Source organism: Urocitellus parryii, chromosome 3 (assembly GCF_045843805.1).
Source record: "Urocitellus parryii isolate mUroPar1 chromosome 3, mUroPar1.hap1, whole genome shotgun sequence".
NCBI lineage: Eukaryota > Metazoa > Chordata > Mammalia > Rodentia > Sciuridae > Urocitellus > Urocitellus parryii.
The window spans coordinates 157,558,346-157,608,993 of record NC_135533.1 but is presented as its reverse complement, the minus strand read 5'-3'; the positions used below and the strand labels follow the sequence as shown (position 1 = coordinate 157,608,993).

The 50,648-nt window shown below is 52.0% G+C and overlaps 1 protein-coding gene across 1 annotated transcript; it reads left to right on the top strand.

Moving 5' to 3' along the window:
* The first annotated feature begins 14,824 nt into the window (after positions 1-14,824).
* Rtn4r (reticulon 4 receptor) lies at positions 14,825-40,462 on the top strand. The gene is made up of 2 exons (XM_026401739.2): positions 14,825-14,988; positions 38,793-40,462. Exons 1-2 carry the CDS (start codon positions 14,967-14,969, stop codon positions 40,190-40,192), a joined length of 1,422 nt encoding a protein of 473 aa, XP_026257524.2. The 5' UTR covers positions 14,825-14,966; the 3' UTR covers positions 40,193-40,462.
* Positions 40,463-50,648: the final 10,186 nt, after the last annotated feature.

Genomic DNA, 50,648 nt, shown 5'->3' with positions numbered 1-50,648 from the left:
TGCTCACTGCCTCTAGGCACCATACCTGCCTCCAGGAGCCCATACAAGCAGCCTGAAGCTCCCTACCCTTTATGGGATAACTTAGGAAAACAGGGCAGGGCCCAACATGACCCATGTGCTGCAGTGTGTCCATAGCCAGGCAAGATCCTGGGGTTCACGGCTTGGGGTCTCAGATGAAAGCTAGTGAAACCTATAAGCTGCCTCTTAGGAACTGAATATATACCAGAGCCTCCTCTGGCTATGAAACTAACACCCCACCCAGAGTCCCCACATCAAGTGCCTATTGAGTAAATGATAGTCCAACTTAGAAAGGAGCCTGCACCTCTCTTAGGCTCCCCAGATCCCTTGGTGATTGCAAACCTGAACATACTCAGGTAGGGCTATTGGGTTCTGGGAACCTTCCCCAAGAGAAGTCCCCATAGGGAGAAAGATGGTCATGGTGGGCATCTCAGCAGGCCCTGCAGAGACAATCTGAATGAGTTTTGCTTTGCTTTCCCCAACAGCAGTATTTTCAAGGACAGGCATCTTGTAATGAAAAAGAAGAATCATTAACAGAAGCACCTTTCTTTCACTTGCAAAAAAATTTGCCAGAGTTGCCATTGCACTGTAGCTCAAGGAACAAAAGCCTGTACCCTGTCCCTGCCTCTCCCTGGCTGGCTGTTTGTGCCCTCCACTCCCAGATCTGGAGTCAGGTGCCTGGGAAACTACAAGACTCTTGGGAAGCCCCCATATCTGGGAGCCCAAAAGTCACAGTCTGAGTTTTCATTCCCTAGTCCTGTATATGGAGGGCAGATGCTAGATCTCCTGCCTGGATCTCCTGTCCAGTTGTTAGATTTACTGAGCCTCCTGGTCTCCATCACCCCAGGAAGCAGTTCCCATTGTGCCCTCTAATTTGGGGACAAAGGGACACTGGGGCTTTCTTTTCCCCTTCCCATTGGTCTTTTGCACAGTGGTCCCCATTTCCAACCATGGGGAATTTCTGGAGCAGAGAGGGTAGAAAAGAGTCATGGAGCACTCTTAGCATCACTGGGAACCACTGCTCCATGCAGCTGTTAGCATCAGTTCCAAGAGAGAAGGTTTTCTTGTGGGTTCCTATGCGTATGGCACCTTGGACTCACAACTGTGCCAAGGGATAGTCTTTCCACACAGATGTTAGCAGGGGACAGTATCCATACAGATGCTGACAGAAAGGATGGCAGTGTAAGGGGAATGCTGTCTCTAGCATCTGCCCTCCATATACAGGACTAGGGAATGAAAACTCAGACTGTGACTTTCGGGCTCCCAGATATGGGGGCTTCCCAAGAGTCTTGTAGCTTCCCAGGCACCTGACTCCAGGTCTGGGGTGGAGGGAACTCAGCATTTCCTACAAGCCCCTTCAGCCCTGTGATTTGTCTCCTCACTGAAATCTGAGGACCTTGGGAATGGGCGACCTTCAACATCCCTACTTTCTTCTCTTGGTTCAACACCAGAGAATTCATGAAATGTGTGTGCTGCTCATTGAATGTGTTGGTTTTTGAATTTTCAGTGAGGTTTTCCCAATGTCACAAAGTATTGCCCCACTTTAGATATTTTCAAAGGACATGGGCATACTGGCTGGGAGAGATAAGGGATGTGGCAGGTGGGTCTGGGGGAACTCTCTCCTTTCAATCTAGATCAAATATTTTTTAAAATGAAATAAAATTTCTGCTTCACAGTGGCAGTTTCTGCACTGCTCCCTAAGTTTCATGTCAAAATTTCCCACTGGGAGTGCTTTCCTATGTTTGGGTAGCTCAGTGAATAGGGTATGAGTCCTGAAGGGAAGAGCTTGAGGGAAAGGTAGTGCCAGTGACTGGAAGCCAGGAGAGGTGGCAGCCTCACCTGTAATAAGCAGGATCTAAAATGCCCAATGACCAAGGGCCCCCTCTGTCCAATGTAGGGAGCCTATGGCCAAGGTGGCATGGGAATGCAAAGTTCCCATGGTGGACAAGGTCTGCCCCCTTGAGCACCCCACTTTCCCACTTATCCTTAGATACTCCTAGCTCTATCTGCCTCAGGACCTTTACACAGGTGGTTCTTTCTGCCCATGTTTGGTTCTTTTTGATCTCTATTTCTTTGAGGCTCTTTAGAATCTGCTGAAGCAGCCCTGCCTGAGTTCTATTTCTGAAGCATCCAATTTTGGTCTCATCTCACTGCTGGTCCAGCAGGTTCCCATTGTAGCACCTGCCCAGGGGCATTACTCTAGTGGTAGATGGTGAGGACTCCCCACGAGCCCTCTGGGATAACTACTCAGGCTGGATACATGCTGGGGCTCTCTGCTATGCTCCATTCTTTGTGCTCCCGGCCAGACCAGGTAGGTCAGTGGTGTGTTGGGTGGGCCTCGGCTCAGGGTACTTGGCTACAAAGCAGAGGGGGTACACATAACCTCAAGACCATGATCTGGCCATAGGCGTGGGTGCAGCTCAGATTCCCAGTGCTCTCTCTCCCCATAAATAAAAGATTTTTTTTTCCAGCTTTCACAGCCAATGCCTGCTCGCTGGCCGGGCCCTTTGTGCCCACACGTTGCCATGGAGATGGGCCATTCAAAGGCCTGGCACTTCAAGGCTTCCCTCCTCTCCTGAAGGGCCAGGGTGGAGGTAGCCAGGATGGTTGCCCAAGTCCTAGCAGGTACTGCTTCCTCTCTTCATCTAACTGAATGCTGGTCCCCACCAGAACTGGTATAAATCTAGCTACTAGTTCACACTTTGGTGTGGGTGAATAACTCCTGGCCCCACCCTGGAAATAGGTGTACTTTTACATTCAGAGTTTAATATAATGAAAAAACCTGAGGCAGGAAAAACTATTCCTAGGGAAAACTGCTCCTCTAGGTCACCCTGCAGCCCAGGAAGGTTCTTGGCTCATGGAGAACATGAATAAGCAGCCAGCAAGCATCCAGTTAACTATGGAGATGCTTTTCCTTTCTCTTCCCTTTCTGAGCCTCATTTACCACTCTTAAAATATATTGCTTTCCACCAAGAGTACCTAGCATGGTCCCTGAATGTGGGCCTAGGGGGATTTCAGCCTTCCTCCAATCCCCAGCATAAGGGAGCCAGTGTCTGACCCCAAGATTTGGGGTAAGCTGAACCTTCAGGGGACACCTAATCCATTCCCATAGCCCATCCACTCTACACTCCATGTGCCTTGCAGTTTGGAGCTGTGAGTCACTTATAAAGAGCCTAGCAGAGTCTTTGATGTTCTTCTGCTTCCTCTCCACCCTATGGACCACTCACACTTTTGTATCTTCCCACAATCCACCCTTTAATCATCTCCTCCAACTCATGCAACTAGAAAAATCTACAGAATTTTTCTGGTGACAGCCAGACCCCTCCCACCCATCTTAGTATGGTAGAGGGAGAGGTGGCCATTTGGAATGTGTCACCTGCTCACAGTGGCCCTTGAGGCAGGTCTGGGACAACTTGGATCCTGTTTTCTCTTCTGCATAACTAAAGTGGTCATTCACGCCTTTTACCAATGTCCACATATGTCTGGGGAGCTGAGCTCTGTGGTGCTCCAACCCAGGAACTCTGACGAGGGTGGCTCCCACCTCAGCAGTCAGGCCCAGGCTAGCCCTTGCTCTCAGAGCTCCATAGGTGATGACCCTGGTTTTAGTCCCAGGAGTAGACATGGGGTGTGTACTCAAATTAATATGGTTGTGCAGGCCAAACCAGTGGATGGGGCACTTTGGAAACTATATATAGCATGACCTTAACGTTTTTCATTAACCTCTCAGAAGTGGATTCTCACTCCTGAAAGGGCACTGGGGTAGACTAGTGGAAATGTCATCCATCTGCAGGCATTGCTGTCATACCCCACATAAAGCTCTAAAACTCAACTTTAATGGATATGGAGACCTTGGGCTGGTTGGACTCTGGCTCCCCTGGCAGGAGAAATAGTGCACATCCCCAGCCTCAGCAGAGTCATTCGTTCTTCCTTAGAGTCTCTGCCCATCTGGCTGGGTGCCTGTTTTCTGCTGTGTGATTCTCCAGCAGGCCTGCCCCAGACCCAGAACATATCTGGAAGATGGGAGGCTTCACCCCAGGGCAACGCACACAGCAGACTATTAATAGAGCTGAGCCCTCCCTATTCTTCCACCCTCTGCACTCCTGGAGATGAGCTTCCAGAAGCCACCATGGCTAATTTGGGCATAAGGCCCAGTAAGGGAAACCCCTGCAACAGGCAGAGCCCTACTTGGCACCTCCATGGGTGGGCACAGTTGGCTGAGCACTGCTGCCTTCCTTGTCCTGTGTTATGTGGTGCCTGCTCTATCAAGGGAGCCAAGAGCAACAAAACCAGGAAGGATTCAAGACATGAAAGGGGGTTTGAATTTGAACCATCTGACCTTCAGGACTGGGCATCTCCCACCATGGTCTGCTTCCTGCAGAGGAGATAGAATGAAGTCAGAGACCCTAGGAGACTACAGCACTGTCACCAAGAAGAGGGCCGCCTGTTCTGAGCCTGGCCATCTGTGATCCACTGCCCTTGACCTTCCATAAGCTCAGACAAGGACACCTGCATGCATCTGTGGTCTGCACATGAGTTCACCCATGGGGGCAGGGCTGACCTCAGCACACAGGAAAGAGGACTGAGCCAGGTCCTAGGTGCAAGGATGCCCTCAGCAAAGTAAGAACTGATATACTCAGAACTCACTACCACACTCAACAGCAGGACATATAGATAGATTAAACACATCAAATCTGCTGCCAGAAAAAGAACACTTCAGTGTTCCAGGCCAGTGTCAGTGTCCTTAAAAGGAAGGGTACAAGATGGGCCTGACCAGGAGGGATATGGGTATAGACTCTCAGAGCCAGGGCCAGGTCGACACAGGGCAGAAACTCAGAATGTTTCTACTGCTTAGTTTTGCACACCCCATATTTTTGCTAACAAATTCATCTTTGGGGGATAAAATAAAATAAAAAATAAACTTTTTTTTTTATTTCAGAGCAGTTTTATATTTACAGAAAAGTTGAAAAGACAGTAGAGAGAGCTCCCATATGATACACACACTGTTTCCCCTATTGTTAACATCTTACACTGGTATGTTACCATTAATTAGCTAATATCACCAGTTATTGTCAAATAAAGCATACTTTGGGGCTGGGGATGTGGCTCAAGCAGTAGCGCGCTCGCCTGGCACGTGTGCGGCCCGGGTTCGATCCTCAGCACCACATACAAACAAAGATGTTGTATCCGCCGATAACTAAAAAATAAATATTAAAATTCTCTCTCTCTCTCTCTTAAAAAATATGTATTTAAAAAAATAAGGCATACTTTATTCCTATTTTCCTAGTTCTAACCTGATATGACTTCTGGTCATTGAAATTTCCCAAGAACCAATGTTAACCCAGAAATGGGCCTCCCCTAGATGTTCTGTCCCAGCCCTCCTAAGGAGCTTTTCCAGGGGTCAGGCCTGACAAAATAGGACAAGGGAACCATCACAGGTCTAGTTGTCACCCTTACTCACTATGCATCGGGCCTCAGTTTCCTCCTTTGTGATGTGCCTGGGCTGCTGCCACAACCACTCCACACTTGGCATCCAGAGAGGGTACAATGGGGCCTTTTCTTGTTTGTGGTTAGATGCTTGTTTGGGCCAGAAACTTCCATCCAGAAAACTGAGGCCACAGCCACAGGATTTCCTTGTCCTAGAACCAAATGGGTAGGGCCAGGGAATATGGCCTACTCCACCAGGGACCCACAGGTGGAATGACTTCTAGAAGTGAACACCTTAGTCATCAACTCCCAGTTCTCACTTCCCACCACCATCCTCCCATCTTCAACCTCAGCAGAAAAATGTGATCTTTTCCCAAAAAAGCTCAGCAGGGACTAGATAAGACAGTAGGAAAGGGATACCTGCTTGCTTTTTGGGGCAACAGTTATTTCTATTTCACTATAATTCCTGGAGCTCTCCTTGTGATTACCCAGAACTCAGACCTGTCAGACATCCCTTCTCAGACCTGAATAGATGACTGCTGGGCAGGTCTTGGATAGAACAGATTCCTGCAGAGGTGGGCAGTTGGCCTTGCCCATCACAGGTCAGGCACTTAAGGAGCAGCAATCTAACCCCTCCTCTAGAGAGTCCTGGATCACTTCCCTCTGCTACAAGTAATTGGTTTCCCTGCACCTTCTTGATGGACAAACATACCCAGGCCCTGAAAAACTCAGTCTTGAGTAGCCCCAGCCCACTCTGGGACACCCCCCCAAGGATGCCCCTTCCCTTAAATCCCTCTTCCTGCCCTCCCCATTCCTGATAATTCTCCTTCCTAGGAAGTAAGTCTTACTTCATTTCACCATCAGAGAAAACGAGGCTGGAAAGTTAAAGGAACTGCCAGCCCATGTCTGTGAAATGCTGGTCACCTGTGATACTTGGTTTCAATAGAGGTGTGACAAAGTAAGGAGGGAATAGTTTACTGGAACCTTAAAGAGAAGCTTGAGTGAAGTTCACTGTCAAGAGCTGGAGCTTTGAGCTAAAGGACCAAGTGGGCCTCTGTGCCCCCTTGTTGAACTTGGTACTGCTCCTGAGGACCAGGACAAGAGACAAATTAATTAAAGCAGGACTCTGCTAATATGGCTCTAATGAAGATAAAGAGGGTGAGCAGGAGCACTTGGTATGGACCTCTGAGTAGATAGAACAGCCAGGATGGCCCAAGTCACTGCAGTATCACTGGCAGCAGCAAGAGGAGCTGGGCATCAGTTGTTTTATTTTTGAACGTTACTTTATTTTCTGTTTTGAATGGGTTCTGCCTCTTTACATCCATCTTCAGCCCCAGCTGTACTTGCAAATGCCCCTTTCTTACCTCCCACAGTAATATCTGTGTGTGCTCTCCCCTCATCACCCTCCCAGGTACTTTGTTCCCTCCCTCACTCTTCTCCAGTTGTACCTCCAGATGATCTCAGCCAGCCACTACTTTGATAAGCCCTGCTGCCCTTGTTTGCGAAGTGGGTTTGTGTATATACTACATCTCATTATAACTTAAATATGCATCTTTCTTATCTTCCTATTTTGATTAATTCATTTCATATCTTTTCCCATTTTTCTTTTGCATTGTTGTTTTTACTTATTTCTCTATATAACCCAAACAGCCCTTTGTGAAACGAATTGCCAATATTTTCACTTTATCATTTTATCTTTTCATTTTGTTTCTCCCCCCATGCATCTACTTTTTTATTTTTAAGAGGTTGAATATATCCATCTTTCATTTTATAACTTGTAGGGTTTTTTTATAATTCTTAGAATGATGTAAGACTGTAGTGTTTTGTGTTTTTTTTTTTTTCCTGTTTTCTTCTAGTAGTTTCATTTTTACTTCTTAAATCTTTGGTCTGTTTTGAAACTTATCTTAGTGCCAAGGAATGAAGCAGGAATCCAACTCTTCCCCAAATGTCAATTTAGTTGCCCTATATTTGCTGCATATTTAGAATAATTTATCAAATAATCCATCTTTTCTTCCTGGATTTGATCTGTCCCCTTCTCATACTTGAATTCAAGCATCTTTCTGGACTTTTCCATTATCTGACTCTTCTTGGATTGTGTTAACCATTGTGGTCTTAGAATATAACATGCTTTTGGATCAAACATTGTCAGCCTCTCTCCTTATGCTTTTTTGTTTCATATGAACTTCAGAATTGCTTTAGAAGGGCTTCCTCATTCATTCAAAAAACAAGCAGCCCTTGAGCTTTGCACTTTGGGACTTAGCAGGCCCTGCAGGTGGACTACAGTCATGATGCTATCCAGGGTGCTGGATTCTGGTTCTGCCCATAGCCTTGGCATATAGCCTAGATAGAGGATCTTCTTTCTGGATGTTCTCTCTTGGTCCTAGCCAAGCTATGAGGTTCTGTGAGCCCAAGTGTGGGCCTCTTTGCATACATGCACACACCTCAGCAGAGGTGGCCCAGCCCTGAAGAACCAGTTGGAAAGGCCCAGTGACCACAGCAGTGAACAGTATTGGGTAGGGATGTTCAGATGGACCAGAGAAAATTACTCTAGCCTTTCTGATGAGCTGACTATTCAAAGCAATACTCTTGGAAGGTGGGAAGTCCATGGACCTTTAAACTAAGCCTACAGATGCTCAGCTCAGAGCCTGAGCATCAGTGGGAACCTACCATAAACTTGACCCACAGACAGGATGATTGAGAGTGGCAGCTGATACCTTGGGACCCAGGACATAGGCAGCCTATGGCTCTGTGCCTACACTTCTCCTCACTCCTTCACTTTCACACCCGGGCCCCAGTTCAACATAGTAGCCAAACCTGAGCAGGGATCAATTGAGGCTCAATCCAGGATCAGCTTGCGCAGTGGGCAAAGGCTCTGTTGGTCTCCAATCTGCATAGACTTCTGTCCCATGACTTATACAGATGCCAGATAGGTTCCATCCTAATCATTCCTTTGAGCTTCCAGGTGACCACATGACATGGACACATCCTTTGTTCTGGAATGACTAGCTGAGTGATCCAAGGCAAGTCCTTCCTCCTTTTAGCTCAGTTTTCCTACTTGTACACTATAGACATGAGGGGAGGCAGGTCCTCCAGATATATGGGGGTTCTGGACCTAGACTCCAAGAGTATTTGTTGGATACCTAAATGACTGAGAAAGAAAGCAGATGAAGACAGGGAGTAGATGAAGGTGAGGAGTTCTATGGTACGTTTTGGTGGGGCCACTGAGCTCTGAGTCAGGCTGGCCCTTCTGTCTCAGCAAGATACGGTGGAGCCAACCCTCAGGCTCTCCATCTGGAAAATGCAGAGATCTTCATTTCTTTTTTTTTTTTTTTAAGAGAGAGAGAGAGAATTTTAATATTTATTTTTTAGTTTTCGGCGGACACAACATCTTTGTTTGTATGTGGTACTGAGGATCGAACCCGGGCTGCACGCATGCCAGGCGAGCGTGCTACCACTTGAGCCACATCCCCAGCCCCAAGATCTTCATTTCTATGAATCATAGTGACCCAGTAGAGTGGCCCTGGTTTCCAAGGAGCCCTGGGAAGGAGAAGGCTGGGCACTGGCCAGCTGTGGCATCCAAGGCCAGAGGTTAAAACAAGCTGAGTTGTGGCAGCAGTAGACCCCTCACTGAGGTTGCAGAAGAACTCTGTGATGTCCTCTACTCCCATCCAGTCCAGTGAGCAGCCAAAGCCACCCCTAGGTGTGCCTTCCTGGCCCCACTAGGGGTCCCTTAGCAGGTACCCCAACTCCCGGCCCCCACCCTGTGTTTTTTTTCTTTTGTGTATCAGGGATTGAACTCAGGGGCACTCAACCACTGAGCCACACCCCCAGTCCATTATTGTATTTTATTTAGAGACAGGGTCTCACTGAGTTGCTTACCACATCACCATTGCTGGATTTGAACTAACAATCCCCCTGCCTCAGCCTCCAAACCACTGGGATTATAGGTGTGCACCACTGCTCCCAGCTTGACTGCCTGTTTTGGACTGTCTGCTAGACTCTTTGTATGAAGAGTGGCTCCCAATTTAGCTGTCACTGCTAAATGGGTGGCTCTGGAAGAATCTACATTCCCTGTAGGGACAGGGAAAGGGCATGAAGCCACAGTATTACCACAGTATTACCTTGGGCACCATTTGGGAACCTCATCTTCTAGAGTTCTACCTCTGCAGAAGACTGAGTTCACAGGCACCCAAACCATCCCATTTATCTCCAGCCCTGGCTCAGGCTAACTCTGCCTGCTCAGAAGCCAACATCTCTACAACACTCTCTGAGTGCTGTAAACCCACCACCAGTGAGTGAGCACCAGAGTGGCCTAAGGTCATCCCAAGGTCTGGGAGCCCTAGGGACTCACCAATCCTTCTAGAAGCCAGGAGAAGGGGCAAACTCAGCATTGGGGTCCAGTTGTCAGCACCGTGTGTCCCTCCTAACCTGAGTTTCTTCCCCTCTCCCTGCTCAGACCCATTCTGGAGACCAGCCACACAGGCCACAGGTGAGGACCAACTCTGTAATGCACATACCCCATTGACAATCCCCAACAATTCTCCTAGGGGTCTGAAGGATGTGTGACCTGGCAGGGTGCAGCTTGGCAGAACCTATGATAGCATCTGATAGAGAGGCATTGACTTGGTGTAGAGGTCAGAGGGATTCAGAGATCAGCAGGCCCAGCAGGATTCTTAAAAATGCTGCCAAGGGTTGGTTTGTTGGCCCTTTTCCTGTGCCAGCCTGGTTGCTGCTTTGTGGGACTTTGATGAATAAGAGATGAGGAAGCTGATTAATTATGGCTTAATAAGCACCAAAGTTGAGCAGAGGGACTGGTAGGGGTGGGATTCCTCATGGGATACAGTCTAATGACAGCAAAAGGCCAATAGGCCCTCCACAGCCCTGAGGTGGAGGAATGGTAAGAGGCTCCTGGAGGAAGCAGGGGCTATAGTTGGTCAAAGAAGGACTGCCAAAATGTTCATTTACCTAAATCCCCAGACCTTCATTTCTCATCTGTAAAATGGGTGGTGGTAGAGTTCCCTCAAGCACACAGCAACTCTCTGTTGTGAGAGCAGATGGCAGACTGGCATCCCCAGATCCCTGGCACTGAGACCATATCCCCAGCCACCCATTCAGGTTGGCATACTGGGGCTGCAGGTCTGGGTTTGCAGCTTGACCTTTGTTCAAGCTTCCTTCCTTGACTCCCCTTGTGCTTTTCTGGAGTGGCCCAGATCATGTGCAGCAAATTCCCTTGCTTTCTCATTCCTCCCCAGGAGGTCACTGAGGGCCTGGAAGCCTGAGGTTATCACACAGGAATGCCTGAGCACAGCCACAACAGGCCTATCTCTCAGAAAGAAAACAAGCACCTGGAGACCTTGAAAGCAGTGACCTCCTGTGGAGTCTGAACTATGTCCCTGTCAGACCCACCCTCCGACAGAAGTTGAGGAGAATCACTAGACCAGCTAGTGAGTGTCTCCGGGCTGAGCAAGAGGGTAAGTGTCGCGACCAGGCCCACCACCCAGCCTGGCAAAAATCATACCGGGTCGGGAGTTGAGTCAGCTGTGATGGTGCAGCAACTCAGTTTATTGTGGAGGGAGAGGACTTATATAAAGAGAGGAAAAGGAGGTGGGGGCAAAGGCAGGGGCCAATCAGAGATTGGAGAGTCCCCCAGGTTGGGGTAGCCTAGTCACCCCAGTTACAGAAACAGAGCCCCGTTACCCTAGTTACAGAAACAATACCCCATTAGGTATATATGCCCCTGTTGCTGGGGAGTTATTCTTTGTATTTGTGGAAGCCATATCTTGGGGCTGTTCAGGCACGTATACGGAAGCCATTTCTCAAGCTCTAACTGTCACGTACATGGAGAATCACAAAACCAGAATCACAAGACTAGGGATTTCGCAACAGTGGTTTTTCTTCCTCTTTCCCCAGCGATTGCACTTCCATGGTCAGTAGAGGTCCCAACATGTCCCTGTCAGCCCAGGACAATAAAGGATCCTCTTACTCCAAGTTGAATTCTGAGTGAAACTATGCATTTGAGTGAAAATTCTGTATTCTATCCTAGGGTCCCACATGGTCCTCTCAGTGGACAAGAGAGGTAAATAGAGAAGGGACAGTGATCAGCTGACCATACTCAGAAAGATTAGTGTCTGCTAAATTCAGAGAGGCCAAGACTCAGGGCTGAGGTTGCCAGCAGGGCAAGGTCCTTTCATGCATACCAGGCTGGTTATGGAGCTGAGTCTTGTGGCAAGGGTGGGTGGTGAGCCAATCACATGGCAATACCAGGTCTCAGTGAAGGGATGTGGAAAAATGAGTGAGTTGGCAAGAGGCTGCACCTCATGTGTAGCAGATCTGACAGCAGAAAGTCATTCAGACAGGTGCTGATGTGGTCCTACATGACCTGCCCAGCTGAGGCAAGTCATGACATTCATTTCAACCCTGAGGACAGAGCTATCTGCAGACTCCAGTCCATGCCTTCTCCTAATCCCCAGGGTCATCGATCCAGAAAGCTCAGAGAACTCAGATCCACACAGCTCAAAGGCCTGTCATCTCAACACCCCTGCTGGGTCTTCCCAGGAACCAATCAGTATAGACTTTGTTAAAAAGGAAAGTGAGTAGCCAGACTTTCTCCACTGGTTCTCTGGCTCCTCCCTCCAGAGGTCACTTCCTTGGGCTAGTTGTGCCCTTTAACCAGAGGCTCATTCCCTGTCTAACTTTCCCCACTGGCTGTTAACTCCTATCCCTCTCTCCCCCTTAGGGCCCTGGGTGGTGATGACTCTAAGTCTACCTCTTTGGAGTGTTCCACTCCCCATGCTGCCCAGCATCTGTCCACACCTGATAAATATGCCTTACCAAACCCTCCTACACAGCCTGAGAAGGACGCTGTGTCCTCTTGGAGGCAAACTGACCATCTACACAGCTCTGCTCAGTTCCCCCTCTGGCCATCTCCCTTCCTATGAGCCCCTTCAGCATTTCATTCCATAACCAGGGGTTTTACCACAGGTTCAGCTTCCTATAAGGAAGGTGCTGACTAAGATGGGGGGACACAGGTAAACTGCCCATAGCCCATGGCAGCCCATTCCCCTTCTGTAGGTCTGGCCCTACTCCCACAGCACAGACCTGTGGGCAGGTTGCTGGGCCAAGCCCCAACCCAGAGCATCCAGAGACAACCAGGCTTTGGCTGATGGAGAAAGTTTCAGAATCAGAAGTCTCCACTGCAGTGCTGGTTCTTTGTTCCTTCCACACCTACTCCATCCCTCCCATTTGGGGGACCAGGAACAGAGGGCTCAGAATGACTGTCCCAGCTGCTGCAGAAGCTTTGAACCTATAGAGGGTGGAGTCAAAATCTTTAGTCATGGTGGGAAGCCCTGGGTCATGGATAATTAAAACCATTCATGAGTGGTCAGCATAGAAATGTCCTCTTCGGGTCTCTTACCAAGGATAGCAGATAGGGATTGGAGCCCTGTCTTCAGTCTGTCATCTAGCGTCACATGACCAGTTTTCTGGTCTGTGATGGCCCTTCAAGCAGAGCTCAGTTACTGGTCTGGGACCTGCTATATGCAGGCACCCTAGAGGAAGGGTGCTGGCCTAAGGAATAGTCATGGACTCCCACTGTCTCTGAAGTTGGTCTTGAGTTCTCCATCTGTAAGATGGGTGACACACCTCCCATATGGTTGGGGGAGAATTCACGGGGAGAAGGGCGCCTGCCCCGAAGCCACCACAAGGTCCAGCCTGGTTGAACTCAGCTACCAGCACCCACTGGAAAGATGATTGTGGATGTCCATCCCTCCCATTTGGGGGACCAGGAACAGAGGGCCTGGGAGTGTCTGAGTTCCCCTGTGGCTGGCAATTGAATACACTGCATAGTGACCTGGAAAGCCAAGGCTGGGACAAAGGCAACAGGGACAAACCAGCCAGAAGTGTGGTCAGGGGAGTGAAGGGGTCTGGTCACTGTAGCCGCCACACCAGGCCAGAGGGTTAGCCCAGCACAGATGCCACCACTAGTCCCTACACCCACGAGGTTGCCAGTCTCCACATGCTCAGATTGGAGCAATATGGTTCTGGAAGATCACTACTTTCCCTGGGGAGCCCTGTGCCCTGCTTTTCTCCCCCAGGGCTACCTCTGAGGTCATGTGGCTCCATTTGAGGGGAGGCAGAGAACACTGGACTGTCCAGTTACCAAGTATCTCTACTTCATATCACCAGAAGATGCTGACTGGGGCTCCATCCTTCTAAGGGGACTAAAAAGCTCTCAAAATTAGGACCCTCCAGCCACAGGGAGGGGCCTGAACCCTGGTCTAGGTACAGTGTCCTACAAACCGGCAGTAGCTCAGTCAGCCAGGAGTACTCTGGGCTCAGAGAGGCCCAGCTCCCAGGATTCCTCATTGTGCAATGCAGCCTGCAGAGACACTGGTATGGCAATTGGCTGAAGATGCCCAGGGTGCACCCAGGAGCCACCTGTGTCTGCAGGTAGATCCCAGCAGGAATGGGAGATGGGATACTTGCAAATGTATGTGGGGAGGGGTGCAATTAAGTTCTCTGGTCCCACAGCTGGGGCTGGTTTGGTGGAGGATGGGGGAATACTAAGCAAGTGGATTTGGAGGGAATCTTCAGAGTTTGGAGCCCCTATACCAAGGAAGGGATGGATGGGACACCTGCAGAAAAAGGGTGAGGACCATGCCTGAGTTGGCGCCCTATGATCATTCAGAAACAGCCACAAAGAAGTTGGATGCTCCGGAACTCCCTTAATCTTTGTGGCTACATTTTCATACTGAATCGTAGATCAATACTCCAGCAAAGAGTTTCTGGGGGGAGGGTCCAAGCTTTGATGGAGCAAGGCAGGGAATAAACCGCGCAGAGGCGTGATGCATTTCTCCAAACCCCAGGCCTCAGAACAAAGATCTTGCTTGCTTGGGGTCCGGGCCAGCCTAGACCGCCACGCCCTACAGCCCGCGCCCACAGCCGGTTCCAGGACGCCATTCCCGAGGCCGCCTGCAGGGGCCGCCGCTTCTTCAGGAATGAGCCGCCTTTGTCTGAGGCCGCGCGGTGCGGGTGCTCTAGGCGGGCTGAGCGCCTCCTGCGGCCCGGCCTTCGTGCCCCAGTCCACCAGGCAGCCCGCGCCGCCTGCACCGCCCACGGCCCCCACAGGGTTCACTGTCCACCCTCCACCCGCCCTGGGCCCGCGCCCAGGTGAGCGCCCCGCCCGCCGCGAGGCCCCGCCCCGCCCCGCCCCGCCCCGCCCCGGCCAGCGGAGGGACCGGGCGGATTCCTCGCGCGTCAAACCACATGATCCCATAAAACATTCATCCGCTCCCGGCCCGCGCCGCTAGCGCCCCGCTAGTCCGCGCCGCCGCCCTCGCCCTGCGCGCCCGCGGCCCTCGAGCCCAGCCCAAGCCGGGCGGAGCGGAGCGCGCCGAGCCTCGTCCCGCGGCCGGGCCGGGGCCGGGCCGGAGCGGCAGTGCCTGGATGCGGACCCGGCCGCGGGGAGACGGGCGCCCGCCCCGAAGCGACTTTCGGTCCCCGACGAGCCTCGCCCGACCCCTAAGATGAAGAGGGCGTCCGCCGGAGGTGAGTGTCCGTGCAGCGCCCGAGCGGGGCTGGAGCTGCGGGTGCGGAAGGGGGACGGCTTGCCCCCTCTCGGAGGCTCAGGGCCGTCCAGGTTTGCAGAAGCAGAGGGAGGGGTCGCCAGGAAGCTTGGAGGACCACCGCAGTGCCGTGCTGGGCTGGGGCTGTGGGCGCCCCGGCCCTGGGAGGGCGGAGCCGGCGGCAGCAGGAAAAGTTGCTGCTTTCCGAGAAAGTTAACGGCGACGGCGGGGCTGGGGGCGGTGGTTCTGGTGTCCCTGAACCAGGTCTGGGCCAGGTCTAAGTGAGGGCTGCGGACTAAAAGGGTGGGGTCCGGCCTCGGAGCACCCGGACCGCTAAGGGGTTAATAAGCAGGGTTTGCAGAAACGTGGGTATTGAGTGCAGGTGGGGGCATCTTCCTGGCCTCCAGACTCACTTAAGAGCCTCCTGTTTCTTGGGGTCAGGCCAAATGGGGGTGAAGGGGGACGCTGGCGGCAGTAGAGGGCGTGGGGGACAGGGCGGTTCCAGCTTTGCCCTCATAAGGAAGGTGGTGAGAGGAGGCAGCAACGCCCCCCACCGTCTGCAGCCTGAGGTCCCTTACAGGACTTGATTGAGAAGTATGAGGGATATTGGGGGGCTGTCTTCTCTGACAGCCCTGTGGGACCCCTCCCCCCATCGAGTGCAAGGATCCCGCAGTGGGGGCAAGGGAGGGTGGGCTTCATGTGGGTTGGGTATGCCCTGCCTGGGGGAGCTGGGGTGGGCACACAACCTGTCCCAGGTGTCCATCCCAGCTGGCCTGTTAATGTCCACTGTGCCGCAAGCTGCACACACGTTTCCTTGCACGTGCACATGTCTATGTGGGCTGCACACTTGCACGCCCCACATACACATGCATGCCAATGCTGCCCCAGTGTGCACATGTACAAACATTATGGGTGCACACTCAGATTCAGGGTTCATATCCATGTTTTTGCCCCATCTTCACGCCCACGTCCACACATGATGCATGCAGCATGCCTGCTATGCTCTCCATGCTTGGCACATGCTGGGGCCCATAAGTAGAACCCACTTTCACACCTACATGTTCATGTATTGTGGGGGAAGGGTATCAGGGGCACACAGAAGAGTGAGAAAGCCTCAGCCCCATGTCCATCTGTACATTCTGGAGGCTCCCCTTCAAAGTCCCTTGGGTGTGTGTGTGTGTGTGTGTGTGTGTGTAACATGGTATGCGTCTGCACGTGTGTGTCTGAGCGCATGACCATGTGTGCCTGTGAGCATATCTGCATGTGTTGATTTGCCTCAGGGTGTGGGTGCTCCTTGTGTGGGTAACCAGGAGAACTATGGCCGAATTCTACCCAAATCTGGAGCAGAAGCCCAGGAAAAGTAAAGTGGAGGTTTGTTCAGTGTCCCCATCCCAGGGGGTGAGGTGCAGTGTCTCCCAACCACTTCCCCACCCACCAGTGCTGGGACAAAGTAGTGGCTGATGATGGGCTTGAATCCACCTGGGCGCCCATTTCAAACCTCGAGGTCAACATCATGACAAACAGGTTAAACCCTGGATGTACTTGACTGTGGCTGCAGCCAGCTAGGGCAGATGACCCAGTATGACCTCAGGGAGGCCCTGCTTTCAGCATCTCCATTTCTCCTTGGTGGCAGCCTTCAGGTGAGAGGTTTCAGGTGGTCTCACCTGCACCAGGTATTGTATGAAATGCTGAGGGGATGGACACCAGGCTGGTGCAGGTTACAGATAAGGGTGATAGTGATCCACTTGCTATGGTGAATAGTACCCTGAGGTGGGGCTCAGAAAGGCAGAGCCACATGCCTGTCTCCCAGCCACAACCAGTATCTTCATCTGTAAATTGGGAACAAGTAGGTCATCTTTGTAGGTTGTGTGAAGGTAAAATATGCCAATAAAGGTTTGAGCAGTAGGACTGGCCATTACTTTTTACTGTCTATAAAGTGAGTACTGCTTCAGCCAAGGTAAGGAAGAAGCTAGCTCCCAGACCAGGGGCTGAGCTAGGTGGTGGTCAGCACCCAGACTCCACCTGGTAAAGGGAAGCTCACAGGGCCTGATTCCTGGGTATGGCATGGCAGAAGAATAGTGGCCTAGATTTGGGTCCAGGCTCAGCCATCCATTAGCAGTGTGACCTTGGGTGTAACAAGTCACCTCTCCCTGCCTCAGTTTTCTTGTCTGTAACATGGGTCAATAATCAGTGGTTTGGGGGGCCCTTCAAGGCTGATGCCTGGTGGGGCTGGCCCAGCTTTCCTGTGAAATTTTGACCCCCTATTTTCTACCTTCAAAATTCCTCAGACACCTCTCCCTGACCCATTAGTCAACAGAGGTTTGCCTGAAACCCTTGCACTACCAACCAGGCTCCTCCCTCCTCCCCATTCATAGATGGAACCCTGGGGGCGTGGTTGTACACAGGCTGAGGCAGGAGGATCACAAGTTGAGGTTAACTTGAGCCACTTAGCAAGACCCTGTCTGAAAGAAAGAAAGAAAGAAAGAAAGAAAGAAAGAAAGAAAGAAAGAAAGAAAGGATGGGATGTACCTCAAAGGCAGAACATTCCTGAGTTCAATTCCTGGTACCACAAAAAAAGATAGAGAGGGAGAGACATCTACAGATGGAGCTATAAAAGCCCATTGAGGCAGACAACTCCCCTGGAGGCCACTAGTGAGTAGGGGTAACAGAGAAGGTAGAGGGCATCTAGGGAGCAAAGACACTGCAGAACACGTTTCTTCAGCCGGGGCAGCTCTGTCCCTCTGCTCCTCGCCAATGAGGGTCCTATAGAACCACTGAACCTGTTTTGTTATTCTGGGGATTCTTCAATCAGGACTGGCCCTCTTCCTGGGTCCAAAGGAGTGAGAGGGGAGAGGGAGTGAAGTCTGTCCCAGCAGGTGTCAACAAGCAAGAAGACTTGTAGAGGATCTGTAGAGGAACTCCCATCACAAGGCTGGGTTGGGGCCCTTGAATGGGGTAGATCCTGCCATCCTAGGAGACTGGGGGCTAGTTCTCAACTGGAGGAAGGGCACAATTTGTTGCTCTTTTTGATGCAAGTGATTAGCTGTCTGTGAGGGTCAGGGCTGGTGGAACCAAAACTTCCAAAAGTGTTCAGGCCCTGGGCTCACCCTCCCTCTACTGCCCAATCCCCAGCACCTCCCCCACCCCTTGCTCCTGCCCTGGCTTGAAATTCTGGCTTTGTGGCATGGATGCCTATGGCAGCCAGTACACACCAAGAGGGGTCCAGCTGGCAAAGCCAGGATGGTAGAGAGGCAGAATGAGCCCTCCTGCAGTCCTGGGCCTGTGGCCTAGAATTTCTCCTCAGGGGTTCTCAGTCTGTGCATCCGGAAGAAGGGTCAGGAGAAAGAAGACATTGAGAGAGAGAGAGAGAGAGAGAGAGAGAGAGAGAAATGTGTGTGTGTGTGTGTGTCTGTGTGTCTGTGTGTCTGTGTGTGTGTAGTGGAAGGAGTGAATGAGCAAGTGACACCTACCCTAACCCTGTCATAGGGTTACTGAGGGCCCTAGGTACTTGGTTGTGCCTGGTCAGTGAAGTTCATGCTTCTAGATACCCAGCCTGGTGAGCCCTGACCTCTGACCCTCAAGCAGGACTGCTCAACCTTCAGTAGCCACCCATGGTATAAGCCCTAAGAACTGTGCACCCTACCTCCTCTTCAGCCCCATGAGTACTCTCTCAGGGGCCAGTCTCTGCACCTCTTAGTGTCCTTGCCCTGTAGCTAGGTGTACCCATACCGGATCAAGGTCGCTAGCATCCTCCTTGTGACCAAATTCTAGATGTTGCATTTGCTCACCACCATCTACTCATTCGTCCATTCATTCCTGGTCTGCAGACCCTACTCTGACCCTACTACTTTCATCTGAAAGTGATCTTCCCCTAGGGTTAAGTGCTTTAAAGGACAGACAGTCACAGAGCTACCACTGGAAGCCCAGCCAGCAGGGTGGGCACACAGTCCCACACCCCTGTGTCTCTCTACACCATCTCCGGAGTGCGTGGGCCTGGCTGGGTCCCACCACACCGGGTGTTTTGTGCTGCAGTTTCTTCTTTTGTCACTGTATTTTAAACATTTTGCACATCGGAAACTATTCTTGTTCATCATCCTTTACTGGTATGTGTGGAATCCCTTCCAGAAAATGCACCATAATTTATTTATTTAAACCTGCCTTGGCCTCTTATACTGGCCACAGCCATGTGGCCAGACTCTAGAGATGCAGCTCTCCTCTTATACATGTGTACCCCAGCAGGTTCATGTGTACCCCAGCAGGTTCTCAGCTCTAAGGATGGCCATCTCTGCACGGGTTGCTTCAGGGCCCCTTCTCTCCTACCCTCTTCACATAGCTTCCAGCCTCACCAGCTACGTCCTAATAGTCTTCCCTATCTCTGGTGGAGTCCATGGCCCTGCCCTGCTGTGGGAGGATAGAGACTGAAATGATGGTGGCACTGACCTGCCTGTTTTGATGGCAGTCTGATGCCTTGTTCTGACTGTCTTGTTCTGATGGAGGCTGACCATGGTCCCTGATTACCCTCCTCAGGGTAGCTAGACCCAGGCAGTAGGGCCAGGAGACAGGGGCTATTGGTAGACCTTCCTAAGCAGCCTTGGAGAGCTGCTGAGTGGACAGAAACCAGAGTTCCCAGGTCAGCCCAGTTGGACCTGGCAGGCATTGAGCCCCGTTCAGCACTCTGATACATGGACCTGGGCTGATCTGGGATGTAGGGGTGTTAAGAACTGACTTAGCCTCATTCAGATAGCCTGTCTCATGCCCAGGGGTGCTCTTTGGCCCTCCAGTCAATACCTCAGCATTCTTAACTGGCCCTCATGAATCACAGTCCATGGAATTGAAGCTCCACAGTTGGTAGATGTCAAACAAGGGTTTTATGGTCAAATTTGGGATCAGTTGGGTTAAATGGTGCTGAAAATATTTCTTTTCTTCTTTACTGCAGAATATCTCAGGGCCTTGGTTTTAGAGTGGGGTAGGTAATATTCTCTCTGATAGATATCCCTATGTGCCAAACTTCAGGGCCTGCTGTGCCCAGCAACTTACTTGGGGCCCTGGTGACTGGGGTGTCTTAGAGAAGTGGAGGGGGAAACCTTTGGGCCCTCAGCAAGCACAGGCCCTGAGATAGGTGGGCAATCCCACACACACCTACACCCATGGGGTTCCTGATGGGTGGAGGGATCATAGTTTTTCCCAGCAGTGCAAGGCAATGTGCAAATTTAACCTTTGGATTTATGACTCTATTTCTTTGCAGCAAATGTCACGGGAAATGTCAGGCCAAGGCTGAAGCTGGGCGAGGGGCCCATCAAGAAAGAGGGTGGGGTTAAGGAGGCTGGAGGACCCAGGGACTTAAGCCAGGGTGGGACTTCAGGCCCCTCACCACCTCCCGGGAGCCCTCTCAGATTGCTCCTTGCTTGCCTAGGTCCCCAGCACTGTGTCCTCAATTTGTCCCAGCCGTTGTGACCTTGTTAAGATGTTGCTTTTATTCACCCTCCTGCCAGGGCCCAGATGGGGCCGGCTCAGGGACCTGCCAGAAATTCCCCCCTCCCCCAAGTCTGGGCAGCCATAGGATCAGCTTGTGCAATACTGGCTGGCTGTGTGACCTTGGGTAGCACCGCCCTTCCCTGGTCACTGGAGGCCTCATCTATAATCCACGGCTGTTGACCAGAGGTGGTGTTCCTGGCTCAGTGCCCTCATGAGTAGGAAATACTCCAAGTCCTGGGATTGTTGGGTGTGGGGCTCTGGGGGAGCTAGGTGGGGATGGGTGCAAGGCCAGGATGAAGGTTGGCTTGTAGCATCCCATAGCAGCTCCAAGGCCTGGAGTAGACCCTGCACACTGTAGATGCTCAGTAAAAATAGTGAGTAACATGGAAGGCAGAAAAAGTCTTAAGCTGGCTGAGAATCCATGTTCACCATGGTTACTTGGCCCCCTATCCCTCCCCCACCACATACAGCTCAGCCTGTCTTGTCACTGGGCTCTGCACTGGTTCTCAGATCTGGAAGGTTGTTCAGTGAATGCTGACCACCTCCCTGCCATATGTGGAACCTAGGCAGCTGAACAGAGGGTCTCAAACTCCCTTGGCTACTTCCTCCTAACAGCTCCACATCACCCCTGTACACAGCTGCACTCCACTGGACATCCGGGATCCCCAAATTCAGTCTATGTGATATCATATCCTTTGTATTGGACATCCAACCCCATAATCCTGGCCTGCCCACTCTACCTATCCCCAAAGACAGGTTCATTTTACAATGTCTGACCTTCTCCCTGTCCATTCCCTTTTATTCCTCATGGCAGGCCTGCCTTATTAGATCACCCCCTCCACCTCCTGGCTCAAGACCACAGACACCCCTGCCTACCATCTTATTTCCAATAAGATGGTATTTTCCACCCTTCCTGCCTAAACCCTCCCAAGGCTGCCATTAGGTGAAGCTTTTTCTCCTTACTTTCAGGGCCTGGGCCAGAGGGTCTCATGTAAGAACTTTTTCTTCAACTTTTGCTGGGGGAAGCTCCAGGTGCTATTTCCTGTAACCTCATCTCCATATCTCCCAAACAGTCTAACCCTGGCATGAGGGTGCAGAGAGCCATTAAAATTGGGGTGGATATATCTGCAGCATCCCATATAGGGAGGGCCCAAGTGGCAACTGTCAGTGAGAAGCAGCATTCTCACCAAAAATGCCTGGGTTCCTCTATGCCCCTGAGTCAGCTCTGGGAGATGCCAAAGCCAGGGACCCTTAGGGCTGGCTGTCTAGCGTGGGCTAGTTGGTGGGCTCTCTACCCCCAGCCTCTACCCTCAGCCTCCCTTCTGCACATGGATGGTATGAAGGTGGATTCACTGGTGAGGGAGTGCTGCCTATAGTGCCTGGATCCTGAGAAATTCTTTTGGATGCTCTGGCCAGTTCCTGGGACTCCTTCCTATGCACTCTAGAAAACGTCCTATACTTCATGCCCTGAGCTTGGGAACTCACTAAGGAAATTGAGACTGTTGATGGCACTTCAGGCCCCTTAATAGGAAATGAGGCCCCTATCTCCCTGAGCCTCCTTCCTACCTGTCCTGCTCCAAGGAAATCCAGGGTAGAACCCAGGAAACCAAAGGAGATAGGCATGTGTACCCTACAAAGATTCCTGGAGCAAAAACCTCTGCTGGGCTGTGGAAGGCACATAGAAGGAACTCTTGTCTGGCCTCTCCCACACAGGTTCTTTTCCATCAAGGTCTATGCTGGCCATTCTATGAGGAGTAAAGCATTGGTTCAAGCTGTGGAGAGCCCAAATGGGACCTAAGTCATAGAAGGATGAGGGTGGGGTTGCATAGGTTCCAGGCAGGTCTAGCATCTGGGGATTCCAGAGGAGAGGGGTGTTTCCACTTCTCAGTGAGGAAACTGAGGTTTAGCTCAAGCCCCTGAACAGACTTGAGCCATAGGAACTTTGTGCTTAGAGGGACATTTGAAATTTTCTGTCTTAACAGTTTGGAGGCTTTTGTCCCACCATTCACTTTGAGTTAGTTTGGTTGATGGTGCCATGGGAGGGGCTGCATGTATTCCTGCCTAGTCCTTGTAGGAGGTCTGGGCAGTGGGAGGCTGGCCCACCTGTCCTCTGGGTATGGCCTCCACCCCAGAAGCTCTTTCCTTGGGCTATGGAGTATGCTGCCTCCCCAGCTTTGGCCAGAATGACTAAGGGAAGATTGTGGGCCATCCCAAGTGGTGCCACACCCAGCTTTCTTGGCCCTACCTGTCTGCATGCTGTACCCAGCCAGGAACCTAGGAGTTGGCCCTCGTGTACCTCCCCTTTCATCAAGCCCAATCAAGCGCCCTCCCCATATGTTCTCAACTATCAGCTTCTCTCATCTACCCTGGTGGAGGCCTCAGGTCTCCCTGGATACATTCAGTCCCCTTTGTCCTCAGAGAGCACACAGCTGGCTAGTCACACCTTGCCCAGCCCCTATCTTCCAGTACTCACTGGCCTACAAGGGATGAGGTATGTGGCCTATGTGCCCGGGACTTGCCTCTCAGGTCTCCTTGAGGGCTACAAATGAACCCTCCAGGGACATCTAAGGAAGCAACAGGACTATTCATATCCTCTTAGCTGGGAGATTCTCCTGCCCCACCTGCAGAGTCCATGAGGGCTATGATCTTGAGTGTGGCTTAGCAGGTTAATTGGCAGCATCCCCTGGGGAGCACACCCCCACAATCCTCTGTGGGATTAACAGGTATCATGATGCACATACAGTGGAGAGAGAACAGATCCTGGGCAGGTTCTACCATGAAGGAGTCTCTAGAGTCAATGACCTCTCCCCCTATTCTCTCAGTGAATTATTCCTGGCATCAGTTCTAGGTCAGTCCTGTGCTGGGCAGCAGGGACCCTGAGAATCTTGCAACATAGTCTGCTTTCAAGACTTCCCCAGGTTCCAAAGAGATGCTGCGAAAATCCATGAGAAAGAGAAGTGGTAGTGTGAGTGCCAACAGGGCTTGTGGAGAGAACTCTAGGGCTCCCACCAGGTCTCATGGAGGTACTGAAGCTGCTGGCCAAAGGGGAGTGGTCCCTGGCTGCCAGAATTCCCAGAGCAAAAGGCTAAAAGTGCTAAACAGCCCCCTGCACTAAGGGAGTGAGTGGGGCACTGCATGAGGATGTAGAGGGTGGGTTAGCCTGGCCTTAGGTGGGGAGGGGTTGGGGGAGAGCAATAGATGAAGAACTTACCCTCCCACCACCATCCCAGAGGGAGGCCTGCCAGTGATTCTTTGTGCTCCACGGCCTGACACGTGGCCCCTGCACATTGGGCCGTGTCCAGGCTGTCTTTCATCTCCTTGCCTCGGCCCCAATTTATGTCAGGCAGAGGCTGACACAGGGACAGGTGTGACAAGTGTCTGGCTTCCTGTTCGAAAATTGGCAAAAGAAAAACTCTCCCCATAAAGATATTCCATCTACATACCTCCCAGATGTCACCGGGAGGACCCGTCACGGCCAAGACAGATGGTGGCCCTAATGGACTCCATTCTTCACCTGCTGCCGGAGCTGCAATCTAGCCCCAAGGCAATGGAGCCCTCCCTGACACTGTGGCCTGCCCGTTCCCTCCATACCCACAGAACCTCTGTCACTGTCGGACCCCAGGGTCCCAGCATCTCTACCCCCTGCTTTTAGGACAGAGCACATTTGAGCCTCAGCTTTGGCACAAGGCAGGAACACCTTTGTTCCTTTCTCTGGCTAAACTCCCTTCCAGTTAGTCATCCTAATAACCCCACCTGGGGTACCATCACTGTCCCAGGATGTCCAGGGAACTCTGGAAGTTGGGATCCCAAGCACAGAGGTCACATGACAATCTTCATCATGCTGTCACTGGGTTTCAGCTGTAATAAGGGCCCTTGGGGGTAGCAGGATGTTGCTCTGCAGTGGAAACTATAGGCCTATAAGCTCCCAATCTTAATGACTCATTTCCTGCTAGGTACCAGACATCATGTTCATTTCCCCACCTTGTGTGGGGCTACCAGGTCCAGTGTGTATGTAGACCTCACTCAGCCAGATTGATGCTCTGTCCCCACCAACTACTCCACAGATGGGAATGGATAATGGCCCCAGGCAGGCTTTCCACGTCCTTGGAGCAAGACTGTCGTAAGATGAAAAGGGGAGTTGGGAAGAGTCCAGCCTCCTGAGGGGTCCAGGAGAAGAGCAGCCTGGGGGGAATATGCCTGAGACTGTGGCAGGCACTGGAGGAGGGGAGTTGCCTGAGCAAAGCAGGCATGAGAAAGCCAGAGCCTCGCAGAACAGTTAGTGTGCCAGAGTTAGGGTTACATCAGATGCCAGCAATGCCCCTTCTAGCTCCAACTTGACCTTGGAATCTAGGTTTGGCTTTCTTCTCTATAGAGTGGGGACAATGGTAAAGGCTGCCAACTCCTGGGCTGATGAGCCAGGCATTTCCTCTTTGCATTTGCCCTGTATATATGTGGCCCTATAGCACCCTGTGAGGTAGATCTTGTGATCTCCATTTTCCATGTGATGGAATGAGCGCAGAGATACTGCAGGGCCTGCCTGAGACAGAGTTCAGGGCCTCCCTCCAGGGTTATAGGAAGGGACCTTGTGCTATAGAGACTCATGAATCACCCACCCTTTCACCTGTTCTAGCATTAGTATGAGACCAGCCAGAATAAACCAAAAGCAACTTTGTGACATTTTACAGCATGCTAGTCAACCATGATACTGCACGCATGGAGCCCACAGACCAGGGACAGTCAACAGAAACAAGCCATGCAGAGGCCTGCTAAGTTGAGCAGCAGGAAGAATGAGGTAGAATGGGTACCCTGGCAGTGGACAGGAAGTAGAGGGTGGATGTCAGGAGGACCCTGGGATTGGTCCACTGATGTGCCCCATCTGTATCCCTAGTCCTCTCATTTCACAGATAAGAAATCCAAGCTCCAGATGGGCCTGAGCTGGGTCACACAGGTGGGCTTGGAGGTATCTGAGTCTCACTGGTTTGCTGCAGCCACAATGAGGGGATGAAGGAATGTTCGTAGGAGCAAGTGGGCAGGCTTCCTGAGGGCCTGGCCTGGCAGGGAGGTGGGTGTCACTGCTGGTGGATTAGGATGTAGAGTTTTATTTTATTTATTTATTTATTTATTTTATTTATTTTTTTTTTTTTAGAGAGAGAGAGAGAGAGAGAGAGAGAGAGAGAGAGAGAGAGAGAGAGAGAATTTATTTATTTATTTTAGTTCTCGGCGGACACAACATCTTTGTTGGTATGTGGTGCTGAGGATCGAACCCGGGCCGCACGCACGCCAGGCGAGCGCGCTACCGCTTGAGCCACATCCCCAGCCCCTGGATGTAGAGTTTTAAATGTGCATTCATAGGACTAGGTACTGAGGCCTGGGCTAGGGTGCAAGGCACTGCTCCTAGCAGGCTGAGGCTTTGGGAATCTCTGGAAGTTGGAGACCTGCCAGGGACATTGGGTGCAGGGAGGACAGGTATATCTGACCCAGACCTAGGCTTTCCAGGGACCCTTTTGTATTTGGCTAGAGGAGAAAGGGAAGAGATAGGTTGGCTGTGTTCTGAAATCGTTAGGACAATTACTAGGAAAAAGACAAAAGGTCTTTCAGGTTTGATAATTGAGAGCCTGTGGGTAACCTGAGCAAGGGGTCCAGAGAGGGCAACTAGGAGGTAGGTGCGCCCTCTGAGGTGAAAGATCAGACAGTATAGATCCTCAGGGGTCACTTGGGAGGAATGAGTACAGTAAGATCTGGGGATAGCCACTGATTCCTGGTGGCTCAGCTATGGCTACTGGTGGTCCCTTGGGCTTAGAGTCTCCTTTCTGAGGCTGATCCTTCCTCAGCCTTAGGAGCATCTGTGTCCTGGGCCAGTAGACTGGATCAGGCTTCTTTTAAGAACTGCAAGGGGGTAAGGTGGGTGGGAGAGGCAGTGCTGGGAGCCTGAGCTGACCCCTTCCTGAGTCCTGGACCAAGGTGCTAAGGAAATGAAGCTGGAAGTTCCCTGCCTCCACCTACTCCACAGCCCTAGGGCATCCCACCCTCTTTCCCTCATTCCTGCAGGAGCACCCAGTACACGTGTCAGCCTCAGGATGTAGGGATGTAGCCAAAATACACTGACCTCCTTTTCTAGGAGGCAGTGGCGCCTGGGCCTCCCACCCGCGCAGGTGAGAAGCCGCCAACAATTTCCATCCCAAATTGATTTCAAATAAGCAAGAGTTATCACACACAATCATATAGGAATAATTTATCACTCGTTAATAAAAGAGCAATTACTTATTCACATTGTCCTTGCCTGAGCACATAGCAACATTCTGTTGCAGGAATGCACTGGGGTCTCTCACAGAAGTGGAAGATGCTTCTTCATTTCCAGCCAAGGTCAGGTCTAAGGCCCAGTGGCTGCAGACCCTATTCCAGTGGAAGGTGACCCCTGCTGGGTGACCCACCAGCCTGGTGGGGGAGGTGCCTTGTGACTGAGGACAGGAGCAGGCAAAGATGAGGAGGGGTCCAGGAGTGAGTATTTGTCAGGATGTTAGGGGCTGGGCCAGGTAGCCATGAAGGAACATCAGGCAGATCAAGGAGGAGTGGCAAAGAAAGCTTGAGCACAGAGAATTTTAGGCCAGAAGCTGCCCTTCAAGTGTCTGGATTGCAGAAGCCTCTGTAACCAAGAGTCCAGAGTGTCCCTGGAGACCTGATGTGTCTTCAACCACACTTAGCTGAGTTGGGGGTCACAGAGCAGTGTTTAGGGCTCAGACTCTGCCCCAGATGCCAGATACCCAAGGCTGTGTGTGCAGGGGCTTTTTCCTGCTGCACCTCGGAGACAACACTTTCTAACCCACATTTGTCTCCACCTTCTGGAGGATGCACTTTCCTTTCTTTTTTTATTATATCTAAAATTTCAGTGCCAAATATGCATGCTTTTGTTTTTAAACTACAACATTTTGGTCAACAATATCTTGCACAAGGTTAAAATCTCTACCCAGCTATTGATCTGGAAAATGGGTTTGTTCAACTCCTGCCTGCAGTCCTCCCTGGAGGCAGCCACTGTTACCCCCATTTCCTTTGTTAATGATGACCTTTGCATTTCTGAGGCTCCCACACTAGCCCCTCTCTTGCATGGTCTTTGGTTTTTCCTGGGGTTTATACTTGACTTTGGTTTTTGGTGTTTTGTTTTGTTTTCCCTCTTGTCCCATTTCATGAGCTTATTCTTTCCCATGTCAGAGTTTATAGTGGGTTTCTTATTTTCTCCCTGGAAATATCTCAGGCCCTTTTCCTTCTACCCCCATGAATTCCCTTAACCACTATTAAGGTTACATTCAACTTTCACTGTATGCACTTTTTTCCCTCTAGGTTACACTCTTGTTTAGGCTGAAGCACAACCCCAACTAAACAGTCTAAGGAAGGTATAGTGAAGAACATTCTCTGAATCCTCCCATGGCTGCAAGTTTGTTTAGCTGGATTGGCTGGCTCCAGAATGCCATTTTGAAAAAGGTGTCCCCTCAGAGTTTTGAAGCTATTGTTGTCCTTTGGCATTCAATTTGGTGTGGGGAAGTCTAATGCCACCTTGCATCTTTTGTGATCGACTTTTCTTCCTGAAGCTTCAGGCCTGTCTTGATCCCTGTGTTATCAATGCACAGTGAAGTACTAGGTTCTCATCTTTGGGAAATTTTCTGGTATAATTTCTTTGATTTTTTTTATTCTCTATTTTCTCAGTTTCCTCTTTATGGAACTACCCTAAGACAGATGTTTGACCTATATTTGTCTTCTGAATCTCATTCATTTTTTTCTTCCTTTTTATTTTTCTTTCTGAGAGATTTCCTTGACCTTGTTTTCCAACCCTTCTATTGATTTTTTTTTTTAATTTTAGCAATTCTATTTTTAATTTCTAGACATTCTTTCTTGTTCTGGTGGCTCCTTGGTCATAGCACCCTGTTCTTGTTTTAAATTCCCTTCTATCTGTAGGAGGATACTAATTAGATTTTTCTTCTAATTTGGAGAGAGATCAAGCTTATCTTCTGATAAGTTTCAAGCATCAGGCAGGAGCTATCCTGGGTACCCCCAGAAGACCCTTTCTCTGAATGTTTCCATAGGGGAAACATTTCCATCATCCTGTTTCCTGCCTTTCCAAGGGTGTTCTCTGTGTCACCATCATCTCAGGAAGGGGAACAACACATGTCTCCAACATAGATCACAGTGTCTAACATGGTGGTGGGAAGAGGAAGGGGAACCACCAGTGTTGTATGAAAAGCAGGAGCAACTTAATGCTGAGTGAGGGTGGGCATCTCTCAAGGTGAGGCAGGCTATGCTGGGCTCTAGATTTATCTGCCAGGTTCCTCTCTTTGCTGAGACTGAAATTGGGAAATGACTGTAGGTATGTTTGTCATGCAGCCTGGCCAGCATTACCTCCTCCAACTTAGACACAGTTGAGCTCCTGCCTACATATAGCAAGGCCACGGTCTCACCAGAAGGCTACCTATCCTGGTCTTAGGTACCAGGACCTAGATTGGCCTCTAGATAGGCAGGACACTGTTCACAGAGGCCAGACCTAGGTGAAACTATGTCTGAGATCCTGGGGAGGTGGGTGCTAGCCCATCATTATCCTCATATTGTTGGTGTGATTACAGACAGATGGGGCTGACAACGTCTCCAACTAGTCTTAGAGTGGGTACAAAGGCTGCATCTGAGTCCAGGGCTAAAGAACCATCCCAGGGTCTACCCTCGGCCAGTCCAGGGAAGGAGGCCTGGGTTAAGGATGAGGTGCTTTAGGGTGTCAGGGTGCCCAGAGTAGTTTCTGTTTCCTGCTGTGTAGTCTTTGGGGCTCATAGTTGGCTCTGATCATAATGGAGAGGTACCCTAGGGCCTCAGTTATGTGCCCTATCCCCTGGCCTCTCTGATACCCGGCTGGTGATCTTGTCATGCCTCAAGACTGTTATTTGAAGAGTGGTGATGATAGTCACCTCTTCACTGTGCTATGGGAGAATGCACTGTGGGGATGTCATGAAACTTCCAGAAATAAGAAATATCCACACAGTGGACTTTCCCAAAGAAACCAGAGACTACCATTTCCCTCTTCCTTTCCTCTGCTTTCCCCTGCCCTGCCCTGCTACTGGGCCCTGGTGATTCTAGGGGTATGACAGTATTCTGACAGTGCCTCCTTAGGAGACAGATGTTCATCCAAAAAGCCCCTGTATGACCTCAAGGCTCTGATGCTGGAATGGGATGTCCTTGGGCCAAGGAGTCTACCCAGGGATGTCTGATGTCTGTATAGCCTTTGGGGCTCTCTGCCCTTGTATGAGACTGGCTGTGTTCCATGTGGTTCCAAGTCTGCCCCAGACTGCCCTTCATCCAAAAGCTTTGCATAAGATGGTGGTGATGGTGATAATAGTGGTGGTGATGGTGATGATGATTGCTATAGTTTGGATCCTAAATGTACCCCAAAGGCCCATGTGTTAAAAGCTTGGTCTCTTGCCTGAGAAAGAAGTTAGCTTACTACAGGCATGGGCTTGAAGCGCATACTGGAATACTGGCCCCTCTTTTCTCTCTCTCTCTCTCTCTCTCTCTCTCTCTCTCTCTCTCTCTCTCTCTCTCTCTCCCTAGCTGATGAAATAAGCAGCTTCCTCTGCTATATCTTCCTACCATGATGTGCTGCCTCACCACAGGCCCAAAGGCAACAGAGATGAAAGACCATGGAGTGAAACCATAAGTCAAAATAAACCTTTCCTCCTTGGAAGTTTATTTTCTCACATATCTTGTCATAGTGACAGAAAGATGACTAATGCAGTGACAGTGATGATGACGATGATGAAGATAATGATGGTGGTAGTGGGGGTGATGATAATAATGACAAGAATAGAAGACACCTCAACAGCCCACATTCCCTTCATGATGCTGGACATGGGACTCCATAAGTGGCTGAGCCCATGGCCATCAAAGGTGGTGCAGAACTGCCTGTTTGTAAAGAGGGGCACTGACCTGCACATGTACACTCCTTCCAGACCATGCCCACCCTAAGGACTTAGCTTGGTGCAAGTAGGTCAGCAAGCATCCTTGATGTGACTAGCCAGAGCCCCTGGAACATGGTATAACAAGAGGCCACCCAACCCCAGCAGGATCCTGGGAGGGTTAGACTGGCATGGAGAAGCCATGGCCCCAGAGTCCTCCCAGCTCAGCTAAACCACTGCCTGCTCAGAAACCATCTCCCCTAGATTTGTCACCCTTGGAAGTGCCATCATTCTTTCCTCCCATGTGAGGACTATATTGCTTTGTACCTCCTCCCAGTGCCTAGGATGGCTGACTGGTCCTTACAACTAGTTTTATACTCTTTCTTGTTCGTTTATTTGTTTGTTTTGGTATCAGGGATTGAACCCAGAGGTGTTTAGCCACTGAGCCCATCCCTAGCCCTTTTTATTTATTTCTTTATTTATTTTTAAATTTTGAGACACAGTCTCATGAAGTTACTGATGGCCTCGCTAGATTGCTGAGGCTGGACTTGAACTGGAAATCTTTCTGCCTCAGCTTCCCAAGTTGCGGAATGACAGATGAGTGCCACCTCACCCAGCTCTTTGTATTTTTAAGTTGTCCTTTTATGCATGTTTGGTTACAAGCCTCCTGACAGCCTCTTCAGCAAAATAATTGTTTTTCCATGGGCCTGACCAGTATTTCAGAATTTGGTACGTCTCTCCTCATATCCTTCACCCGCAACCCAGTGAGATGCTAACCTTGCCCAGGTCTCCTGGGGGGTTGACTCCACACCAAGTGAGATGCCTCTTGGCTTTTCACATTCAGTCACATGGCCTCAGCATGACAGTGGTCCTCTCCAACCCTTGCTTTCCTTTTCATTAGGTGAGAAGTTGAGTGGCTTCTACTGGGCCATTGTGAGAGTGAAGGTGGCAACACCCACATGTAGCAGGGGGTCAGTCACAAACCAGGTCAGCAAACTGTTTCTGTAAAGGGTATAACACTAGATCACCCCAGTGTTGTGGGCCACATGGTGGTGTGTCTTAACAACTCAATCCTGCCAATGAGTTGTCTCAGACGCTACTTGAACACATAGGTGTGGCCTGTGCCAAAAACACATTATTTACAAAAGCAGCAGCCAATTCTTGAGCCAGTTTGCCAAGTGCTTATAGAAAAGGAGGTAAGAAGCCCCTTGTCTTTGATGAGGGCTTCCCTATGGCACCCTAGACTGGGTTCTCTGGTCTCACCATTCTGGCCTCACTGGGAATTACTCCAGTGGGGGTCCTACCTGTCCTGGCCAGGCACACTCACCAGCCCTCACAGGGATTCTTTGTGTGCTGCCAATGTGCCATGTGCTGCTACCTCCCTCAGCTCTTTCAAAGGCCTCTGGGAAGCAGGAGCAGACCCTGGTCAGGAGGATGTGGCAGGCGAGGGCTATACTTAGATGGCTCCAGTGGCAGCCTGGCTGGCTGTTCTCCTAACAAGAGGCTGAGAGGCAGGATGGGCTGATTCCAGAGGGTGGCCTCAAGATCTGCATGTATGTGACTTTTCAGAGCAGAATGAATTCTGCCTGGGAAGAGGCCATCTACCTGCCTGGCTGGTCATGTTTTACAAGTGCTGAGGGCTCAAGAAGACACGGAGAGGTTTCTAACCACTTCCTCCCACTATAGTGAGAGTAGACCCTCTACCAGCTCCCTAGATCTTTGTGGCCCCAACATAGCAACCCCAGCAGCCCAAGACCTAAGTATACTTACTCCTGTTCTGTGTTCCCAGGATGTTCTATTTTGCATACTAATCGTACTAACAGTGCATTCTATTGTGTGTGCCCTCAACATTCACTTCCATTGTTTGCCCCCCCCCCCCCGCCCCATGCACTCTTATTGTCTGATTTTGTGCCTTTGAATATGTGTTCCTGTTGTACATACCCCTTGTACACACCTGGGTACTTCAAGCATCCCTGTCAGAAGCTGATACTCTGAGCCTCACAGGCAATGGTCAGCTTGGTGTCAGCAGAAGATCCAGGGTTAGCAGCTCAGGTCAGGGTGCTAGATCTGGGAGTGGGTGTGGGGCACAAGGGAGGGCAAGACCCAATACTGTGGACCCTGCCAAGCTGGGTATCCTGGGAAGAGGCGGGGGGGGGGGCAGATGGATGTGGGGGGGGGGAGTGTGCAGCAGTACTGGAGCCCAGGCCATGGCACAGGAGTTTCCATTCTGAAAACCCCACTCCCAAGGGCAGGGGCATGTGGGCTACTGGCTAGCTCCTTATCAGTTCTCCTGAGGACTCAGGACTGGATCCCAGGCTGGTTGCTGGACTAAATTAGCCACAGGACCATAGTGAGCTATCTTGGAGACAGAATCCTTCAGGTAATTAGACAGTGGGTGTTTGCTGCCACCTGAATAAGGAGGCACAGGAGAGGCTACCAGCCAACGCTCAAGGAGACATTGACTGAGTCCGTGGAATTGGGCCGGCCTGAACTATCTGTGTCCTAGGGCAGTATGGGGCTTCAGAGAGAGCCTCCAGGTACTTATGGATCCCCAGTGTAAGGCTCACAGGTTGGGACCAGCAAGATGGGCATCAGATGGGAGCATGTGATGACCAGGTGAGTTTCTGGAGCCCTTGGATGGGCAGCTCAGCCTTAACCAAGAATGAATTCCTGAAGTCTGGATCCTGAATTGTGAACTCTATACACCAGAAGGTCTGCTGACAGTGGACTTCTGGGCTTCTCCCCAACATCCTCATGCTCCCTTGTGCTGACTCTGGCCCATAACACCCCCCCATTCCCCCCTGAATGGCACCTGCTATTATACTTCTTCTTTCATCTGCAACACACAGGACAGACCCTAGGGCAGGGACCTCCTGACTTATGTTTGAGGGAAACTGGGAGGAGTGAGTGAGTGGATGGCCTCTGTTGCAGTGTTTCTCTTTGTGAAGGGCCCTCAAGCCAGGACCCTCCCCTGCCAGCCTCCATGTCCTTAGCTTGAAAAGGGCTCAAGGTAGACACTAAGGGTGCTGTGTTGGATTTTTCTTTTCTTTGGTGGGGGAAGGGTGGAAAACTTGGGTTAGGGGTGTGTAGGGTAATAGTCTTTCAGTGCCCCTGTTGTCATGGGTTTGGGGTAGGAATTCTAGCTTCCCCCTAACCAGCAAACTTCATTTTCTTCATCTATAAAGTGAGTCAACAAAATTTGACCCTTAGGAGTCATCAGCAGACTTAGGGACTTAGCCCCAGGCCTAGGTCTAAAGGCACCCTATTCTCTCAGGTAATCCCAATGTCACAAAGCAGACAGGCTGGGCAAGACAAGGCCTATGGCCAGAGGGGCAGAGGGAACACCTAGCAGAGTCAAGTTGGTCCCAGCAGCTCTGTCCCAGTCATAGGAGAATTGCAGTTAGGTTTCTGCCCAAACTAGTCCGTTTCCCCACTGCACATGGCTGGACCTGAAGCATCTCAACTTGTGTCAGGTGCTCTCCTGCCATGGTTGGTGGCTTTGCCCATTATTGACCTGACATGTATGCCCATCCCTGCAGCCAAGATCAATAATGAACGGGGCCTCTGGCACCCCTGGACAGTGTAGCAGGGGCTGGGAGCCACACTCCTAGGAGACACAGGGTGATCTGACCCCCTCTAGAGCTGCTGCTACCCTCCTGTCTCAAGCATTTAGGGTGTGGAAAGGGCACAGGAAGCACCATGGGAATTTGAATTTCCCCTTCACGTGTCTGCAGGCCTGAGAATGGATGGAGGATGGGTAGTGTATGTGAGAAGTGAGGATGAGGGGGACAGATGGCTGGTAGGGGGTGGTGAGTCAGTGATGGGGGGCTGGCAGGAGTTGGGGGCAGGCACAGAGAGGGGTGCCCTGACCCCTTCCAGTGTGGGGATGACACTGGCCCCTCCACCCCCGCCCAGAGCTATTTCTGGTCTCAGTGTGCTGAGCCGTTCTGCCTTGTAACTGTGGTCTGTGACGTGACCACTTCACAGGGACATTGTTGGTATCTGTTGGATCTATGAATCCTGAGATGACCAATGTCCCAACCCCTCTACAGCCTTCTGACACCAGCCTCTAGGATAGGGGGCCCCAGCTCAGGACCTCCCTGAAAATGTCCCCTTCCAGGCACTAATGGCACAAGAGAAAATCATGTGCTCCCAGTACCTACCCAACAGGCTTGCATCCTGGACCCCAGCATCCTCACGGCCACTGTTCCTGCCCAGGCCACACAGAAGCCAAGCTTAGTGTGTGGGCTGGTCTCTCTTAGAGGTCACCTTCAGGCCGCTCTGTGGCTCCTGCCCTTCCCTTCTCTTCCTACTGGATGGTCTTGCGATAAGAGCAGGACAGGCCTTAACCATTCACTGCCTCAGTTTCCTAATCTGAAAACAGACTGGTAATATTGATTAGAAAACTGATTCTTATGTAGTGCCTGCCACCTCAAGCTTTTTTATCCAGCTAGTCCAATCTCCCAGTGATTTTGTAGGGTGTTTCTCTTGGGGCAGGTATGAAGACACTAGGGCACTGAGCTGGTGGTTGATGCTCTGGACTTGTAATACTGACCGCCCTGAACTGTCTCTTGGCCTTGTCAGGTGGGGACAGAGATGTCCCCAGGCTAGGGGAAGGCACAGAGTAGGAGGTGCTGTGAACAGAGGGTCCCTGGGGAAGACACCAAAGATGGCACTCCCACCTCAGCTCTGTGGGCTGCTGAGGTGAGCTGCTGACCTCAGCAGCAGCCTGCTTGCTGGCTTCTGTGCTCCTGTGGTTGCTGGGTGAGTCCTGAAACCTCCCTCCGCTCCCCCTCCTTCCCTCAGCACATCCTTCTATCCCCCTTGCCCCCTCCCCTCTGCCCCTGTCCTCCTCTTCCTGGCTCCTCCCATCTCCTTCCCCTCTTCTCTTTCCCCTCCTCCCTCTCCTACCCTCCTCCCATCCTTCTTCCCCTTCCGCACTCTCCTCCCTCTTCTCCCTCTCTTCTCTCCTCCTCCCCTCTCTCCCCCTCCTCCCTCCCTCCACCCTCCCTCCTGCAGTGAATGTGAACCTGGGCTTTTTGCTCATAAGACCTGATGGTGCAGGATGAATAGTATGTAGCTCAGTAGTTATATCCCATTCCATCTGGCTGCCTGGGGGGACTCTGGACTAGTATCCAGTCACTGTCCTTCCTGGGAAGTTTCGATGCCTTCTGGGCAGGATGGATAGCCCTCTCCCAACCATGTCCTCATACCAGCATGGTTTCTGAACCAGACCTAGGAGCCTCTAGCCATGACCCAGCCCCACTGCCAGAGGGGCCATCCATGAGGAGAGCCCTGGAAGAGACCCCCACCTGGCAGGTCTGACAAGAATTGACCTGAGAATAGCAAGAGGGGCACCAGTTTGTGCACAGGCTCAGGTGGCCACAGGGCTGGCCTGTCCTTGGGGTGGCTGCAGGGGTCTGAGGGGCAATCCACGTGGTTCCTATGTGTGAGAACTGCAGCCCTTGCAGGGCTGTTTTCTCCCCAGATGTGTCTGGAGTCACACTCACACTGGATGATCACTGAGAGTTGGGACCTGAATGAGATGATGAGAGTGGCAGGGGTGGCGAGCCTGATCTCCAGGAGGAGGGCAGAACCTCCTGGGAGAATCAATGGTCAGGTTGGGGAGAAAAATAGGAGAGGTGTGCAAGGAGGGGATCGGCCCTGGAGGTCAGGAGCCCTGTAGTTCAGAAGGCTGCAGAGGGCAGAGGGTTGGGCCAGTGAGGCTTTTTGGTGGGTAGGGAGGGGTTGCTTTCCAAGGTGGAGAGCAGGAAGAGGTCAAATGGGGCAGCCGTAAGGTCAGAGCACACCCTCCCGACTGCCTGTTTGGGTTTTCTGTATTCCCTAGGCCCCCACTGTGAATACGAACCAATGCCGCAAAGTTGGGTTTGATTATCTCATATAAAGATGCCCCCTCATGCTTGCTCAGCGGAGGGGTTGCTATGGAGACCAGCGGGCAGGCCCCAAGGGGGGCCAGGCTGGAGCCAATTACTGTGGCTGCAGCAGAAGAGAGCCCACCCCGGCCGCTGTGCTGACAGCAGGGCCGGTGCGGAGGGCCGACTCTCAGAAGTTGGTTTCCAAAAAGCAGTTGTCTCGGCAGGAATAGAGCCTTGTCTTTGTGCCTAATACCTGCTGCTAGCAGGGCTGAGTGCCACGTGGCCACTCTCCCAGTTGCCTGCCTCCCCTGCGTGGCTCAGTCTGGAGTCAACATGGGCATCTATACCAGTGAACTCACAAACCACACCTCAGGTCTTGGGGGCCACAGGACATAGTGCAGTGGTAGCCTAGCTCAGTCATGATGTGAGGGACATGGTCACCATGTATGGTAGGTAGCACAGAGAAACTTATCATTATGGCACAGAGAGGTTGGTGGGATGGCACAGTTGGTGATGTGCACAGTCTGTGGCATGGCTTGACTAGTGATATGGCCCAGTCATAGCAGTGAGCCTGACCAATGAGCACTGAGGGCCCCCACCCCAACCAGCCCCAGGTCTTTCTGAATTCCTGGGCTAGGAAATACCGTTTATATAGCACAGTGCCTGCCTGTGACAGCAGGTGAAACACTGTGGGAAGATGCATAAGAAGGAAGCAGGGGTGTCAGTAGTTTAAATAGAACATCAGGCCAAAATGCCTCTCATGCATAGCCAGCCTTGGGAAGGTTACCCAGGGCTAGGGGTTCCTGGGCTTCTGACTTTCTGGACCAACAAATGGCCCCAAACCCAGCAAGGCAGAGTTCAGAAGAGGAGACTCCTGGACAGGCTCCCAGGACCTGGGGACATGTTTAATGACTGTTACACTTAACTGGTTTGCTGGGACTCTGGATTTAGAGCAATTGTTGTGCTCTAGGCAGAAGAGGACCCCTGTGGCAGGGGGCCCAGCATAGCATGGAAGGCCCAAGGGTCACAGTCCTGGCTGGTTGAAGCTGGACCATGACTCTCTCCCTTCTCCCTCTCGACTCCAACCCCAGCACTTAGCCGGCCTCCTGTCTGCAGAATCCTGCTCTTAGCTAGCTGCCAAGGAAGGTGTTATCTGTCAACACAGGTGTTAGCTGTCAACAAAGGTGTTAGCTGATAACTCAAGTGTTAGCTGATAAGCCATAACCCTCCCAAGGGGATTCACATTTTAATAGACTCACTCCTGAAGGCGAGGCAGGCTGAAAAAACCTTCAGCATTCAAAGGGGGCAGGGAATCTAATGGTGGGATAATAGTCCCTGCTGTTGAGGCCAGGTCGCCCTAGCCCCAGGAGAAGTCACTGAAGGCCCAGGAGTGTCTGTCCCTTCAAGGGAAGAGAGGGTGCAACACCATGAGCAGGGGGAGATTGCTGCTGGGAGGCTGTCCCAGTTGAGTGTGCACCTGGGTGGGAGAGTTGAGAGCAGCTAGGACCATGCAGTGACTGGCTGGGAAGAGTGAACTCCTCCCCTGGGAGGGGATCAAGCAGAGAATGAGGCCAGGGGAGGAGGCTGCAGGAGGTGTTCCAAGCCAAGTCAGGAAGTGCTTAAAAGGGAGGATGTGTGGAGGAGGGAGCAGCCTGCTGCGGGCAGGGTACTCTGGGATGGGGACTATACTCCTTCACCCCATGCCCTTCCTATACCCAGACCCCTGTTCCTGTGATAGCAGAGGTGCTAGTTGGTAGACTCACTCCATACCCTCTGGAACCCATAGGGGCTGTTATTAGCAGTTTTTTCATTAAATCACAACTCCCCATTGTGAAATGAGGGGGGCTCCCCAGACTCCCAGATGCTAGGGTTTATCAAGAGCTACAAGGGCCTAGGCAAGGCATAGGTTCTGAACCTCAGTGTGCCTCCTTCTGCAGTCTGGGAGGAGGATTTCTGTATAAGCTACCCAAACCTCAGGAGCTGACAGACTAGGGATGAATGTTAGATTGCAGCTCCACTGGCTGAACCCCACTTCCTAGTAGTCCCTGAGCTCAGTCTGGGTGGTCCTACAATGTTTGCCAAGAGCTGGTCTCCTCCTCTCCAGCATGGCCTGCAAGCTGTTAGAGGGCTGGGTACAGGCAGACCAGGATAATGCTTGGAATATGGGGATGGAGACCAGGCCTAGGAAGACTCTGTTCACTAGAGTCCCAAGAAGGTATATGCAGATGTGAGCAACAGTCCTTCGCATAGGTATTTGTTGTGTGACCTAATAGGCTAACTTTGATAAGTGGGTATGAGTATCTGGAAGGGTGCAGTGGGGAGTCTATAGACATGGTTTCCCAGAGTGTATGGCTCCAGGCGCAAGTTATAGCCAAGCATCATCTATGTAGTATGAAAGCAAGGATCCCCAAACCTCCAAATCCCAAGCCACATCTCAGACCTGGCCCCAACATGGCCTCCCAGTCCCTTAGGGATCTCTTACCCCTAACCACCCTTTCTTCTACCCACAGGAAGCCGGCTGCTGGCATGGGTGCTGTGGCTACAGGCCTGGCAGGTGGCAGCACCGTGCCCAGGTGCCTGTGTGTGCTACAATGAGCCCAAAGTGACAACAAGCTGCCCCCAACAAGGCCTGCAGGCTGTGCCCATTGGCATCCCAGCCTCCAGCCAGCGCATCTTCCTGCATGGCAACCGCATCTCCCATGTGCCGGCTGCTGGTTTCCATGCCTGCCGCAATCTCACCATCCTGTGGCTACACTCCAATGCACTGGCCCGGATTGATGCCACCGCGTTCTCTGGCCTGACCCTCCTGGAACAACTGGATCTCAGTGACAATGCCCAGCTTCGTACCGTGGACCCTGCCACATTCCAAGGCTTGGGCCGCCTGCACACATTGCACCTGGACCGCTGTGGCTTGCAGGAACTGGGCCCTGGCCTGTTCCGTGGCCTGGCCGCCTTGCAGTACCTCTACCTTCAAGACAATGGGCTGCAGGCACTGCCAGACGATGCCTTCCGTGACCTGGGCAACCTCACGCACCTTTTCCTTCACGGTAACCGCATCCCCAGCGTGCCTGAGCGCGCCTTCCGTGGCCTGCACAGTCTCGACCGCCTCCTCCTGCACCAGAATCGTGTGGCCTATGTGCACCCACACGCCTTCCGTGACCTTGGCCGCCTCATGACACTCTACCTGTTTGCCAACAACCTCTCAATGCTGCCTGCAGAGGTACTGGCACCTCTACGTGCTCTACAGTATTTGCGGCTCAATGACAACCCCTGGGTATGCGACTGCCGGGCACGCCCACTCTGGGCCTGGCTGCAGAAGTTCCGAGGTTCCTCATCTGAGGTACCCTGCAACCTGCCCATGCGCCTGGCTGGCCGTGACCTCAAGCGTCTGGCTGCCAATGACCTAGAGGGCTGTGCTGTGGCAGCCAGGCCATTCCATCCCATCTGGACCAGCGGGGCCACTGATGAGGAGCTGCTGGGGCTGCCCAAATGCTGCCAACCGGACGCTGCAGACAAGGCCTCGGTGCTAGAATCTGGGAGGCCAGCCTCTGCTGGCAATGCACTCAAGGGGCGTGTGCCACCTGGTGACAGCCCACCAGGCAACGGCTCAGGCCCACGTCACATTAATGACTCTCCCTTTGGGACCCTGCCCAGCTCTGCTGAGCCCCCACTGACTGCACTGCAGCCAGAGGGATCTGAGTCACCAGGAGTCCCCACCACTGGGCCTCGTCGGAGGCCAGGCTGTTCCCGCAAGAACCGCACCCGCAGTCAGTGTCGTCTAGGACAGGCGGGAAGTGGGGGCAGCGGGACAAGTGATGCAGAGGGTTCAGGTGCCCTGCCAGCCCTGGCCTGCAGCCTTGTGCCCCTTGGCCTTGTGCTGGTACTGTGGACAATGTTTGCACCCTGCTGACCAGCTACGACCCCAGAATCTCTCAGCAGCCAGGTGTGTGTACATAGGGGGTCTCCCAACATGTCGCCAGCCAGCGCCAGGGACAGGTCCCGTTGGGCAGGCCAGTCCTCCCTGATGGACGCCTCCCCACCAGCCCAACCCCATCTTCACCCCATCATGTTTACAGGGTTTGGGGCAGCGTTTGTTCCAGAACGCAGTCTCCCACCCGGATCGCGGTATATAGAGATATGCATTTTATTTTACTTGTGTAAAAATATTGGACGATGTGGAATAAAGAGCTCTTTTCTTAAACTATGGCCTCTCAGGCTGAGGTGCTATGAGTGGTGAGAGGCAGGGGTGGGACAAGGGTACTGTTCCTCACTGGACACCATCACACAAGGCCCCTGAGGAGAAGTGGAGTCACCCAGCTGCATGTACCAGGTATGACATGGTATCCCTGCCAACCTCTGAGCTTGCTCCTGAGCCCAAACACCTACCCTGAGAGCTGGACTGACAGAGCATATGTCAGGCCCGTGGGTCTAGATGAGGCTGCTTTTGTGGGGACATTTGCTGTAGTACCTTCCACCCAACTCTGCATTGCCCCCAAGAGGAGACTGAGGATAAGAGATGAAGAACGTTCTCCCTCTTCTGGGAGATGGACAGGAGTAGGGTAGCCCTGAAGGACAGTTGAGTTGGTAAAGCCAGGCTTGGGGCCAGGCAGGAACTGTGTACACCTTCCTACCACTGCCCAGGGTTACGGCCAGATTCCTATTCCTCTTAAAACATACCCACAGCCCAGAAACAGTCCCTTGAGGATTTGCATGCCCTTGTACACATGTGCACAACACACACATATGACCAGGCAGGAGCTACATGCATGCATGCCTATGTTTGAAAAAAGCACCCGCAGCACAGACAAAACTATAAGTGTGTGCACACTTTCCCAAGGCCTAGGCCAGGGAGGACTCCGAACAAAAGGGAAAGGGGCCACGTGGCCAAGAAACTATGTAGGGTGCTTACAGGGAAGGCCCCTCCCCCACAGGGCAGGGGCTGGGGAGGAGGAGGAGAAAAATTCAGTGATTTGGGGGAGGGAACGGCAGAGGGGAACATTGCTGGTGGAGCCAGATGGCCGTGGGGGCGGCTGGGGCTCTAGAAGCCCAGGGGAGGAGGAGTGTGGGGGAATGTGCTCAGCAACCAAAGCCCCCAGCTCTCCCTCAAGCTCCTCAGTGCTGCCACCCAAGGTGGGGGACTCAGGACAGATTCAGGTTGCTGTGGTCCTGTGTGGCCTTACCTCAGCAGGTTATGCCCACTGGCACTGCCCACTCCCTGCATGGTTCCCCACATTTGGGCCTGCAGTTTCCCCTCTACTTGGTGGACACCAGCACACCTGAGCTTCTGGGGCTACCCAAATGCTTCCACAGATGCTGCAGACAAGGCCCAAGTGCTAGAGTCCAGGAGGCCAGCCTCTGCTGGCAATGCACTCAAGGAGTGTGTGCCACCTGGTGACAGCCCACCAGGCAACGGCTCAGGGCCACATCACATCAGTGACTCTCCCTTTGGGACCCTGCCCAGGTCTGCTGAACCCCCACTGACACTGCAGCCAGAAGGGTCTGAGTCACCAGGAGTCCCCACCACTGGTCCTCGTCAGAGGCCAGGCTGTTCCCAAGGCAAGTGATGCACCCGCAATCAGTGTCATCTAGGACAGGTGGGAAGTGGGGGCAGGTGATGCAGAGGGTTCAGTGCCCTGCTGGCCCTGGCCTGCAGCCTTGTGCCCCTTGGCCTTGTGCTAGTGCCTGGAAACCTTACTTGCCTCTAGGACTGAGGATGGGGCAGCTCAAGCAGGCAAGAACACTATTTGCCCCAGGCCCTCTCAGCTCCAGGAGACCCCATTTCTCTCCTTTGAAGACCCCAACAGAGACAGCTCTATGAACAGCCTGATGTAGAGATCTTAGTGTCTGCTCTGTGCCTACACCATTAGTGTCCCTTTGCATACCAGAAGTCTGCCAGCCTGTACCTGATGGGCAGATGGAGCATGGGCAGGAATTTCTTCATCTGGTTTTCTCCCAAGTGGCCCCTGCCACATCCTAGACGACAAAGCCAAACTGCTAGGTCTGAGGTAGGTGCAGGACTCTGCGTGGGGTGGGGTGGGGTGGGGGGTTCTTGCATGTGGGTCAAGATTGGGAAAACTCCCATTTGCAAAGAAACTTGAGGCCCACCAGAGCTCACCACATGTAATGGATGTTGATATATTTAGTGGCTTTTAAGACAGCAAATCCCATCTCTGCTTGCATGCCTCCTGGGACAGGGATCTCACTACATATGCTGGGCCCATTTCTTACTGACAGTCACCTGTCTGCCTCAGGTTGCTTTCTGTGCCTGTCTCCAACAATTGGCCTTCAGGTGAGGGCTGAGAGCCCACCCCTAGTGGTGAATCAGGAGACTCTAAGGCTGAACACAAAGCTGTGACCAAGCTGACAGCTCCAGATTCCCAATCTGAGCCCTGTTTCACATACCAACAGAGACTCTAGCCTGTCCCTCAAGAATCTGCACTGTATTTTTCCCTTAAAGGAGAAATCCAGGGCAGATCAAGTTAGTAGGGACAATGGGCTGACAGGGCCTGCCTGGGGTTTGGAGGGTGACAAAAGGTAAAGGTGAAGCAGAAAGACAAGGTGCCCAGGGGATGTGGGGTGCTTAGTGAGATGAGGTGAGGCAGAATCTAATTTCCTAAGATGGTCCCTCTGGCAGATGCATGCACAGTGGAGGCCTGTGCCCTGGTAGGGATTGGGAGATGGTCCACAATAGTCTGGCCAGTCCTGAAGAGAGGGGTGGGAGGATACAGAAGGCAGTGGAAGTGTTTGGAATTGGACTTAACAGGATGGGGCGGAGGCGGCGGGCAGGGCTCCCAAGCGTCTGCCCTAAGCAGCCGGCACGGGGTGCTGGTCCCTGAGGTAGGGGTGCCAGGAGGAGCGGCCGCCTAGTTGAGGCCCAGGAGACATCTGGGCGGGGGTGTCGCGTGGGCTGTGCAGGCTGAGCTCAAGAGAGGGGGCCCGGCTGGAGGACACATTTGGGAGTCGTGAGCGTTGGGTGATATTTACAGCCCAGGAAGAGATGAGATCACTGGCCGGCGATGACGAGAGGCCAGAAGGGGGTGGGGTGCTGGGCCAGAACCTGGGGGCTCTGTTCTTGTCCACCCTAACCCCTCCTCATCCCCATCTGCCCAGCCCTGGACCAGCTAGTTCCTTAAGTCAAATACTAGACTGGATGGGTGGGCCACTGTCTAATATCCAATCTTGTTCTCTAGGACCCTCAGGCTAATTAAAGCCACGTGAAACACTGTTGAGCGTGTCAACCTCCCCCTGGGTACCCACTGCTGGTTTGCCATGGATGCTCCTGGCCCTCATCCAAGGATGCCACGCCAGCCACAGAACTCCCTGTGGACAGACTCCTTCACGGTTCACAGGCTCATCCTTATGTCCCAGGCCCTGTTAGGGCTATGCCACCAACCACAATCAGTAGAGGTTGACATCTAGAGCTGAGTTTATAGTAGCTGCAGCCACTGGGGGTAAATAAGCCAGAAGCAAACACCTCAAGGCATTGGGCTCATGGCAGCGCTGCTCCTGAAAGTCAATCTCAGGCAGCCATGGCCTCCGTCCCTGGAGCCCTGGGAGGGCAGTGAGGCACCACTGCAGACCCTCTGGGGACTGAGGTATCCCTGGAGCTGTCTAGGAGCTGCACAGCTAGCCTCAGACAGAAGCACCTGCCCCCTGTTTATCTCTATGCCCCGGGCTTTGCACAGTAATTGGGAGAATTATATTTTAATCTTTAAATTAGTTCTGAAATAATAGAAGCAGCAGAATGTTCAGCAACTGATGATCGACTAATGTCCGGTGAGACTAAGAACATGCCAGAAACATGTTTGGAGAGAAGTGAGAGTTTATTTGTTAGATGAGCTGAGGTCCAGGGGCTGGTCACAGCAGCAGAAGGGTAAGGCCCATTTCTCACAACAGGGGGACACATGTCTCAGTCACAGGCCCCAACTCCAGTTCTCAGCCTCCCAAAGTGGAGCAGGGCCTCACTCTCAAGTCTTCACAGGAACTTGATGTCCCTAGTGTGCAGATGAGGAAATAGGACCAAAGACATGAAGTGACATGTCCAGGCAAGACTGAGCATGAGGCCACATTTGTTCAGATGCACAGCTGTGAACCGAGGTTCTGATTTAAAGCATTATGTGGTTTCTTCACCCTTGTACCCGGGGATGTCATAGGATTTTAAGTGTCAAACTCTCCTCCTGGGTCATTCAGTCTGGGTTTGTTGCTTGGGAGGGGAGATACCTCTAGGTTATGGTGAACACATGGTAATGCTATGTCTGGTCAGGTGTCCCCCAGGCCATTTACAGCTACAGGGGAGGCTCAGCCTTCAATTTGACTTCTCAATAATGCCCCGGGCCCTCTGCTGACAAGCTTCATTCCAGTTCCTTACTTAGTCCTGTTCACCTTGCTCCTGATTTGCTCTTTTCCCATCCTGTGCCAGATTGAGGCTGCCCTAAACCCCTGGGCCCTTGTCAGACAGGCCTGGATCCCATGCATATCACAGTTTGGGGGCTTGGCAGAGATCCCAACACAAGGTCCCAGAAAGACAGGTGATGACTGTCCCTGACTCACCCATGGAGATGCAGCATGAGGGCCCCACTGCTTGGAGGCCATGGAGAGGGAATATGATAGGAGTGGGCATGGTGGCCTCTAGAGCTGTGCTCTTGGGAGGTTGTTTGTGGCGAGACTTGGTGTTTCTGAGGCTCCCCCAAAGCACCAACCCTGGGTCTGGAGCCTGAAAATGGCTCTGCTGGCTGAAGCCTGCCCAGAATTAGGGTCTAGTGCTAACGTCTGCTCCTGGGGGCATGGGGAAGCTGCCAGGGCACACCTCTGCAGTAGCCCCTCACAGGTAAACTGTCCCCCAACCTACATCTGTGCTGCAATGACTAGATCCTGCCCTTGGGTTTGCCTGGCTGTTGTGAGGAATGAGTAAATACTCGTGAAAGCAGTCCCTGCTATGGGGTGGCATGGGAGGGACTATCAGATTGCTATGATGGCTAAGGTCCCCAGCAGGGATCAAATAGTGCTCTTCTGCCATATTGTCCCACCCAGCAACTTATCTTCTTATCCTTCAGATCGAAGTATCAAGCTCACACCTGGATTCCCAGCCCCAAGAAAGCCAAAGGAGTCCCTCAAGACCATGGAACAAATGATGGAACCATTTTGGCCTGGGCCTGGCCACCCAAGCACACCTCATTCTCTGTGGGACCATCTGGAGCTGGCTATGACAGCCTGATGTTCTGAGCATTATACACACACATTTCTCTTATTCTGGCAGCAGATTCATATGATGATAGGAGGCAGGAAGCTGGCCTGTTGACCACATGGGGCAGAGCAAGACTTGCATCCAGCTGCTGGGGTGTCAGTGAACACCCAGCTCCATAAAGGTCCTGCCTTTTTGACCTGTGCTCTGGTTGGGCTTGATGGAAGGTCCTTCATGGAGAAGGAACAGGGAGGTGTGGGGCCAATTTATCCAGATATCCAACCAGTTCACCCTACATTTATTAAGTACCTACTGTGGGCAGATAGATCTTCTTGGATCTTCCTGGGGGCAGGCAGGAGCACTCCTGGAGCCACCAGCATCACTCCCTGGGCCACCTGGGCAAACACGGGCCTGGGCTGCTGATGTGTCATGTGGACACAAGGAGGACATGGCAACATTACATATCTGGCATGTGGAGTCTGCACAAATGGATATGTGAGGGAGGAGCAGCACGTTGTTCACTCACATGGCCCAGCCTCAGTTCCCCTAGACAAAGGGAGAGGGCAGAGGATAGCCCCTTCAGCAGACACTGCACGGTGCTTGCCAGCACCTAGCCTCTCCAGAGCTGCTCCTGCCTGTGCTGAGGGCTAATTAAACCCACCACCGACCGGCCCCGACAAACACTGGGGAACAGGAGGCCTCTGATTTGTCTTCACAAAGGGCTGTGCAGAGATTTATGGGCAATAAAGAAACATCCATCTCGGGGCGGGCAGAGGAACGGCAGCTTGGCCAGTGGGGCGGGGGCAGTCCTCTCCCAACACAGGAGCGCCAAAGCTGCATTAATGATGCCGCCAAGACTTGCAGGGGCTGCTCACCAAGGAAGGAGAAAAATAAATGTGAACAATTAGGGAATAATGAAGACTTTGCAGGGAAAACACCTTGATACCCACAGCAGCCAGTGAGGCTAGCCTGAGAGTCTCAGGACACCAAGCCAGTGGTGACCTGGGATGTGGGGCACCTGTGGGGAGGGGCAGAGGCATAGCTTGATGCAGCTGCCAAGCAATTATTTTTGAAAAACGATGAAGCAGAGAGAGTGGAGGCGGGGCAGGGCTTGCAGCCTCCAGGAGTGTCCAAAGCTTCTGGGAGGCAGTCACTGCATCTCATGGGGGAGTAAAATTGCCCCAGCCTCAGCTGCAGGAACTGGGGCAGAGGCCTCAGCCTCGGACACCCTCCCTGAAGCCCCTTTTCTAGACATGCCCCCTCAAACCTCTCTCCCTGGCTCCAGATCCATTTCTCCACCCTGGAATCCTGCTTCTGTCACCTGCAGGCCTTCCAGCCCAGTCACAGATGAGCTCTCCATCTACTTCCTCTGACAACAATGTATAAGCTAATGTCCTGTCCATCTGTCCCTTGTGTGCCTGTCCATCTGTACACCTGCCACACACTCCATTCAATAGAGGCCCTGCTCTTCCCTTCAACAAACCCTACTCTGATGGAGTCCCGAGGAGGCATGGTCTTCCCCCTTTTCATCCACAGTCATCACTATGCAGGGCTCTGCCCTTCCCTACCTCCATTCAAGGACCCCACTTGTCCCTGTAGAGGGAAAAATTGACCATGAAACATCTAAGCCTGATATGAATGGGGACCCCTAGGCCAGGAGAGTCACATTATGGTTCCCAATCCTGCCACACTTGGAGAAGCATTTGCTATTAATTCCCTGGGTCCCTCCTGGCCCCACTGCTGGGTCTCGGGCTGAGGCTAGGGACTCAGAGGTGTCAACCCCACCTGCTTGCCTGCCAAGTAGCCAGTAAGATGGGGGCATCTTGCCTTGAGGAATGGGTAAGATTGCACACCAAGCCCACTACCCACATTCAAATTAACCTAAGCCTGAAGAATGTGCATATGTTGCCACCCTACAAGGTCTATTCTGTAAAGTCTAATCTCAATAAACAACCACACAGAAGAAACCAGTCTTACAAAGTAAGAAACACTTGCCCTGGTGAGGAGACATCTGACACCCTCCTTCCCCACAGCAGCCTTAAGCAGGCACTGGGGAATCAATGCTAACCCTGCCCCGAGTCCTCCTCACTGAGAGACTAAACAGTGGGGCCCTCACTCCCACCCATTCCCCTCACCATGGGCATAGGGCACTTGTAGGCCAGTCAGAGGAACAGAGAGCCTAGGAGGCTACAGGGATAGCTACTGGAAACCACTAGCTGAGACAGCCTAGAGAAGGACCAAGTCCCCTCAGTCATTGCACCTTGGCTGACAAAAGTGTCCCAACCCTAGAGTTGGTGAAGAGTGAGGGTCCCCCAACCCAGCCAACTTTCATGTTGATGTGATATCAGTACCTAAACTCTATGAGAGCCAGTCTGTTGCCCAAGGTTTGCTGGGCCAAGAGTTAGACAGAGTCCCCATGTCCTTGCCAATGTTGTAGGTGCCCCCAAGAGAAAAGGCACAGTATTCTACACCTGGGTTTCTCCACTCCAACAAGTCCTACCACCACCACCACCTGTCAACTAGTCCTGATTATACTCCACTTAGCCCTGTGACCCACTGGTCACAGGGCTAAATGGAGTATAGACTTGGTGCCTAGGGTGACCAGTTAAGTCAGGTGGCTCCATCTCCTGGGTGTGACAGACGAGTATCAGGCATGTGCTTGACCTGGCTGTGGGCATAAAGAAGAGAGTACAATGGCTTCTGGAGAGGCTTCGTTGGTCTAGAGAGGAGATTGAGAGCAACAGTGATGTTGGAACAACATCTACCATCCAAATACCATAGAACTAGTCAAAACCAGAGCCCTACCACCAAGAATGGATGGTTCAATTGAGGGCCAACCTCCACCAGCCTGAGCCTACTCCTCCCAGGATATCCTAGAGACCTGCCATGTTGTCCATTGTGTCAGTTGAACTGTGTCTCCTATGGCCCTGAGGCATGGGCCCACTGTCCCCAATATGGATATGAGGAGGGAAGTGGGACTTAGAGAGACATAAAACTATGGACAGGCCACAGGGCCAGGAGCCAAAGCACTTAAACCCAGGCACCAGTAACCTCTCACCTTCTACACCAAATGACCCCCAAAAGACCCCCAAAGCCTCAGTAGGCCCTCCAGTCGAGGGCCCCTCTAACTTCAGAGAGGGGCTAAATATATCTCAGCCCCATGGATACCCATGGTGGTCAATGTCCTCTCCTGTTCTAAGTACCCAGCTGCACACCTTCACAGCTACTCCATCCCTAAGGATTCATGAAAAGAGGAAATCATTCCATTCCTCTACTTGGCTAAGCTTCTTAGCCTAGAAAAACCTGCCTCCAGAAGGAAGTTTTTGCAGGGGGTCTAAGGCAGGAAAGTAAGAAGTTCTCCCCAGTTGGGGAGGGACCAGAATATTCACCCTGAGTACAATGGCACCTTGGTGGGACAGGCTTGGGATCTGACCCCAGGGTGCAATACTGAGCCAGGTCAGTGGGCAGGGTGGGAGTAATCCTAGATGACTGTAGAAGGATGGGGCTTCAGAGTTTACCCTGTTTGCCTCTGAGATCCCAGTTCTTCTTGCTGGGCAGCTGCTGCCACAGCATCACAGTGCCTTCCCTACTCCCAGTTGGCCTCCAGCTCAGTATATATCAAACTGTAGGCAGAGCAGGAGCTCAATAATGCAGGATTTGACTTGCAAAATCAGTGAGAACACAGCAGCTAATAAGGATGGGCTCAGAGGGGTCTGGGGGTAGAGCTGACATCCAGATACTAGGGGCAGGAGAACAACCTAGGGCTCGAATGAGTAGATACAGAGGAGGCAAGGCCCAGGGGACCCTGGGCCTGTCATACTGGCCACTGACCTCTCAGGCCTGGAAGACACACAGTATTGTGAGGCAGCTATCCCAAAATGGGGGATGCAAGGGACAGTGTCTACCACCTACTAGAACCAGAGCCTTAGGTAAGCAAAGCCATTATAGGAGTACCCAGCAAGTATCATTCCCACACTTCTCTGAGCACTTGTGTAGAAGGGGTTGAATGAGGGGCTTGCCTGACCCTTCCCACACACAATGTTGTCTTCCTTACTCTATTGCTGCAGCTGAAACACTGCTGCAGTGGCTTCAAATGTGAGTGGTCTTCAGTACTAAGGAGAGGAGGGCTGGACTGAGCTACAGCTCAGGGGTAGAATGCTTGCCTACCATATGAAAGGCCCTGGATTCAATCCCCAGCACCACAAAAAAAAAAAAAAAAAAAAAAAAAAAAAAAAAAAAAAAAAAAGCAAGTACTGAGGAGAAGAGCTCACCACCTTATTCAGTCCCTCATCTCCCTAAGGCTATCCAATGCCCAGGCTACAAGGAACTTGAGGGTTGGCAGAGGTCATGAGTTAAACATCTTCAGCAAGAGCTAAGCTGTGCTCTCTGGTGGGGTAGTTCAAAAATGATATATAAGGAAAAGATGCTGCATTGGGAGTAAAGTGGGATGCATTCATGGAACAGTCCATGGCAGCAAGATAGGGGTTAAAGATGAGACCCCTCCCTAGGCTGGGCCCAGTGGAAATAAGATGGACCTTCTCCACATAGGACCTCCTTGGTGGGCCCTCCAATTCATGATTTCTGTGTTCCCTGGCCCACTCCTGTGGAAGAGTGATGAAAGTTGGAAGGAGAGGATATGGCTATGAACTCACTGAGTCCTGGCATCTGGGTGACCCCTTGTCCTTCAGCTTTCAACATATCCATGACCCTGTGCCAGCCACACCTGGGAGTGCACTCTGCCTTTGGTGCCTGCCAGGGAGGCAAATGAAGACCGAGGATAGGGTACAGTCCAAGATAGATGTGGTAACCAGCTGTCAATTTAGGCAGGAAATTCCCTAGATGTGGTTCTGTCATATATACTGAGAACACCTTAATGAGGAGAGGACTGGTATCCAGGGGAGGCTAGCACCCACCAGGGGCTTTCCCAGAAAGTTGCCACTGGCTGAGTGAGTTGAAGGTATCTCTGGCTTCCAGCCTCAACTATCTACAACAGATGCTCAGGAACTTGACCTTTGTCCTGTGCCCACCATCACAGCCCCTCTGCAGCTGACTATGGGTCCAGTCATTCATCCGCCTGTTAGACCCACAGAGGAGCCTTTGGTAGCCACATTCTGAAGCCTCCATCTCCTGCAGGGATTCACTTTCCCAACCACTCTTCTAATCCCATGCCTAGCCCAAATCCTGG

Bases quoted from the DNA above. Each gene is read 5' to 3' on its own strand.
- Rtn4r (XM_026401739.2), top strand. From the start codon at position 14,967: ATGAAGAGGGCGTCCGCCGGAG. The intron at 14,989-38,792 runs GTGAGTGTCCGT...TTCTACCCACAG, and splicing joins GAAGAGGGCGTCCGCCGGAG to GAAGCCGGCTGCTGGCATGG.